This window comes from Embiotoca jacksoni, unplaced genomic scaffold (assembly GCF_022577435.1).
Source record: "Embiotoca jacksoni isolate LCO1_2020_lvr unplaced genomic scaffold, fEmbJac1.0.p SCAF_26, whole genome shotgun sequence".
Classification (NCBI taxonomy): Eukaryota; Metazoa; Chordata; class Actinopteri; family Embiotocidae; genus Embiotoca; species Embiotoca jacksoni.
Genome location: NW_027185377.1, coordinates 2901983 through 2973448, shown reverse-complemented (window position 1 = coordinate 2973448; position 71466 = coordinate 2901983). Strand labels below are relative to the sequence as shown.

General features: G+C 44.0%; 2 protein-coding genes across 3 annotated transcripts; one reads left to right on the top strand and one right to left on the bottom strand.

The window, feature by feature from the left end:
* Window positions 1-13358: 13358 nt before the first annotated feature.
* Window positions 13359-43846, top strand: etv4 (ETS variant transcription factor 4). Of its 2 annotated transcripts, none has more exons than XM_069160128.1 (12): window positions 13359-13488; window positions 14181-14271; window positions 14466-14513; window positions 20215-20268; window positions 33579-33708; window positions 34720-34902; window positions 35027-35463; window positions 39006-39074; window positions 39776-39823; window positions 40776-40960; window positions 42734-42835; window positions 43278-43846. In XM_069160128.1, the coding sequence occupies exons 1-12, from the start codon at window positions 13432-13434 to the stop codon at window positions 43503-43505; spliced, it is 1632 nt and encodes a 543-aa protein (XP_069016229.1). In that variant the 5' UTR covers window positions 13359-13431; the 3' UTR covers window positions 43506-43846. The 2 variants fall into 2 exon arrangements, with proteins under 2 accessions (XP_069016229.1, XP_069016228.1); XM_069160127.1 differs by lacking the exon at window positions 13359-13488 and adding an exon at window positions 13679-13967.
* Window positions 43847-48101: 4255 nt separating this feature from the next.
* Window positions 48102-55955, bottom strand: dhx8 (DEAH (Asp-Glu-Ala-His) box polypeptide 8). Its single transcript, XM_069160126.1, has 23 exons — window positions 55798-55955; window positions 55524-55609; window positions 55340-55412; window positions 55156-55247; window positions 54784-54890; window positions 54231-54629; window positions 53978-54122; window positions 53535-53741; window positions 53345-53432; window positions 53073-53170; window positions 52640-52787; window positions 51955-52136; window positions 51352-51546; window positions 51013-51198; window positions 50681-50891; window positions 50406-50587; window positions 50029-50169; window positions 49776-49931; window positions 49557-49694; window positions 49280-49408; window positions 48780-48976; window positions 48497-48676; window positions 48102-48412 (listed from the first exon to the last, which is right to left on the bottom strand). Exons 1-23 carry the CDS (start codon window positions 55904-55906, stop codon window positions 48193-48195), a joined length of 3669 nt encoding a protein of 1222 aa, XP_069016227.1. The 5' UTR covers window positions 55907-55955; the 3' UTR covers window positions 48102-48192.
* Window positions 55956-71466: the final 15511 nt, after the last annotated feature.

The window sequence follows — 71466 nt, the reverse complement described above, 5'->3', positions numbered from 1 at the left end:
TAAAAAAAAAAACTATTTCATGCCTAGCTTTTGGTAGCTTCTTGCTGAAACGATAACAAATGTTAGCCTTGCGGTGGCACTACAGGAGAGATGATTGCAAAGGCATAATGATATATCATCAGGGAACCATGAATATCAATATAAAGTTTGGAGTTCAATCATAGATGAAAGTTGGAGCTGTTGGGGGCGCTAGAGGAGAAATCAGGGGATCGCCGGAGTGAGTAGGGTTCATCCTCAGTGAACCTTGAATATCAGTACAAAATTTCATTGTAATCCATCCAATACTTATAGACAAAATGGGGGGACAGAAAACAAACCAATCTTGCCACTCCTGGTGTCAAGCAATCGTTAAAGGAAGGTGTCAAAGTAATTTACTGTCAACTTTATCTCTTATCCACCTTAAATCTAAACCGGAAGTAATCAGATTCACCACAGTCGTCTGGTGTTTATGTGTGTTTGTTTGCTTTTTAGATTTCCTTAATACTTGTTTTTCTTTTTATCTACCCATCATTTGGCCTCAGAATCACTCACGCATGGCATGAGCGGTGGAGGAGAGAGGAGGAGGAGGAGGGGGAAGAAGGAGGGAGGGATCCGTTGCTCCCTGTGTAACGAGATTCCCAGCTAATCAGTGACTTTCCTACCTTATCTCTGCTATCAGGACACTCGGGAGGCCGAGTAACCCAGGATGAGCTGATGTCATGCTGAGATGGGTAAACGGGGGGGAGGAGGAGAGAAGTGTGTGTGTGTGTGTGTGTGTGTGTGTGTGTGTGTGTGTGTGTGTGTGTGTGTGTGTGTGTGTGTGTGTGTGTGTGTGTGTGTGTGTGTGCGCACGTGCGTGTGTGTGATTGTGATTAGAGTGTGTTTTTTGTCTCTGTGTACGCATTATAATGTCCTTAGAGATGCAGAGATGAGGTTAAGTCATATGAGGATGACTAACTGTGCCCATGGACCATATGATGTAACACAGACATGCCTGGTGAAATGTCTGTTTGTGTGTGTCTGTTTGTGTGTGTGTGTGTGTGTGTGTGTGTGTGTGTGTGTGTGTGTGTGTGTGTGTGTGTGTGTGTGTGTGTTTGTGTGTGTGTGTGTGTGTGTGTGTGTGTGTGTATGTGTGTGTTTCAAACCACTATGGGGACATTGCTGCATTGTCAGGACACTTCGGTCGATCTGCACGACTTCAAAGGGTCTTTTAAGGTGAAGACCTGGTCTCAGGGTCCAGGTTAGAAGCAGGTGAGAGACAATGGGCTGCATTATGTCCGTAAGTGTCCTCAGAAATATAGAGAAACCAGTGTGCGTGTGCGTGTGCGTGTGTGTGTGTGTGTGTGTGTGTGTGTGTGTGTGTGTGTGTGTGTGTGTGTGTAGTCCTGTGTGTTTGTGGGCATCAGTGTAAGTGTTTTGTTTCATGTTGTTTGTTACAGTGTACTCTCAGAGGTGCAAATGTGCCAACGAATAGGACCTGTGTGCTCCCATTAGCGTATGTCAGTAACAATATACAGTATGCGTGTGCATCACTACGAATGTGTGCGTGAGAAACAGAGAAACAAGAAAGACAATGAATGCACTCATCTGTGCGTAAAGAAGAGGAAGAGGAGGCAACCTCTGCAGTAGATGTCAGCACGACTGTAATATATCGCGATGTACACTTAAATCCACGGATTTCTTTAGTTGGAGGTTAAATGATAAAATATTCTTTTCTAACAGTTTGGAGATTTAAAGGGGCAAACACAAAGTTCCCAGAATGATCAACATCCGTAACTGAGTTGCACATGTTTCTGTGACTACTAGTATGTGCACACTTACAATTTCACCATGGACTTGAGCAAAGAAACATCAAATTTGAATCAAACTTGAAAATCATCAAATGGAGACCCTTGAAATGTTTCAGAAAGTCTACGGCGATGAAGCGACGAGCCGGGCGAGGTGCTCTGAGTGACGTTCAAGTTTCAAGAGTCAAGAAGTGAGTAGCTTAACTGAGCTTTACGCCTAGAACCAGCAGGAAAAAGCTTTCCTGGCATTTTTTGCTCGAGTTAAGAAATCGTAGGTAAGTTTTAGCATTTAACATGTTGTATCTGGTTTGTTTAACCTGTCGTCAGACAGAAATATTGTAAATATTTTTTTAAATATTCACAAACTAGTTTTAGAAGCAGAAATAAACAAGTTATCTGAATGTTGATACCTGATTCTTTATTTATTTTTTGGAGGCCAAATGCTACGTCTGTGTGTGTATCAGTTATTTTTCTTTGTGGATTTGTCTATGTTACACATCCAGTGCATACTTGGATGTAAGTCTTACATTCATACCAATACAATGTCTTACATTGTAAGACATTGTATTGGTATGAATTAGGTCTACACTGTATATGTTGAATGATACACCCATGAAGCCCAAACTGGAAAAAAAAAGAAAAGAAAAGAAAAGTAAACCAGGACCAGCCTCAGTTCTCTATCTTTGGATGGCATGTAAGGAAGCTTCTATCAGACAGACAGCCAAGCACACAGAGAGACAGGCAGGTGAGCATAAGAGCAGGTAGACGGGCAGGTCGATAGAGAGACAAACAGGCGGAGCAGCATCATCTCCCTGATTGCCACGAGGTGTCCTTTACACTGCCCCACTCTGCAGCCCATGGAAAAATGATCTCACTCCTTCAAACACCACTGACTTCATACCCTGATGTTGCGCCGAGAGGAGGGCTGACATCAGTGCAGCTTCACCTGAGCAGAGTAAACACAGCATGACATGAGAAGGGAGTGGTCACTTTAATACGGGGCCCCGAGTTCTCTCCGTGGAGTTTTGTTTTTATTATGTCATGCTGCATGGCGCGATACCCTCCTTACATGGACGGAGAGAGAAGGAGAAAACAAGGCGGCATATTACATGAAAGTCCTCACGCCCTGTTTCTACTTTAACAGACAGGCAGAGCAAGGGTGTTATTTGGGTCTCATTTGCTTAGTTTTGGAGATAATTTATTATGTTTACATTGTAGTCACGAAGGAATTGCTGAAATTTTGGCAGGCAACAACATCGTGAGACAAGAAACATAAGTGTTCAGGTTATCAGAGAGGTTGTAAAGAAGCCAACAGCTGAACCATATTGAACCACTTTGTTTGGAGATAGAATTTTAAGTAAGTGCACCTGCAAAGCCAGTAAAATTAGTATTGTGTAAGAAACACAGTTTCAGGAAGTACAGCAGGTCAAAGCTGAACTAAGGATTTGGTCTGCATACTTTGATTTTAGATTTTAATTGACTTTTGATCAATAGTTTTAATATTTACTTGGCATTTGACTATGCAGCTATTATTTGGCAATGGTTATTATTTATTAGGCTATTTTCAGGGTAATTTCAACACTTTCACTTTTAAGCTCATATAACTTCATTTTAGGGGCGAGTTGTTCATGCTATATCTTGTTTTTTGCAGAACAGTCTAGGCTATCTAAATATCCCACAATTTGTTTTCATAACACTTACAGATTCTTTTTTTTTTTTTTTTTTTTATCAGTCTCTTTATCAAGGAAAAAAAAATCATTTTAAGAAATTTTTATGTACTACATATATCTAATCTCACCATGAAAGGCAAGCAGTAAAGATATATCTGATCAATACAACCTGCGCAAGTCAACCAAGAAGAAGAAAGAAAAAGTGAGAATTTGGAGGCAATTTGCGTCTGTTCTGTTTCTAAGGGTTAACCGGTCTGACTACCTGTCTACTTGTACAATTCACAAGAGATACAAGTACAATGTTAGACATAGGAATTAAAAAGAGGGTTTGATCACATCAGTTCATACTGTATATGCTGATAGATGGCAAACCCTGAGCAAATGAGCACATGTGCGTAATGTCTCATCCAGCCAATCTTTGTAAATCTCTTTACAAGTAGGATGCATTTTTCCAGGCACAAACTGTTTAATTACTCTGAGGTTGTTGTATCGGGAAACCCAGTAAGTACACAGCACATGTTTATTGGTTAGATTAAGTGAGCACAGTATAATCTCAGTATTAGGTCAGAGTCCACCTGTCAATTTGTCAAAGGTTACCGTTCATTGGGGCAACAGCACAGAGTCCCACTGGCATTTCCCAAGGTCACAGCTTTGGGTACTGGCCCTTAAATAATGTCCTCACCGCTCCCATATTAAATTCATGCACCTCCATCAAGGGCAGTCATTCACATTCCTTCCCCGGTGAAGGCCCAGATGGTACAGGATGGCGCGAGTGCTGGTTCCACATACTCGGTTCGCTCACTTCAAAGGCAGCGTGGAGCCCCAGGCATTTTGAACATGTTGGGCATTAGCTGGTTCTTACAGGTGCAAAAGGTCACCTTGTATGCTTTGATTTAATGTGACAGTTATGAGTAGGGTGTTTGTGGTTGAATAGGAGCTTCTGTATTGTGGTGATAACATGATATGTAAGTATGTCAGTCTTGAATGATTTATGTTTTGCACAAGAATAACATCTGACATCTTTAAAACCATTTGATGCTTAATGGTAATGTGATCAAAGCAGGACTTCCCCTCTCATATGGGTGTTTCTAGGGATACCAACATCAGTTCATCAGGTGGGTCTACCAGCTTTATCCAGAGTGAAATATCTGAACTATGGCCAGGAAACTTTGTGCAGATATTCATGGTCCCCAGACAATAAATTGGGTCAGATTGGGTGAACACACTGATATTGAAATTTCTTTGCAACTACTTGATGGATTGGCATGAAATTTGGTAAAGCCATTCATGATGACCAAAGGATGAATCCCCTGACTCACTTTTTATTGGATAAGTTTTAAAAATCTGTCCATACTTACTCGTATGATTGGCAGAAAGTTTGGCTTAACACTCGTGGTTTTAAGAGGATAAATTGTAATCAACAAAGTCATCCACAACATTTTACACCTTGTTCAGTTTCTTAGTTTATAACTTACCTGCAAAACCAACATCCCCAATGTTACTGACATTGTGCTTTGTAGTTAGTGCTTAACTGTTTGTCACCACAGTGAACTTTGTACATGCTAGCATACAGAATATTGCTACCATTATTCCATTTTCTTTTAGTTTTATTTACAATAAACATGACAGCATCACAGAGTTGCTTCACAGGCTTTGGACTCCTTTTTTCTCTTGCTATTGGAGGATCACAAATATATCGAAAAAAAAATTGCTTCTCAACAGCACTAGATAAAAAGCAAACACTACAATAAAGCAGCACATACAGTAAAAGATTATAGAGAAATCTCCAGAAAATTCTTAAGGTTAGGTTTTCTATACCCCTTCACATCCTATTAGATTGGCCATCACCCATGGTTGGACATCTGCGGTCAAGCTGAGTGACCTTGTGTTATCAGGTCTCCCAGTACCGGATAAACCCAAACTAAACACAACCGCCCACTTGTTTCAGGCCTCCAAACATGCTCGTGTGTTGTTTTGGTGGAAAGATCTGGAGGCATTGTTTACACCACAGAGTTTACAAGGATTGAGAGTCATTACAAGCAGGAATCCAACAAAATTAGAGAGGCTCCCTTGTGAAAACAGTACAATACAGGCTCGCAAAAACCATGAAACCCCAACAGAATATGTGGGGCAGAGCTCCGAAAAGCTAAAATAACTTGCTATTAATATGTTTTTTTCCAACTCAATGCTGAGCATGCCTTTATGTTAAACTCATGAAAGACATCTTTAACGTCAGTATGCCAAACACTCCAGCTCCATGTCCTGCCTTTGATTCAACAGAGGCAGTTTTGATGAAGAGGAGGCCATGCCCCAAGGCCAGCCCCATTGGTTTTCCCCTTGTGTGGATAGATAAACCAGCTGCATCACTATAAATGACATAACATGAGTTTTTTTTTTTTTTTTTTTGTCCCTCCCAAATTAGCATGGAAATGAAGTGGAAAATAGGATATAAATGGAAATGTGGGTGAAGAGGGGCCTGGTGGCAACAATAGGAGGGTTTACTCCAAACCAGCGCTATGTGAGCAGCGAGACAGTGAGGGAGACATTAACAAGGCTCCTCTGTGACTTCTTAAAGCCATCCTGCTTTTAGAAACAAAGCTGAGTCTCCCCCAACAGCCTTTGGTCTCCACAGTGTGCCCCTAGCCAGTAACAGAGGGCCGGTTTTATAGTGTGTGAATATGTGAACACAAATACATGCAAATTTAACTCACTTTAACAATGTTAACCACTTTAGAATATATAATTGGATGGAAGACCAAGAGTTCGAAATTCCTTCCAAAAAATAAGTAAAATTTGATTTTTATTTTTTTTTAAAGGACAATGAGTAGCGATATTGTATGTTTGTTATTTTCTCGATATAGAATAATGATAATGTTGAAAAGACCAAAATCAATAAGCAATTGATCTCATTAAAAAATGTTCTGCTGTTGCGTTGTTGCATACACTTTAGTTCATTTTGACTTGATCCCACAGACACAATGCTACTTCTTAAAATACTTGCTTGAGCACCAAATGTGTATTAATATCCAGGTAAAAATAGTCCCCCAAATGCAATTATGAGAGGCGAATGGATGTATTGTTTGGTTTTGGTCATATCATGGTAATACTGATAAAAGTTAAAGGATATAACCCTTTAAAACGGTTTGTAGAGCTCTGTTATTTAGTTATCACAATTTTAGGTGTATCCTGATGGAGTTCCTGTTAGTAGAAAGATCAACAGCAAATCAACTTACTGCATGTCAAAAATATGATAGTTTGATAAAGGGTTCAAATTGTGATAAAAGTCAAGGCAGTACATGTTAAAATTGCTGAAAAACATAAAAAACATAAACACAAGCAGTGCAAACCTCAACCAGAATGGATATGAATGGATTTTTATGATGGATTTTCTCCCATTTCAAACTCTTAAAATGGATATTTTGCTGTGTGTGTGTGTGTGTGTGTGTGTGTGTGTGTGTGTGTGTGTGTGTGTGTGTGTGTGTGTGTGTGTGTTTTCTGTGGGGGCGACTTTAGAGTCAGCTTTGTGTTTGTGTTTCTGGCAGCTCAGCTGGGCCGGTGCAGCTGCATGGCAGCCACTCCTCTACAGGGCTACCAGTCAAAAACACCCCTATAAATGCTATTGTGCTCACCTGATTGATCTTTCACAGGCCCAGGGCCGGCCAGACTGGCTGACTTTGGAGGGGAACGGCGAGGAATGGTCGGCGAACAAACAAGCGAGCCAGTGTCTGCAGCGGAGGAGGCCGGGCCGCAGGTGGCGAGGAGGCACGCTTGGGTTGGCGCACTAGCCCCCGTCAGATGCCAACAGTGACATTTCCTGAATATGGCTATACACAAGCAGGCATCCCAGCAACGGTGCCGCGTCGTGGGGGAATGAAGAAAAGGACCTTGGGTGGATTTTACAACACATGGTCGGAGGAAGGGGCTGGGAGACATTGGGTAGTACACATATATGAAACAGACACTTTCTCATAAACGCGCCAATAAAGATCTCTTTCTGCTTCGTCCCTTTTCTTTTCACGGGCAGACACACACCTCCGCTGAAGCTCATCTGTTCAGCTGAAGCTCGACTGAGGCGAGTGGAGCCCGTCTGGGGTTGGTGACTGAACGTCACTGCCAGGAATTCCACAGGGTGGTGCGCGGGTGGGAAATCACTCGACATGTGTCTGTGGTTGGAGGCAGTGATGGTCCCTCCTGCAGCAGCCTTAGCACATCGCCAGGAGGTGTATATAAAAAAATTTAAAAACCTGCAACCATCTCCAGGCTAACAAACCAATCAGAGGCGACTCGCAACTTTATAGCTTTCTTGTGTAGGCCCAGGTTGAAATACAGTATGTTCACTGTTTAGGTACTCTTTCATAATCACAGCAGTAACATGAGATGGAGCACTTTAACGCCCCTAAACAATGGGATCTTTTCAGGAAGGTTGCAAGTTCAAATAATCCAGCTTGACCTTCACAGGAAGGGCCCTTTGCGTTTATTAAGAATCAAGCTCCAAACATAGCTGGCTCTGTTTTGTCTTGAGTTATTTTCAGGTACGTATTGTTTGTTAAGGAAACGCTCTCCTGGATGTAAATCAGGCACCTTTTGGTTTCACACGGGCAGGACACGGGGCAGGCCCGCGGGGCTTCACATTTGGCAGCATGGCACAGTGAGGATGTGAGAGAGTTGGGAACTTGCGTGGAGTTCATATTATTTTTGGTCACCTTGGAAGAGACGCTGGAAAAGGGTTATTTTCTGGTGCTCGGACACACTCGCGAGTTACGAGCGGCATGTGAAACACACACACACACACAGACTGCCCTGTGTTTCACACAATACGTGTTTGCATTAGCAATCATTTTCCAGTTGGCGTGGCACGTGAGAGAGGCTGCTCTTCCCCGCGAGCCTCATTCCCCACTCCAAACAAACCAGGCTCCCTGACGGCCTCTGGCCTGAGAGTAAGTCCTGTTTGTTTTGATGGTGCTGCGATGTCTAATGTCCACGATGAGAAAGCTGATGTGCACAGAATGTCATATGATAAAGGCAGTTTGATATGTGAAGAAAGTTTGAACTGTTCAGAATATCAGACTATCTAAGTCAACAGATAACGTATGAGCTGCCGTGCAAAGAAACAGTCAAAGTAAAACTGAAAGCATTGATTGGATTTTTAAATTATCGGCTTGATTTATATTGACAGTTGTAAAAATCTAGAAATACAATGTTTGAATTTCCAAGTCCGCTCTTGACATTGGAAAGAAAAGCCATGGAGGAGTTTTTCTGTCGGTTACTGTACTGATTGTTGGCTTTACTCAACTTTTACGCATAAAAAAAAAAAGTAAATGAAAACTTGTGCATCAGCGTTTAATTAGTAAAGATTATGTGATACGATTGAAAAGTCCAGAACAACAACTGAGCTTGTTTTGTACATTTTTCGATCATTGTCAGTTTCCTCATTATTTCCTGTGTTTGAAACAGGGCGTGTGAAGTTTACATAAAAAGTATATACATTTGTTAGTACTTTTATACAGGTAATAAACCCCTGAAAAAAAAAAACCCTCTTTAGTTTGGGTGTGTAATAGTTTTGATCACGGATCGTGTTTCCAGTAAATCCCTGTGATGTCCTTCTTTTATCGAAGATCTTCATTTGTTTATCAGTCACCATCAAGGCTTATCAGGAGCGAGGGAGGAGGAGGGAGGACGAGAGAGAGGAAGACTAAAAGCTCCAGAGAGGAAAGACAGAGAGGTGTTGTCGACGAGCCATCCACACAACACCCTCCCCCACAGATGCCTCGACCTCTTCTGTCTTTCTTCTGTCCACATCCTCTTTTTTTCTCTCTCTCTCTTTCACTCCTTACCTACATGCTGCTGGTTCCCCTCGTTGCATTCGTTCTTAAATTTTTCAATTTAATCTGTCATTTTCATCCTTTCTGGAATATTCTTCTCCATTTTTTTTTAATTTTTTTTCCCCCTCCATTTCAACACACGTTGCAGTCACGTCTCTCCATATAACTACAACAGCTGAAGCTATAATAACATTTCATCCATCCATCCATCAAGCACAAGCCAGCTTTGATCAATAAGCACTTTGAGTCCACTCCACAGCACCACACTGGACTTAAAATGTCTCCCCTCTGTCTCTCTTAGTACTTATCTCCCTGCTGACAAAGCTATATTAGACTCAGGGGTGGATGACTATTACAATAGATTTCACAATGCTTTTCAGCACCGCGTTGTGTGCGTGCGCTCTGTAAATGAAATACACGGGAAGTGATCTACAGCTGCTGCCAGTGTTCTTCATTTTTTTCGATTCATCTTAAAGGATCTAAAGAAGTTGTAAATCTTGCCCTAAGCTGTAACAACATGACTGTATTAGTGCTGTGGTAGGCTAAATGTAGGTGTATCCCTGTGTAGGTATTAAACACTGCATCTTTCTGGTTTTTTTTTTTTTCAATTTAGAGAATTCAACCACGTGAATTAAAAACACATGTTCTCGTCGAACACGTGCCACATTTCAAAGGTCAACGGTTTTTTTTTTTTCTCACCCCGTATCCGGTCTGAAGTCACACACATCTCACTTCAGATGTAAAAAAAAAAAAAGAATGACAGTGAGCCAACGAGACGGACGTTTATTTGATTCGCTTGAAAGCCTAACAGTATTTTTCACATCTGATAAGTCCATCTCACACAGAGAGGGACGTTCTCAGATGCAAAGTTATTTTTTAAATGGAAAAATAGGGGATTTTATGTCCTAAAAGCTCACATGCCTTGATGTCACATGTAAACTCCCCCCCCCCTTGGACAGGAATTTGCCAGTTCTAGTGGTCACAACTCAATAATGTTGAGTCATGCTTTAATTTGTGGCGTAACATTAGGCTGTGAAATTAAATATAAGGCAATTTCACGATCAGCACAAACTAAACTTTTCCTCCAATTTGTGAAAGAGGGAGGCCTTTGTGTTGCAAACCCCAAACCTTGTTAGCCTGTGACCCATCTTAACATGTTATGTCTTTAATATAAAAAAAAAGTAAGCAGTAAGATAGTTATTCCGTTTTAAACAAAAAATACAAGCTGAAAAGACAAGCTAAAAAAATGACACATTAATTCTAACAATGTAGACACACAAAAAGTTGTGTCTATAAAACACTTGTCAAAATGTTGTAGGACAAATACCATATAGGCTAACTAACATTTTTCTTCTTCAAATATTAAAATATTTTAAACATATTAAATATTAAAAACATGAAAGACCAAATACCAAAAAAAAAACATTAAACCGATTTTTTTTTTTTATTTTTTTTTTTTATATTTTAATTATGAGAACACCAGATTTTTCAGTGAGGCAGGAGTACCAGACTTGGCGGTTTTTTTTTTTTTATTAATTTTTTTACGAAAACTATTTTAGCATTTAAAGGTACGAGATCTCACCGAAGCTCGCGAGATCATTCGTGATTTCAGAGCAAAACAAATATGGAGGCGGGACCGTGGTCGCTGGTTGTTAGTTGTTAGCACTCGTGTGTGTTTGTGTGTGTGTGTGCAATGTTTGTTACAAGACAGGAGATAAAAAAACAACAACAACAACAACCTGTGGGACGAAGTAATGGCTTAGAGGACAGAATCAGCACGGCTAAGCGAGCATGAGGTGAGTTGGTTTGTTAGTCTCTAACGATGCTAATGCTACGAGCTAACCACAGGTGAAGAGAGTGAGTTTGATTACGTAATCCAGAGATGCCGTTTCATTATCCTTTTCTAATCAACCTATTAATCAATAAATAGATGAATAAACTAAAAATAATAATAATAAAAAAAATTGTTTATTCATCTATTTATTGATTAATAGGTTGATTTTTTTTTTTTTAGTAATCATTATGTTGTTTGCCCTTTTTTTTTTTTGAACCCACTATTTCCACTGACTTTAGCCTTTTTGTTGGTTGATGATTAAAGTGTCTGTCCAGCTGTCTAATATTAATACCACTGTACTCTGGACTGGTGGAGGTTGGGGGTCGCTGAGATGTGGTTTCTGCTTCACTTTCACAAGACGAGATTTCAAGTCTGTAACTTTTAACAACGTGTCTCTGAAGACCCGAAGAGATCACACAGAGGTTGTAAAAATATACACACAAAAAAAGAAGAAGAAGAAGAAACATCCTTGTGACCCCTCTTAGATTCATCTCCAGGCCCTTTGAGGATACCAAAACCCAAGCTTGAGCCCCAGCGTCTCAGCCTATGTGGTAAAATAGATGTTTATAGAGTGACCTCAATTTGTACAATTCGATAAAACAACTAGTAAACAACCATGATGTTTACTTTAATTTCCTTGAGCCTGTCCTGCTCCCGCTGTGAAACCGGCTGCAGAGCTGATGTAATATTTATGGCCCGTTGTGTACATCTAAATGTGCATCTAGATATCATTAAGCAGGAAGTAACATGTGCAGTGTCCTCTGTTATGGAGACTGAGTATCAACAGAATGAGAAAGGAGGAGGAGGAGGAAGAGGAGGAGGAGGAGGAGGGTGCACATGCAAGCTTGTAAAATGCTTATTGTTATATCTCTAAATCTCACTCACCACCGAGAAGAAACACACAAATCCCGTCTGAACTTTTGTTTCCTGCCAACTCTTCTTTAGTTTTGGCAAAAATGGGTTTCATCATTCTGTTGGTGTCGTGGACTAAAGCGTCTTGAAGAGCTTTAAGTCCTGTGGTTTTTCACGTGGCGTAGAGCCTGAAACCACAAGAATGCAAGTGTGCATATTCCTGGACAGATTTACGTCAGTTTTAATGCTCGTTTTGACGTACACGACTCCTGCAGGGCTCACTGCCACTTTTTTTTTTTTTTTCTTTTAATTTATTTATTTTTTTCTTCCTCCCTGGCTGCGAAGCGCTGTGGGTCCTAAGTAGAAAGGAGGGTAGAAGACGTGAAGTGAAGTAAACAAAACTGTGAGGTTCTTTTGAGTTTCTTTGGAAGAAGAGAAAAACATGTCAGGACTTTTCGTGCCAGGGCAGGTTTTTATGAATGGACGTTTTTTCCCTCTCGCTCTGTTTTTTTGTGAATGAAAAACAACTGGAAAATCCAGTATAAAAAGCCCGCAGTCTGCCGGGAGCGGATTGGCTGCTTGTGGCGCAAGCCCCGCCTACGGTTGCTAGGAGCCCGAGTACCGGGTCTCCGATTGGCTCGCGGAGGGAACCGAGACTTCATTCATAAGTCAGTGTATTCATGCGGACAAAGGCAAGAAATTCGAGCCCTTGAAAGAGGAAATGCGCCAATCACGAGCCTCTTCTGGTTCGAGCTAGAAAAGCAAGTCTCCATATTATTCCCCAAATCATGTCTGTAGCAGAAATGACAGCACAGCTGGCGTTCAAAAGTCACCACACTTTAATACGATCAAACTTAGCCCCAACTACACGTGTCAATCATTTTAGGGAGTTTGGTTTTGTTGCTGTGACTCGACAAAAAAAAAAAAAAAAAAAAAAAAAAAAAAATCGGAACATCTGTTTCCCCCACTCACAGCTTTCATGAAGAAAGTGGTGAACTAAGCAGACGTGGCAAACAGCCCGAAGAAAGAGAAATACAACACGCAACTCACAGGCTCTTTATGAACCGTCTGTCGTGTTTAGTTTTTTTTTTTTTTTTTTTTTTAAATCACAAAACGCGATTTGTGACGCAAAAAAAAAAAAAAAAAAAAGAGCAGCAAAACCGCATCATTCTCCAAAATAAAAGCGGAGAAGTGGGTTGTTTGCGCAGGAAAACTACTTTTACCTGAAACTTTGGAGGTAAAGTGACGAGCTGTCTGTCACACACGCACACACGCATTTAAAAAAAAAGAGAGAGAGATTTGTAAAGCGGGCCGCAGCCCGCTGGGTAATCACTCGCCATCACTTCCCCTCGGCATTTTTTGTGAATGGAGCTCATTATGCATGCAGCCTCCACGCAGCTCCATTCACAAGCAGCGCTCCCTCCTCTCCCTGTAAGGCTGCGTGGATCGCACTCCACTCAGCCTAAATGACCACAAACGGTTAACGGATGGATTATAAGATGGATGGATATTTGGACCAGCAAGTGCCTTACACTTTAGCAAATGTACGTATGGATGAACTTTGCAGTTACTACTTTTTTTTTTTTTGTTCTCAATGCCTTAAACAGTGACTCGAGCTACCGGGCTTTTTATTTCTCTCTCTCTCTCTCTCACACACACACTCTCTCTCTCTCTCTCTCTCTCTCTCTCCGCGTCGCGTCTGCACGAGTTTTGCCTGAAAGCAGCTGTGTGTGTGTGTGTGTGTGCGCGGTAGAAAAAAAAAAAAAAATGTTTGTCACCCCGCTTAAAACTACCAGAAGAAAAAAAAACGTCCGCAAAGTAAAGCGTAGCATGTAACGCATTTTGATAGATGTTTTGGCGGCGGGTTTCTTCTGAGCTACTTCGGTGGAGGAGCGTGTCAATGTGTGCCAAATGGGCACTTTGCTCGGAAGCAAACAGCGCGTTTGTTTTTTCCTCAAGATTGCCTCCACAACTGAGAAATGTGATGTTTTTTTTCTTTGGGGCTTGCACTTCACCCAATGCAGTAGGCTTAAAATCATACTCCATTAAATATTATTGTTGTTTTTGTTACTACTGCTTGTTTTTGTTGGTGAAATGTGCATCACTTCATGTTTTTTGTTTTTGTTTCCTGCTCTTAGTAAAAGACTCCTCAACTATTCTGACACTGATGTGCTGGAAATGCCCTGTTGGACTCTGTCTAACACTTCTCCTCTGTTAACATCTATGGGTTTTGCAGAAGTCGCAAGGAAATGGGCCCCTTAATAGACTGTTGATGGCAGCGAAAAGGAAATACATGGACACAGAATTACCCCCTCAGGAATCCGAAGGTAAAGTAGTTCGCAGTTTTGGCCTATCGTGTCTTTACATGACGTATGTTTACATCATGGTCTATCAATACCCGGGGCAATGCCTGTCAGTGTCTTAGCCGTTGCATTTTGGGATATTATTGGGATTAGACTAATATCAGTGAGAAGTGGTCGAACTGGTGCTGACTTTTTCTCGTTCTATGTTTTCTGCTCAGACCTCTTCCAGGATTTAATCCAGCTCCAAGAGACGTGGCTCACAGAAGGTGAGACTTGCCTGAAGGCTGCTTTTCCTCTCTGTGCTTTTCTGTGCTGATTACAACAAGTTGATGCTGTGTCTGTCTAGACAAGAGTAGTGAACACAGGAAAAAAAATACCTGAATTAATCTGTCTTCCAAAAGTCAGAATAGTGTCACAAATGCTGATAATGTCTCATTAATTCACTTTTTTATTGGAGCACTTTCATAAAACTTTTGTAAAAAAAAGATTGAAAAAGATGAGCTCTTTAGTTTTGCTGCCTTGTTGTGGAGCCCACATTTTGTTCATGCAACACACATGCTCAAAACTATAAAACACCCCATCTTAAAAAAAAAAGAAAAAAAAAAGTGGCCAGAGTGAACACAGACGGGACGTTATTAGCTTTGAGCATATCCTATTTTGGCCATGTTGGCATGTAGCGTGCGTGCCAGCCAGCCAGCGAGCAGCCAGTGCAAACAAACAGGCTATTTGGCTTGTGTCACTCAAAAACCACATAGCGATGAAATGAGGCCCAGTCAGAGGCAATTGTCAGCTAGTAGACTTAATAAGTGCACTGATGACGTGAGCCCTAATAGAGTAATTATACTGTATGTCAAGAAGTGTGTGTGTGGGGCGGGGGGGGGGGGGGGGCACAAGCCGTGAGTCATTGAGTGTTTTTTGATGGTAACCTGGAGCCCAGTGGTGGCAGGACAGTGGCTCTGTGTGCTCTGAAGCTGCCAGTAAAAATGGGAACTGCACCACGAGGTGTGAATTTTGTTATGTCAGTTGCTTTGATGTGCTTTGATGTGAAAGTTTAAAGGGAATTAGCACTTATTTTTTTTACATTTACATTCTTATGTGACACATCAACACGATAGGTCCCGTTTAAAGTCCTTCTCTGACCCTCGTTTTCTTATTGTTGCTTGAATGGTTGAGTTTAAATGTGCAGAGTTTGACACTGGAAGGATTTTTTTTTTTTTAACTGTTTCTTGGTGCTCACCTTAAATCTGAGTTTAAAGTACATGAACAGGAATTTTTTTTTTTTTTTTTTTTAACCATTTTAAGGCTTCGGCGCAGCACCCACCACCCATTTTGGGCGCCAACTAAGCCAATTGAATGTAAAACCATTGTGAAGAGCATCAGAACTAACCAAATGACTTCGTAGCACGTTTTGTCTGTTTTTGTGTTGTCGGCTCTGGCTTTTCAACATTTTTGGAAGATTTCACCCACATCTGGTGAGAAGATCGGTTTAAAAACTAGAAGAAATAGCATATTTTTAATTGGAAAAACCTAAAGTTTTGGGGAGATGACAACCCCCAAACCACGTATACAAAATATGTGGGCCTAAGTCTTCCACAAACTTTGTGATAACACAATTAGTTTGGAAAGCGACAGTGTGCAACTTACACAAGTAAAAAAAGTTGGAGCCTGTTGTGCATATATACTGTAAAAGTTGAAGACATGTTGTGTCCTATTGTTAAACTTTTGAAATGGCAAATAATTACACGTTCATAGTTTTTAAATGGTTAAAAAACAGTTTTTAACCAGGTCATTGAGCATTGAACTTTTTTTTTTTCCTTTTTTTTTTTTTTTTTATCAGACACAGCTTCTTGAGTGCTGATTTTATGTCTTTAAACATGTCTGGAGGGAATCTGAAATTTATGGCAGGAGTGTGTTTTCTTCATAAATGCTGTTCTCCTTCAGCTCGGTGTATCGTTGCTGTTTAGTGAAAGGCAAAGTGGAATTTAATGCTTCCAAGTATGAGAAGTTGCTTATGTCACCTCAAAACGGTGAATCAGGGAAGTGAAACAATTGCAGCCGGAGACACTTTGTAGACAGTTGCATGAAGAGAAGACAGACATTTAAGCCCGCTCTCTGCCCAGCTACTCTTTATGGCAAACAATGCCGCTTCCATGTTAGCTTTCGCACCTTCTCTCATGCAGCGTCAAAAACCGGCAAGTTCACTTCACACCTGCGTCTCCCGCGGACAAAGACGAAAGCCAGAACCAATAAAAACCCAAAAACAATGGGTGTCGCTTCAAAGTTGGAGTCTTATTTGTTTTCACAGATTTAGCCAGTAAAGACCACACTTAAAGGTTTAGTTCACTGAAAATGAGCTTTTCATCTCACCACTAGTTGTAGAGTTTTTTTTTTTTTTCCCCAGTTTGTTGTCACCCATGTTAAGATATCCTTGCCACCATCTCACTACAACGGCGGTGAGTTAAGATTAGTTTGTGTTGCTTAGAGCTTTGGGAAAAAAAAACATATTTTAAAATAATCTAAAACGTGTTGTTCCTGGTTAGTTTGAATAGAAGTATTATTGGAAATACTTTCTACCAAACGAATAGATCCCTGATGTCAGCAGGCAAAACGTACTCATTAAGCTCACCAAAAATCTACATGGCGCACGAGACGAGATCAGTGATATTAAGATGAAATACTAATCTCTCGTTGAATATTATTTAATTAATTTAAATGCTTTTTGTACTTCAAAATGAAGATATTCATCTTTCAATGCAAAAACATGAATCTGGTTCTGTTGAATGAGGTCATTTAAACAGCCCTGTTTCAAATCAGCTCATAACAACACACTTTAGTAAAAATGATGGTTTATTAAAAAAATAAAATAATAATAATAATAATAATAATAATAATACTTAGAAATGATTGAAAAAAGTTTGATCTAAAAGCAAAAAGTCAATAAAAAAAATACCAAACAATTATAATCAGATCAACTCAATGTCATTCAGACTTATTGTGTCATGTAGCCTTTGGACTAGAAAGAGATTATGTTCTTAAATAATATAATTTATATTTTTCAAACTTTAAATTAACGTAAACTACATTCCATTCACCTCTCTTACCAGGAGGTAAATGAAGATGTAGTTATTTTCTATAGTTAGATAAACCAGCCTTTTAAAGGAGACTTTATATGATGTCCTTTTATAAACCGTGTGGTCGCTCATTGTTGAGTCACACAGACGGAACAAGGTAAAAATAAAGAAAAAAATAAGCAGGACAGAAAGATGGAAGTGTAACTTTATCAAAGCGTTATTTAACCTTAAGTACTGGCTTGTTTTCAGCTTCCCCGGCTAAGACCTCTCCTTTCCTGTTGCATTAATTAAAGACCTGATCATGACTGATTGCAGTTGTGAGGGATTCACCGAGGTTGTAAAAGCCGGTTAGCTGGAGGGAGTTTTTTTTTTTCTTCTTCTTCTTCTTCTTCTTGCAAAAGGAGAGCGGAAACAAGAGCGAGACAGAAAGGGTGAAGCAGTGAATGGCAAGAGTTCAGGAGCTTGTCACATCTTGTCTCATTTTGGCCTTTAGGTTTATATGACTGCGGCTGCTTAGCTCCGCCCAGGATCTCCCACTGGGAGAAAAAAAAAAGTCATTCAAGGTGCCTGGAAGCATCGGGGAGAACATACGTCTCCGCTCGTATAAACACACTTTCCTTCTTGTGCTGACTTGCATCGCAAAGCCCCTGACGAAGGTGTTCCTGGAAACAAATCAGATGCACAGGAAAGCACGCGTACACGCACACGCCAGGGTCGCGATAATGTCTGATGCTCATCGTTGGTGTTTCTTCTCTCCTTGTGTCTTTATGAGGTCGAGCATGTTCTGTTTTGGACAACCAGTGGACATGATTGATCGTTGGATCTACAGAACTAAATAGTCGCCCCTGCTCTGTCTCATGCAGCCAGCTTTACTCCCCCTCATCCCTCCCTCCCACCCCCTCCCCGAGGGCAAAAGACAGAAAAGTTAAAAGGGGGTAATATTATTATGGTATAGTAAACCACAGGATGCGGCGTTATATAAGAAATCGATGTCATTTATCAGAACATGCTCCGAAACGGAGTCATCCGGTTTCCTCTGCACAGGAAGGAGGAGTGTGACGACAAGAAAGTGGATTTGAATTTCTTATTTCCTCTTTTTGTCCTCTGTCTCTGCTGCTCTGTCTCTCTCTCGCTCTCTCTGTGTGTCTGGAAACAGTCGATGAGGTGAGAGAGATGAGGCCGCGGAGGTCAGATTTTGGTTTCTTGGGTGAGGTTACAATCAAAGGTGGTGTTGCCGAGTCATGGTGCGCTCTGCAAATGGTTTGTTTTTTTTAATACAGGGATTCATTTACAAGGCAGCTCTTTATCCCTCCTGTAAGCGTGCTGCTCAAGTACCTGCGGTGTGTTTTTGGGTTCATGATATTTAATGATAGCCATCAAGTTTTCCTCACCGGTCCGGTTTAACAGTGACGCAAGTGTGAGTGAAAACACTTTTAAAGAAAAAAAAAAAATACAAAAAACGTAGAAAGTCGTGCAGCTGGAGCGTTGCCAGAATAAAAAGGTTGCTAGCTCTCGGATCGGGGGTTAGGTCATTAATTCACGAGTGGGCAAACACAGTGCCAGTGGCTGAATTTGACCTCCTCACCCTCTGGCAGGGTGTTGGCAGTTAAATGATTTTGGCTTTTGCTCTAATGTGTTTGTGCGACTCTAAAGTCCAAAGCTTCAAAAGGACAATTGTGAATGGGTTTGGATTCCTAAAAAAAAAAAGAAAAAGAAGAGAGACAGAGTGGTACAATGGCGTCTGTCTAGCCCGGCTGCACCTGGGCTCAGCCTCACCGGCTTCTGCTTATTCAGTTAAATGAGTTTCATCATGAGGGGCCGATGTAACTGTACACCGCTGCAAGTAATTACAGATCAGATGGAGATATCACACATACTAGACCCTCGCATTGACTTAGACACTTACATCTACGTGTCGCTGAGACGTAACTGAATATGACGTCGGTTGGAAGACGGTGATATCGAGTCTTAATGTTGCTTTAAAAACAAACAAACATTCATTCACAGCACAACAAATACATCTGCCTTCTCTCTTGCTTTTAGTCCCGTTTCCTTGTTTTCCATCCGCTGTGGCTCTAAGCGATTCCTCGTCCACTCGCAGCAGATGAAGTCCAGACTGCTGCTTTTAAGAGAGTCTCCAGACACTTTGGGGACGAAGACAAAAGTGGAATCCAGACAGATGGTTTGTCACCAGCGGCTGACAGATTCTCGTTCAGCAAGAACAGCCCGTTTCGTCTCTTCTCCGGGAAATACGCAGAAAAGCTGCAGGTCACACGACTGATGAGTTATTGTAGAAAATAAGAAGTTTAGTCATCCTGTCATACAGATTAAAGCAACAGTCGGCCACATGAGAGGATCTGCCCTGTTTGATTTGACTGACGGACAAGAAGTGGCATTTTGAAGTGGAAAAAAACATTTTAAAGTGAACAAACTAGTGGAATTAAATTAAAATGACCTTCAATAAACTTTTAAAGGCTGAAAAAACTTCTCCTTTATGTGGTTGTTTTCTGCTACGTGGTGAATTTTAAAATACAAATATTTTCCCTTCCACAAAGGTTTTGCTGTTATCTTTGTGTTTATGCTCAACGTACGTGCTGAGAAATGTTAAATTCATGAAAGCAGGTCGGCAGGTTACCGTCTATTCGGCGGCTCCGTGTTCTCGTGAATTGATCTCTGGGTGAGGAAAGTGCTGGCACGCTGCAAAAAATAAATAAATCACAAAGTGAAGGTCAACTGAACGAACCCTGCCTGGCTCTGACTCCGATTTCAAGGAAGACCGAATGAAGGGTGAAAGAAGAGACGGAGAAAGGTCTAAGTTTTGTTATAATAATAATAATACAAATCTGATTGCGTCTCTTTTTTTTTTTTTTTTTTTTTTTTTGTCTTCTAATTTCAGCTCAGGTTCCTGACAGTGATGAGCAGTTTGTTCCTGATTTCCACTCCGAGAACTGTGAGTACTTTCATTTTCGGTCTTCCTGAATGTACGCGTGTAGATGTGCCCGGTGTGTGTTTGAGTCCCAAAAACATCCGATTTTTCTGACCAGATTGGATCTTTCCACTGTTTATTTAATCAGTTATTGATCCGTGCACGGACAGACTCGGTCCAGATGTCCCGTTCGCGTGATTCCAGTTAAAGCGTGAGTGTCATGAGGACGAGCGAGGACGAGAGCAGCGGTCAGGTTTTTGGCCGTGAAGCCGCCGGAGGCTCAGACGGGGATACTGTAACTCGCTGATGTTACAGTAATCTCTTTGGCAGGCAAAGCTATGCAGAAACCGAAGGCCTAATGACCCCGGTCATCACGACGTGAATTTGGATGCCAGCATTGTGCGCCGCCGTTGCATTTGCATGCCTTTGAAAAGCTGAATAGGTGCAACGCAGGAAACCAGTAGAAAATGATTCAAGGGCTGCAGGTACAAAGATTTTTTTTTCTTCCTTTGTGCACGTCGGAAGGTGGAAAATAGAAAAGCAAATTCCTGGGCTGCACAACTGAGCGGCTATTTGAATAAGTTTCCCTTTTCTTGTTGTGTTGTCTTAACAATGGCGATTCAGGATCTAGGTGGGAGGACGTGTCACTCGACAAACACTTTTTTTTTTTTTCTGTCCCATTCAAAACACTGCAGGCTTCTCCTTCTGTTGCAGTGACACTGAAATGGTTACCAAGCTAAAGACTTCAAGAATAGTCCCCCATCCCCAAAGTATAACTGGCAGCTTTCAGTCGCAGCTCAAAGGCACTTCCTCCGATTGAAAACCGTTGCTTCTTTTTGTCGGGCAGACATCGTGTGAGTTAACCAGTCACGACTGCTCAGCGCCCCCCGGTGACCCCCACCCCACCACCCCCCCGGTGACACATCGGCCCCTGCGCGACATTGTCGCTGTCCGTCGGCCAACAATGCGGCGGAGGAAGTGCAGATGAACCCCGGGGCACGCAGAGGTCATGTCTACTTAACCCCCTTTGGCCTGTCAGCCAATCAGCTGTCAGGCCTCCGCTAACGGTTGACCTGGGTATGATTTGCAGGGTCAGGGGGGCTCGGGTTTGACGGGCAGCTCACTTATACGCGGCAGAGACTGTCCCGCGTTGACAGACGGTGTCCCCGCTGATCGCAGTCAATGGCCGCAGAGTGCAGTCGGAGCAGCTCTATTCAGCTTTGACTGATGGAAAATTGAGGCTGACAAGCGACTATAAATATATTCATCTTTTGTGTTTGTTCTCTGTCTTGTATGTGTCTATTAAAAGCCGCAACAACAACAACAAAGAAGGCGTATATCTTTTCCCATACTGAATGGCATTCTCAGTGTCTGGCATTAAAAAAACAAAACAGGTGAGTCACCTGTTTTGGAAACTCCAAAACATACAAAAAAAGAAAAGAGCAAATAGCAAAGCCTTAATCCCAGGTGACCGGACTATAATTGAGGCTTTCATTGAAAGCGGCGCCCTGTTAAAATTAAACAATGTTGTTTACCGAGTCAAGTTGTTACCTGCTCGGGTGTGGTGTTGCCAGGGAGAGAGAGAGAGAGAGAGGGGGATAGAGGGGGAGAGGAGGGAGCCAGCGAAAGAAAAGGGGCGAGAAAACAGTGCGAGATGTTGGGAATGCTTAGATTAGAGGGGGCGGAGGCTTGGAGGGGGGGGGGGGATTGTGCAATACCTGCACATCTGGTAAATCTATCTCATCTGGCCCGTTCTCCCTCAGCTCGCAACTAACAAGCGTGCTCTGTCTGCAGGCTGCCACCGAGGGAAGGTTACGCAAACATGTAGCTTTTATGTACTTGCTGACCCGCGTGTGTGTGTGTGTGTGTGTGTGTGTGTGTGTGTGTGTGTGTGTGTGTGTGTGTGTGTGTGTGTGTGTGTGTGTGTTTAAATGGTATAATTGAGTTATCGGTGATAATCATATTTTTCCCATTGACCTAATGTGATTGGCTCTTAGGGAGATTTATGTGATTTTAAAATTTTTTTTTTTTTTATCTCATCAAGAGAAGAGAAGGATTCATGTTTGTTTTGCTTTAGAGGAGGAGGGGGGGGGGGGTTACCCTCGCCTGACGCTCCGCTTCCTTTTGTCTGTTTACCGCCTGTGGGGAAGAAACACATGGAGGTGTCAGTCAAATTTATAGCGCACGTACTTAATTAAAAAAAAAAAATTGTTTGGACACGTCGATACTTTTCGTTTTTTGAGAGCCCACTTTTTTTTTCTTTTTTTTTTTTTTAAATGGAGCGCCGAGAGCTTGTTCTTCTTTGTCCAAGTATGTTGTTTACACTCAGAGCAGCTCGAGAGATGTGACCCATTCATAAATTTTCTTCCCCGTGTGCGTAAAAGGAAGTGTGCCTCCCCCCCCCCCCCCCCCCCCCTCTCGCTTTCTCTCTCCTTCTCCCTCTCAGTCCTCTGCTGCTCTCTCCTTCAGTCTTCATTCATAAAAAAGCCCTACAGTACTAACCCCAGCCCCCCCCCCCCCCCCCCCAACCCCATCGCCCTCCCTCCCTGCTCTCCAAGTGGACACTCCAAACCCCTCCCTCCCTTCCTGTGTCTGTACAAACTAAGTCAAATTTAAAAATCTGGACCCCTCTGCCTCCCTCTTTGCCTCCCCTTTCCCTTTTCTCTCTGTCTCTCCTCTGAGCACACACACACACACACACACACACACACACACACACACACACACACACACACACACACACACACACATTGAGCGTTCCAAGATGTGAACTAATCCAGTGATTTTAGACTTGTGTGGGACGATTGTTTAGTTTTGTGCCTTGCAGTAATTATATAGGAAGTTGTGGCCGTTACAGTTGCTTCTCAGAGAGCGAGTTTACGGCGAGTGGAGAAAAGTCAAGTGAGAGCAGAGGAAGAAGAAGAAGAAAGATATGAAACTGAATTGAACTCCTTCAAATCAATGTTGCATGCAACGACTATTAAAACAATTAACAATTTAAACGACATCTCGTATTTTATGGCTTTTGTTTGTTTTGTTCTTTTATGTTTTTCAAGAATTTTTGCAAAATCTTCTTTTGTTTTAATATATCTGGCTGCGTGATTAACTTCTTGATTGTCTGGTTTACAAAATGTCCAAAAAGTGTACAAAGTCCAACATGGCATTATCAGATTGCCTGAAAAACAGTCCAGAAAACCCAGTTATACAAGTTATAATTTCCTATCTGACAAAAAAAAACAACCTGCAAATTCTCACAAATTAAAAACTGGATTTTGATTTATTTGACATATTTCCCTGAAAACTGACTGGCTCAAAACAGAAAGAAGAAGAAGAAAAATAAAAAAGTGGTTCTAGTAACCCAGCTCCAACCAAATCCTCCCAGCAGTGTGTCTCTCTGGCTCTGTGTGTTCTGCTTTGTCATGAATTCACAGCCTTCCTCTTGTTTGCGCTGTTTTTCTGGATCAGAACTGGCCCAATCAGGCCCTGTTTTGGAGCGTGGGGTGATGGGGGGGCCTGGGGGAGAGCGACCCTCCCCACCACCTCCCCACCAACTCCCTCTCTTCCCCAAAAGAGAAACATGCAGCTCTGTGTTCTCCGCTTTCCAAAATACAGCTGCTATGCAACAAAGTGTGCAAAAAAAAAAAAAAAAAAGAAATAGCAGCCAGGTGCCTGCCAGACGTCTGCAGATCCTCTCGCTCCTCCGAGGAGGCGAGGCTTCTTCAACGGCCGCGTTTGTTGCGGCATTTCTGTTTTTGTTTATGAGTGAAATGGCTGATTTCTCTTACGTGAACAGATGATTTCCTTTGACAGCCCTCTCATCCACTTATACATACATATACACACACACGCACATAAACACACACATAAACACACTCGACCTGTTGCGCACACGCTCTTTTTTTTTTTTTGTACACACAAACTTCAGCCCCACAGTTTTATGAATGGGCTGGTTGTGAGAGACTGGCTGAGGCAGCACTTTGAGTTAAGGGGAGTAAACCTTCATTCATGACATTGACATGAGTTATTCCACCACTGGCAACACCTCGGAGACGCGCAGGCCTATTTTACTGTCAGTCTTTCATTAAAATGTGCAGGATTTTTTTTTTCACGATTTTGTTAATCCCACGCAACTCCTCTTGTATAGTGAAGAAAGGTGTTTTTGACTTCGTGTAGTTGTAAACACATCTTTGGTTGCCCCAAATATGAACTTTTAAAATAGATGCAGCAACTTTCTCTTTTACGACGTTATCTATCTAGTCGACCTTTAAGTCAATCAAATTCTCTGAAAATGCGTTGGTGGTGGTCAGGCGTGCAGCGTAACAGGCGTTTAACGGCTTCCAGAGGGGAAGTAAAAGCTGAACTTCTCCGTGTTGATTCAGAGCAGCTCTGTCAAAGCCGGGGTGGGATGGGGATGGGGATGGGGGGTGAGCCAGGCAGCGCAGCCCGAGTGTCGGCAGCGGCGCTTTGTGAATGGACGGCAGTGTGTGTTTTATTACAGGAGAGGTGTGTGTGTGTGTGTGTGTGTGTGTGTGCACGTGCATCGCTGTGATGCTCACGTCGCTGCGTTTTTCTCGGACGGCAATGCTTTCTGCAGCTGGAATGTTTTCTCTTTTAAAATTCGAGCGCAGCCATAAGACGGGAACAGATGCTGCACAAAGAGAAAAAAGGGCGAGGCCGTAAAAATAACAGTAGCTGAACTTGGAGTGATCTCCAATAGATACATGGGAGTGTGTCAGCAGGACACACGCAGCAAGTCTTTTGGTCCAGTTTTGACCTTTTTAGGATAATCGCAGTTTATTCCAGCTTTTGGTCTTGGTCAAGTCCTCTTTTTTTGGGGTGGGGGGGCATTTTGCATCAATGTAAGAACAAAATCACATCCAGAAAGTTAATTTGCGAGATCCGAGAAGGCAGCGAGGGGTCATAAGAAACACATTTTCAAATCTCCAGAAGATCCAAACTTCTTTGGAAAATTATTTCCCAAACTGTAAACACCTACTATTCCAATTTTGACTTTCGTTGGATGTCGAGCTGATATATTATAATTATATCTTCGTCACTTAGATAATAGCCTGCGTCTGAGGAAAATGTTGATCTTCATAACGGCCTCATCTTTTCCCTCCGTGCCTTTTATTACATTACCCCCGTGTTAGCTTGCTAAATTGTTAGCCTATTTGGCTCCTAGACGCTGTCCATGTTGCCGTTACCTAGCAACAGTTTTTTTTTTTGTTTTTTTTGTTTTTTTTACAATTTAACCGCTTGAACAACAAGTTTGCTGCCAGAAACCAGTTTGATTCAAGAATTGAATTGTGTTGCTTTTCCTCTCAAAGAAGAAGAAATGAAGGTATTGTTTCTTGGCCACCAGGACAGTTGAACACACACACACACACACACACACACACACACACACACACACACACACACACACACACACACACACACACACACACACATTAAACACACTCTGCACGTGAGTGTAAGAGGTGGCTGCAGGGGTGAGCGTGCAGCAACCTGCTGACACAGACCAGGAGGTGTGCAGAGCGAGCTGAGAGCCAGCGCGTACGGCGATATCGATCCTCGCTCATGCAGGAGAGCAGCAGGAGGAGATGGAGAGGCTCGATAGATGACTTGATAAAGATAAAGCGCAGATAAATCAGCTCGGAGGCAGGGAGAGGGGTAAGAGCGGGTCAAACGCGCCGAGTAGCCCTTACGGTCGAGATCCCAATCGAGGAACTGGAGGAGGGAGGGGTGGGGGGGGAGAAGGGGAGGGAGGAGGGGGTGCGAGAAGCCCAGGGAGAACTGTGGATGTGGCTCGTTCGCTGATAATTTCAGGTGTCCCGGACGTTTTTCTGTGCGTTATCTCTTCCCGATAAGAAAGATTTCACCTCGAAAACGCCGGCTCAAAAAAACCCACGTAGAGACACCGATGAAGAAGTCCACGTTACACACACACACACACACACACACCCATCCATCTCCCCTCACGTCCACGGTACCCCCCGATGGGCGGCTCATTATATCATTTCAGTAACCGTGTGGAGGGGGATCGATCGCTACGTTAAGAGGGGACAGCTATATTGGGGGCCGAGGAATAGAGAGTGAGGAGTCAATATTGTGCCAGATTAATTACATCCACCCCTCGCCTGTGACGGGACGTCCCCCTCGCTGCACATGTCCCGAGACAGGGATGTATTGTATCGGATCCACTAAAGACGCTACTGGGCGGCCAGATTTATGACTGGTCAATGGCCATTTATAAAAGGCCAACGCTGCACAATTGAAAGTGAAGTGGACAGTAGGGAAAACATGTTGGGACGTTTCCAATTAGATTGAGATCCCTTGATGCTTCAGAGAAAGTATAAAATATGAAGTTTATCATTGTATGAATTTCTATTTTCCATCCATGTTCTCCACTTTGGGTATTTTTTTTTTTTTTTATGCAAGTCATTCATCGAGATTGATTTTTGGAAATTTATTTGGACAAATACCGTGATCTATTTCCAGTTTATTAAAAGGGAAGTGAAACTAGGATGTCTGCAAAATTCACTGCCTTTCCCATGATTGGAGTCGTTGAGATGCACTTCCTCTTTGGCAACACGACACGACGCACCGAAGTCGTTTTAACGGCCGACAAAAAAAAGAAAAAAAAAAAGAAAAGAGATTTGTGAGAAAGGGGCTGTGGAGCTGTCCGGGCCAATCATCTGTCTCGCTGATACCATTGTACTTTCCATCAATCTCGTTAGGCTTGTTTGGCAGGTATCTGACAACCGTTCTTTAAATATTCAAGGAGCCCTGAACCATTATCAGATGAGAGAGGACGACCTGTAAATCAGATAGAGCCGACACTAATGGATCCAACACTCCTGGGCTCCCCGAGCAGACAGATACTGAAGCCACTCTCGGGCCCGCTGGCGAGAGAGAGAGAGGACGAGTTTGAGCTGCTTCTCTCTCTCTCTGCATCTCTGTCTCTTCCTGATTGTGCAGTGACCTGAGAAGCATGCACACATGTCCAGCACATGTTTCCATGCACCAGTGGAATGACTGGATAGCCTCTCTGCAGTCGCAGCGGTCTGGATCGTATTGTATCGCCTCGCTTCCCTTCCCTCCCTCGCTCTCCGGTTCGCTCTGTGGCTCTGAATTTTTTTCCACTGAGCAACGAGGCCAAAAAAAACGCTCTAAATACACGTTTGGTTTAAAACGGAGACATCACCAGATTGTCGCAGATTCTTTTGGCATTTGTTTTACCTTATGAACTGTCCGTTGAAGCTGTGGACATTTATAAGCTGCACTGGGTGAAGACGAGGAGCTGTAGATTGTCTCCGGTGATTGAAGTGCCCACATTTTAATTGCATTTGTTAGATCTGTCTTTGTCCTCTTGACACTACATTTCCCTAATAAGGCCAAGCTTCAGCTCCCAGGAGCTACAGGTGCATGAATCCCACCGTACTCGCCTCATGCTGTGAAAGAATTCAGACCATAGACGATGTAATCTAAGAGATCTGCTCGGGTTTAATGCAATTTTAGTTGAGATTCAGCTTCTGAGTGATTGAATTTAACTTGCATGATGTGGCAACCTACATCTGAGTCTTTGTAGATTTACTTATTATATCAATCTCATAGCTACTCCAGTATTAAAACGGACGCAAACTCAGAAACTAACACAAAAAGTTGGTCTGAGAAAGTAAGACGTACGACCGTGTGCAGAACTTTTAAAAGTCACGTTGAACCCAGAATGCATGTATTGACAGTCAAGTTATTTTCAATTACACCGTTGCTCTTCCCTATTCTGCCTCCACCACAATGGAGCGATGTATCAGCTGAGCAAATGCGGCCATTTAAATCAAATTGAGTGAGTTAAGAGCTTTTTCTTTTTCAACCTTTTAAAAACTATTGTCGGCCCAACTGGCTTCGTACGTCGGCAGCAGCGGAGGAACCAGGTGTGGCGCCTGCAGGTCCGGGTTTCTGTCGGCGTGCGTCCACGCGCCGATCACTCGCCGCTACATATCATGCGAGATGAGAACCAGATCTCCTGAATGTGCGACTCGAGTCCTATTTGTTAGATCGGACCCATTAAGTGCGTATTTACGTTAACGCTCGCGTGTTCTTCGCTCTGGCGAGATCCAGTCACCCTGTTTGACACTCGGGCCGATGTCCAGTGAGTTATTGTGAGCGAGGCGGTCGTGTGCTGCAGACTTCCAGAGGCTTAAGACTTGGCCAAGCCGCATATAAACATTCAACGTGTAAGACTCTCCAGATGCACTCCTGTCCTCGGATTGGATTTCCCTCCACCAGGGCCTTTAATGGTAGGAAATAATCTGTCCGAAATAAGATGGAGGAGTTCATAGCCGGGTCTCATCGACTGCACGAAGCGACTCGTTCAAAATATTTTTATGGATATAGTTCTTCCTATTTAGGGGCTATTTTGTGTGCAATCTGTTTCTCTATCAGTTCTTCTTGTGTTTTTTTTTTTTTTTTTACCTCCCGTAGGAATCCAATAACGTTTCCCAACACATTCACACCACCTCCGTATAGCTCGGCTGACGGGCCCATTGTGTGGAAAAGTGTGTGTGGGTGGGTGGGGGGGGGGGGGGGTTGCCATCCATGCGATTTGTTTGCGGTGGGTGTCTGTTGAATGGGCTCCTCCTCCCCCAATGTAATGATCCCCCTACTTCCTAAAGCACTCAACCATGACCATCACCTTTCACCCCCCCGCATCCTCCCCCTCTAAAGAGCCAACATTTACATATGTAAAAGTCCACCAGCACCCTGCCTTAAAGGCCGGGGGGGGGGGGGAGTCATCCCTTTACAGAGCACTCCAAAAAAAAAAAAGGGTGCAAAGGGCGAAGAATACCACAAAATTACCGAGGAGGAGATAAGACGAGTTTTGAAGTGAGGAAAGAACCCTTTGACCCGGTCGGTTTTGGGAGGCGGTGGGAACCCGCCACGTTCCTCCGCCCGGTGTTGAAGGACAAAGTGCATACTCATCATCCACAGAAACATAAATACTCCCGTATATACATATACTTTAATGTACACACTCCTGCGTTATCTCAAGGCTTACATTGCGTACTGTATCTGTCCGCTCACTTCCAAACACCTTCCAGGTTCTTCACGCTTTAAGTTCACAAACTGAGATTTAAGTCCCGTACCCCACACCCCCCACCCCCACCCCCTCTTCCCCCTCGCTGTTGAAGAGAAACCCTGAAACACGAGGATCTCTGTGAACGGGTGATGTAACATTTAACAAAGCAGTTAAAGGAGGTCATATTGCCCCAAATAAAAGCAGGAAGAGACGGGAACCTGAAGAACATAACTCTCCCCGGATCCGTTTACAAGACCGCCAGCACCTTATAAATTTTAGCAGAAGAATTTGACATCATTTGGACAGCGAGATTTACTGTAATATGCCGAGAGAGTTTGTGATAGTTGGTGGAGGCCAGAGTTTTTTAAATCGAGGACTATTTTTGGATCCGGATGTTAGATTAATCCCCAAATTATGTTATTTTTTTTTAGACGCGCAAAAGGAAGACGATGTCCTGAGTGAAATATCTCACCACGATCTCCTGAAGATAAATCAGAGCAGCTTTAGTGATCTCTGACTTTTCCCGTGGCGCCACCGTCAGACCAAACTTTAGCTTATCTCGACAACATGCATGTTGAAGTGCAGCTCCACGTCTTGGGGGAGTACGACTGCATACGTGGAAGAGAAGTTGTACGAAGCTTCTTCTGGCCTCAGAGAGAGCCGCGTGAAATCGGATGAATTTTTCTCCAGTGACGGCGATGAAAGATTTATTACCTGCTCCGAGCCAAAGCACACCTGAATCTAACAATTAGTGAAGTGCAAAGCGTCCCGAATCACTAAAAGCAGTTAAAAGATTAATCACCGAATGGTTTAGTTCTTGACCGGAGTTTCCGAGTGCGCGGCGCGATTCACCGAACCGAAAACACCAAACGGTGTACATCCCTCATGTTCTCCAGCTTCCAGACAAACACACCAAACTCTTGGTACTTTAGAAGTTCACTCGTTGAATCTCTGTTTCTTTTTCAATAATATTTTAAGTCTTGGGAAAAAAAGGATTTGTTCTTTAGAACGAATCATTTGCAAACAGCGCAACAATAACCTAAATGTAGACACCGAGCTTTGACCAATAAAAAGGAAGATATCCTCGGATTCTGATCGATTTCTTTTGCCTTCTAGTCCTAATTAGCATCGTTGGCATGTTGACGCGCAAAACAAAGAAGGGTAAACATTATACCGGCTAAACGTCAGCACATTAGTATCGTCGGTGTGGGTACGATAGCATGCTGCTTCTTAATATTTTGTGTAAATTACCACCGTACAAGTGTCAGAAACTGGTTTATCCACATGTTGGAGAGTTTGTTAAACAGAACATCAAACAGCTCCGTTTAATTGGAAAAAGGCTCGCAACAGCAATCTCCCGGTCACAGGCAAATAAACAAACACAAAAAGCTGATCTGATGCTCGTCCACCAGATTAATTAATATTCCAGAAAGGTCACACACCCACAAATAGCTTCAAACGCACACACAGCCAGACCCTCCTCTGAAGCGCAGCTGACGGCGTTCCCGGGCCGGAACATCCTCGTAAACCGAGAGCCACATCAAGAGCGGTGTTCCTGCCGGTCGCATTAGCGGCTCCACTTGGCCACGCCGTCGGGCGGACTTGTGCACACCCTCTGAGGATCGTTTGCAGTTCACGACCATGGCGGAGAAAAGAGGAGGGAGGGGGGGGGGGGGGGGGGGGATGGCAATAGACCAACACGCTTGTATTATTAGAGCGGCATGTCATGTGCCACCGTGCCGTGTACCAGCAGACGAGCTGTCGGAGACTTAGAGGAGGCTGGAATCCCATCGCGTCTGTCTGGGAAATCTGGGTAAATGCTCTCTAATCCCGTTGATCCTCCGCTAAAGCCAACACTTCCTCACCTGCCCGCCTGCCATGGGAGAGTGAGTACAGACTAAAAATAGGAAGGTTATGAGGATGAGGAGCGCCGTTTGATGATTGTCTGACTCAGTTTGTCGGTTTTTATTTTTTATTTTTTTTTTATATATTCATGTTGGCAAGCTCAGTCCGAATGCAAACAGGTTTAAAGTGAGATGAACTTCTGAACGCCGGTCTTGAAGGAATTCCAACTTTTTTCAAAGCAAACCAAAAAAAAACACCCTCTCAAAATGACTCATTGCACTATTAGAACTTGATCCATTCAGCCTGGTAATGTTTGGAAAGTCTTGAACTGCGGCACGGTGGTGCAGTGGTTAGCATTGTCGCCTCACAGCAAAAAGGTTCCGGGTTTGAATCCGGTCCTGGGCCTTTCTGTGCGGAGTTTGCATGTTCTCCCTGTGCTTGCGTGGGATCTCTCCGGGTTCTCCGGCTTCCTCCCATCATCCAAAAACATGCACCTCAGGTTAGTTGGCGCCGCGGTCGTGGCAGCCTGTTGCAGCAGCTCCCCCTCGGGATGCTGCTGTAGCGAAAGAATTTCCCCTCGGGGATTAATAGAGTACAATAAAATAAAAAAATTAAAAATTAAAACTGTTTCAAGTTAGCGTGGAGCTAAATTGGAGGTCAGCCGGTGGAAGTCTCCGGTGCTCGGCCATCGGCTACTCCATCGCTGCTGGAAAACGGTGGATAAATGAAATAAAAAAGCATCAGAACTCCTGCGAAATGACTCATTTTTTACCATCAGAATTTGATCCAAATGGTCTCATATCTTTTGGAAAGAGTCTAAAAGACAAAGGCATTGTTGAACAGTTTTCGGTTAGCCGACCTCCGCCTTTGAATGTCCCACACTTTAGCTTTAATGTACAATGATGGCCTTTAAGTCCGAAAAAACAACAAATCCTCGTATTTGAAAAGCAAGAATCAGGTGAATGTTTGGTATTTGTAGCTATATGTAAAGATGTTTAGTGATGCTTTTTTTTTGTTGTTGTTAATGATTGACTCATTGACTCATTGAGACATCATCTTTAATCTTGACTCTGTACTTACAGGCAATTTTGAGAGTTCAGGAAAAAGTGCCGGCCTAACAGCAGATCCTTGAGGCTCTTTGTGGTTTTATGTCACTATAATCTTTTCTCACTTTTCATTCACACCATTGTTTTTTTTTCACTTTCTATCTCTTGCCTCGGTGGAAGAGTCATTTTGGGCTTTACTCAGTCTGCCAGACATTTTTTTTTTCTCCTCTTTTTGTGAATGGACGACACTATGTAATTACCTGGGCTGAGCTTTCAGTGTGGCCTGCTCCGTCAGCTACACACACACACACACACGCACGCACACGCACACGTTTATGCACACACATTCACGAGCGCACTTGGATAGACTAGCCTAGAGTACTAATACACAACACGCTCCTGCACACGTGCACACACATAAATACATGCCTTCCCAGCTGGAAGTGCACAGCTGCTGCTGTTTACCCTGCCGGGACCAGAAAAACATCCTGTACAGTTCTCCGGGTGAAAACCTCCCCTCACATAATAAACACGAGCCCTCAGCACAGTTTGAAGCTCCACTTTGGGTGGTTTCTGTGGCCATTAAGGCAAAGGTCCCCTCCAGCAGTCCAGCTTGATCGACAGTTAGAGATTGAGAGGATGCCGTTGGGGGAAACATCAAATGGAAGAACAAAAAAAAAAATTCACATTTCTTTCGAAACATGTAGCATTATCAGGTTATCTCTTTTTCTTTTTTTTTCTTTTTTTTAAATCTTGGACTCTACGTCAAGGAAAAAAATAACAGCGCACAAGCGATGGCAAACATCTGGATGCAGATAGGAAAGAATGCTGCGACAGAATCTGTGTATATGCTGTCTTAGCAGAGGTGTGACGTTCACTTTCATCAGTCCACAGACATCTCTCTGGCCCGTACGGTTGTTTAGCTTTAAGCCCGACTTTGACATGAGGAAGTTTTGGCTGCTGTTGTGTCTGGAACCGTGAAGAAAAAAAAGAAAAGTGGGCGAGGACACTTCAGGCTTCCAAATAACTGCTGGAATGTGTGTGTGTGTGTGTGTGTGTGTGTGTGTGTGTGTGTGTGTGTGTGTGTGTGTGTTTATACACGTCTGTCTGCTGCCCTTTGTTTTGCAGTTGACAGTCGCTTAAGCATTTTGGCTGGCATGTAAAACAAAAAGCGATTCCTGTGCAGATAGAAGAATTTGCTTTTGGCCTTTGAGCTCAAAGACTGTAGTATCGGGGCAGGGCCAATTCACAAAGGAGCACACAAAGCCCTGCGGTGTGTGTCTGTGTGTCTCTGTGTGTGTGTGTGTGTGTCTGTCTCTGTGCGTGTCAATCCTCACCTGTTTTCTGTTTACTGTCTCTCGTAGCGGTGGCATTTCACAGCCCTCCCGTCACTATCAAGAAGGAACCACAGAGCCCGGGCTCCGACCCCAGCCAGTCCTGTAGCCACAAGCAGAGCTTCAGCTACCCCGGCGGAGAGCAGTGCCTTTATGCCAGGTACTTGATGAAACTGCAGTAGTCGGCTGTATGTCACCATGTAGTAGTGTTGCATTCAAGGATCCCTTTCAACCAGAAACAAACAGATATTCTTGTTGTTGTTTTTTTTTTAAATCATCTCTGGGAGTAACTTCCTAGTTTCTCTGAATAATCAAGAAGAGACACATGCTTTGTTCCAGGTGGCGTACTTACATACAAACACTCAACATTTTGAGTGCACACATGCTGACAAGTCTGCAAACATGCAGCACACTGAGTACCCGGAACGGCGTCTTAAGAAAGGTGCAGCTGTTGCACAACACAACACTAAAGTGTTTTTTGTTTTTGTTAGTGCCACTAAACGACTGTTGGACAGAAGCCATCGGTGTATTTATTGTGTTAAACAGAGCGCAAAAACAATAATTAAATCCAGCGGTAATGTTGGCAGGTGAGGCATTCAAATGTTACGGTTATTTCCAAATAGCGATACTAAAATGAAAGAGAACTATAGGTGAGTGTATGAAGGGAAGTACGACATCAGGAACTACTTCTTCATTGGAAATCAACCATGTAGAAGTTATGAAGCCATCAATAATTACCCAGGATATTACGTCTGGAAAGAGATGATGCTGTTTTTATGCTTTGATCACTGATAATTGCAATTCCATTTACCTCCACTGCTTTTAAATGGGAGGCAGGAATCTCAAGGGACAGAAAAGGGATGATACACTCTTATTCACAGACGTCTTTTCTTACCTAAAATGAAACAATCCCTTTCAACAACAACAGTTATCTGCGCACAGCGACCCGGCACCGGTCAGCTGTCATGCAAAAGTCAACGCAGCTAAAACTCTGACCGCACAGTTATCGACTGAACCCCGATGAAAGAACTCCCATTAGCTCTGTTTGTTGTATTGACTGGAAGAAGAAAAAAATAACACCTCTCTGCAGTTCGACCCTGTTCTGATGTGTGTATTCATGCATGATTGGATCCTGGTGTGTTCATGTATTGTTTTTGTTTTTTTGTTACAGTGCCTATGAGCAGAAAAGGGCTACAGGAGGAGCTAAGAGCTCCTGCCCAGGGACCCCCATGTCTCCCATGCAGCAGCACTACTCCCCAAAACCTGCCACGGCCGGACGGCCCGATGCGGGCTACATGAACCCAGCCGCCGCCTCTCAGCCGCTCCCCAGCAACAGTTACCCCATCAACACCAGGTGACACAGCATGGACGTCTCTCCAGCAGGGACTTTTGAGTTGCATTTTTTTTATTTTTTTTTTATTGATGATTATATGAATGAGATCCTGAACTGAACTGAGCTTCTGCATCTCATGTCTCAGTTCCAGGTTTCAGGGCCCTTCAGGAGACCCCATGTGCCCCCAGTTCCCCCCACCAGGGCAGGCCTTCCAGCGCATGCCATCTGCCCCGGCTGGACATGGCAGCGGTATAGCTGGTGTAGGAGGAGGAGGAGGAGGGGGCGGTGGAGGAGGACCAGGGGGTGGTGGTGGAGGTGGAGGTGGGGGTTATCACCGGCAGCACTCTGACCCCTGCATGCCATACCTGCAGCAAAGCTTTAAGCAAGAGTACCTGGACCCGCTGTACGAGCGGGCAGCTCACATGGCCGGCCCGGGGCACGGCAACGGGCAGGGACACGGGCACGGGCCTCACCCCCACCCGCACCCCCACCCGCACCCACACCCACATCCACACTCACACCGGTTCCCACCAGCCCACATGATGGTCAAACAGGAGCCCACAGACTACACCTACGAACCTGGTGAGTGATACAGACCGTTGTCACCGGATTTAAAAGAGGATGTCGTCAGTGTCGGCTTTTCTATGTCTGTAGTTTTAATTCAAGCAAACTGAATATGATTATGATTAATCAATTCCTCTTTGAGTCTCTGAAATATAAAAAATATCACATCAAAATCTCCCTGGCTGAAGGTGAATTGCTTATTTTGTCCAAACAATGGAGTGCTTATAGGATAATCAGTGATCTGAATCATTTTTCAGGGTCAAACTCGTAAACGTCTGGCATTGTTCCTTGTTAGCAACGTTTTCTGTTGACTAAAAAGACAATTTAGTGACTTAATACTTTTAAGTGATAAATATCTCTCAAGGTTCCTGAAGGTCTTAAAAAAAAAAGTCAACCTCATGGCAATTTTTATGTTTTGGGTTGTAATGGAAAAGCATATAAATGTAGATATATGGACAAAATATGGATTTGAACATCAGTTAAATCTGGTGAGCACACCTGTGAAGTGACTCCAAAACATCACTTGGCCTCGTCTTTAAAAAAAAAAAAAAAGAAAAAAAAAAAGTCCCTTTGTTGAAAAGAAACTTCCCCAGTGTGCACAGTTTACTCTAGAACAAAATGTCCAAAAGGCAAACAAACTTCTCCGCTGTATCTCGACTCCCTCTCCGCCTCCAAAACTCCTCCTTTCAACTCTCTGACACTTTGCAATGAAAAGAGGAAAAAAAAAAAAAAAACAGTATTTTTTTTTTCTGCTGCTGCAACACTCCTCCCTCCTTCCTTATCCCACTCCCTCCCTCCCTCCCTCCCTCCTTCCTTCCCTCCTTCCCTCCTTCCCTCCCTCCACCGCTCTCAGAGAGGAGAGAGGCAGAGGAATTTCATTGAGAAAATGGAGGGCACTGGAAAGACTAGAGTCCCTGGTGGAGTGCTCCAGGGTTTCAGGTTGCACCAGCAGCTTCCTTTTTCTGCAGGCAGATGAACTCATAATGGAAAAATGAGCGTGGCCGCAGTAACTCGAACCTCTCACTGGCTGGGCTCTGGGAGAAAGGGTGAGGGGAGGGAGTCGAAAGGAGTGGAGGGTAATGGTGTGGGGAGGGTGCAGTGTGTGTGTGTGTGTGTGTGTGTGTGGGGGGGGGGGGGGCTGAGTGTGGGGCGGGGTAGCCAGCTCGGGCGCTTTAACAACAAGCTTTACCAGCGGTGAGCGTAGAGAGCGGCTCCTCTGCTCGCTCCTGTTTGAGGGAGAAATGTAACACTTCCAGCTTCACCTGCTTTTTGTTGAGATTCCCACAGGTCACACGCACACCAGCATTAGCGGACGGCTACTAAAGCACCGCCTCGCGGTGCAGAAACCAGCAGACCTAATGCAAATAATAAAAAAAACAAGGAAACATGACCGAATTCTTTTCACTCATACTGTTTTTACAGCAACACTGTAAAAGGAACCTTTGAGAAAGAAGAACAAAAACAAGGGGCAGGGAAAGTACAAAAGGATGTTTTTTCTGTGGATAAGTGCTCGGAGAAGGAGAAATGTTGAACTTGGTGCGGTTTCCTCCGACGTGTCTCTGATACGAGTTCGACCGCCTGCGGAGGCCGACGTCGAGACAGAAGATCAGAGTTTATCATTCGGTTTGTTGGCAGTTAAAGCAACGATCTTCAGGGGACGAATACGTTGTGGCAGGAGCCTTCGATTTGGAGATCCTGTTGCCAAATTCAATCAATCAAATCAAATTTCATGATTACTGGTAGATCTCCTTTAGCGCAGGTTCTCGATGTACAGTGTGGAAAGCCTAAAGTAAGAAGAACGCCTCAATGAAAACTCAAATTTGAAGAATTATTCATTGAATTCAAGGTCTAAAATTTCTGCAAGCCGTTATTCTGTTGTTGGCTAAAGTCGCTCCTTATTAGTTTTCTGGCGGTCCATCTGAAAATATTCCCGTCATTAATTAGATATTAGGCCTCAAAAAGTGGTATGATTGTCCTCGGGTTTCCCAATCAAATCGAGTGACTGATGTAAAATGACTTCTTTTCGCCGAAAAATCTTTTCCTGAACTTGAACCACCTGGTTTTTGTCAACCTAATTACGTGTTTTTGTTTGTGCCTGAACTTTTTTACGCCTGGCCAAGACAAGACGAGACAACACCAGACTCTGACACGGTATCCTGTTGTGAACCGATGTCTTACAGGCTTTGGTGAAATGCCCGTGCATCATTACACTATGATGCAACCTGTAAATAAATCATCCACATTAATATGGTTTCAAAAGACAGCTCGACTTCAGTAATTGTTGTTTATTGGCTGCTAATTTACAGCGTCATCCATTTCTACGGTCATTGAACTGAAATAAATCACATCCCAACATCATAGGTGTGTCATGAGAAAAATGATAATGGGGCAGATAAAAAAAAACCACCTATTGAAGTAAATAGCATGTAAAGACAAAACGCTACCAGTGTTTTCCTTTTAATGCGAACAATGACGACCAAATGCCACAAAGTCTCCAGCTTTTAAAAGCCGGGTAGAGAAACGAGACTACCGAGTTTCACATACAAATTAGCGTTCCGTCGCTTAATCGCCGCTATTGTGTCGCATGAAAAGACCCAAAATGGTAACGCCACTCGGTATACAATTAACCCGGGTGCTCTCACACCCAATCTGCCCATCGCTCCCCGGTGGCAGCCTCGCCATCGCTGGCAGACATATTATTTACAGTATGATCGAGTGCTGCTGCCCCGTAATGGAGGGTTTGATTTTCCCCAGTGGCGTCTTATCGCAGTCGCAGCGCTGCAGCTGCATTCCCCGGGAGTGAGTCACGGTCGGAGCCAGAGGCAACGAGCTGCACCTTTCAGGGCTTTTTAACATTTTTATGCTGGCCTCATTGATACAGTTGACAGACGGATTAAAAACAGACAAACATAAAATAGTCGGTGACTCACTTTTTTTTTATTATTATTATTATTACAAACGACCAAAAGAAAAGAGAGCACATACTCTCACCGACACACAAAGGTGAGCAGGGCAGTCGCAGGAAACCGAGCACAATAGTGTTGCCGAACGGCTGGCAACACGTTCAATGAGCGTTTCAAGTGTTCCAACTTGCAGAGAATTTAAGCCCGGAGGCTCGCTCGGACCGATATGAAATCTATATGAGCGAAAGCGGCTATTTGAGCCAGCCGGTGATGTGCCCAGACGAAGTGCAGACGCCGTGTACCGTACCACTTTTCAGGTCTGGTGAAGGTGCTTGCTCACGGCCTAAAAATACCAGCAGAGAGAGAGAGTGAGACAAGGGAAGCGATATGATGAATGCGGAGTTTGTCCTTGCGGGCGATCACGCCAAATATCCGTATTGTGGGAAAGCATAAACTTTCACAAACTTGAGACCTGCGTGGCGCCCGGTCGACCCTTTGTGATCGGTGTCCATGACCTTTTAAGTGATGATAAATCATTTATAAAAGAATATTTTGGCCTGTGCAAACTAGGGTTTTCTCTCTGAAACGGTGTTTAAATTTGTTTTGTTTTTTTAATCAATAAATACATATTTTAATGTGAAGCCGTTTGTGTTACAGATGTGCCTGGATGTCCCTCCATGTACCACCACAACGAGAGCTACCCGAACCCTCAGCACAGCAATGAAGGTAATACCAGTTTTTTGCTGTTGTATTTCACCCGTTTTTTTTTTTTTTTTTTTTTTTTTTTTAAAGACATCTGCCAATTTATTGTTCTGGAGTGGAAGGTGTCGTAGTGATGTCGGTGTACTGCACCCGATGTACTCCACTCTCCTCCGTCTCCATGGTTTTATCTACGATGAGCCCTCTCTGGTGAGAGCTCTGCGGTCATTGGCTAACCGGCATAGTGTCCGTGTTTCCATTGGCAGAGGCCCTCTCGCCTCACCCCTGCCTCAAGAATCCCTGAATAAACACAACTCCTGGAGAAAGAAAAAAATAAATAAAGTGCCGTGTTTCCCCTGCAAAAAGGGGAAAAACAATCCCTGCCTTCACTCCTATTGTTTTTCAGACCATTTTCGGGTAATTCGGATTCTGATTTAATGATAATAAAGAGGCGGTCAAACGACTCGGAGGACGTGAAGGAAGACGCTCCGCAAGTCCTGGGAGCAGATATTCACATGTCTCCACGATGAAACCCGTCTCCGTGTTGGCGGAGCGGAGCGTACGCCCGCCGGCCCGATGTTATTCATGTGTGAATGGATCCTTCTATGTTTGGTGGAACGGTATTCAAAGCTCTGGCGCCGTTCCCGAAGGAACAAACCTCGTTGTGCTCCAGATCAAGGCCACTTGAAACTCTTAACACAATCCCCCTCCTTGTCTCTCTCTCTCAGGCTATCTGTTTGAAAACGACTCCCGTGTGGTTCCAGAGAAGTTCGAAGGTGAACCTGCCGGCCGACTCTGCGTTTTCACACACACACACACACACACACACACACACACACACACACACACACACACATACACACACACACACACACACACACACACACACACACACCCTGTCCAATCTGTACATCCCGGACTATCACCTTCTGCAGACATCAGAGATCTTCGTGCGAGACGCTCCTCCAGAAGCTCTTGTCGTCGGAGGCTTCGGTTTCTTCGCGCCTCCTCTGTCACTCGGCGACGCGCCGCCGGTCGGTTTGTTGACGCTAAGTGAGACGGAAGGCGAAAGAGCCCGACGGGGGTGTCGGCGCGGGTTGAACCCGGTGGAGCGCGCGACTTCTTCTACCGAGATGCGACGGCGGTAACTTAGCCGCGCTTCTCGTGTTCCAGCACTTGTGTACGACGTATCCGGTGACCGGTAAACAACGAAGGAGCGAACACGAATCAGTGTCCGTTTACCCGCCGATTGCTGCACCCTGCGTCGTTTTCATTTCTAGCCTGATTAGTATGAAGCTCCCTGTTGATTTTTATCTACATGCAACTGCACTACCTTCGATAATTAATCGCCTTTATTTATTTATTTATTTGAAGCAGTGAACCGTCAATAATAAAGATTCGATTGAGCGCTCGTCGGCGTGCAAACATGGAGAGTAGACGAGCTGCGGATGTTCTGGTCCCACGAGAATTCGTTTTCAGCTGTCGCGGGTCAAACTTTTTCTTGTTTGTAATGTAAGAAGCACTTTAGAGCGTAATTTACTGATTGAATCTTAATGGTCTGATGCATTAATGTGCAGAAAACAGATCAAATATCAGTAAGTTGGCAGACGGAGGGTGAACCACAGCGAGGCAACCAAGATGTCCGACTCAGGAACTCGGAGGCCGTTTGTGATAACGCGACCGTTCCCCGTTAAAGGTGCTGACCGTCTCTCTGTGCCGCTCATCCAGGTGAGGTGAAGCAGGAAGGCGGCGGCGGCGGCGGCGGTGTTTTTCGTGAGGGGACACCGTACCAGCGCCGCGGCTCTTTGCAGCTCTGGCAGTTCCTGGTGGCCCTGCTGGACGACCCGGGCAACGCCCACTTCATCGCCTGGACCGGCCGCGGCATGGAGTTCAAGCTCATTGAACCCGAAGAGGTACGACTCCACTCTCAACCTCTGAATATTTCATTAAATAGGATGTTTCTTTTTCTTTGGTCTTAAACCGGTTCTTTGCTTCATCGCCGAAGACTTTCTGAAGCATCTCAACCGTCTCTGTTGGGGATTTCCAGCTAAATTTAACGTCTGCTTTCTGCTGATGTTTCAGGTATAAATTGTAAACAACCACAAAATAAACAACCTGTTAACACATAATCAGATGTTGATCAAGCCACTAACACTAACAGTATATTTATATACTCACAAACATGTTCCCAACCGGTCGATGCAGTTGGTTTCTTCCTGTTAAAAGGGAGTTTTTCCTTCCATCTGTTGGAGGTTTTTCTCCCTTAAAGAAGGTTTTTTTCCTCCTAGTTTACGTGGGAACTGCTGAATTGTCGGGTTCCTCTGTATAATGCAGTAAAGTCTTTTATTTGGCGCTATATCAATCACAACTGAATTGAACATGTATGATGACTGTGTTGCTCAGTCCTGGTGAAGATCTCTGGGCCTTTATCTCTGTAGTGACGTCACTTTAAATGTTTGGATGAAGGATCCATAATTTAAAAGGCATTAGCATTGTTTTGAGCCTCCTTACAGTACGGCCTCGTCCTCTGACAGCGTTGATGGAGATTGTTGCATTCATCTAAAACCTGACAAGAGCGGCGCCGGAGTTATTCTTGGACTGAATTTACGTTCGCCGGGTTTTGAAGGCGCTCCGTAGATTACAGCCACTCAAAGTGGGATGTGGCCACTTTGCTCACGCCTCTATTCTCTGATCCATCTACCATTAGTCGTAGACCCCCCCCCCCCCCCCCCACCCTCCCATTCATTATTCAGCACGTGAAACGCTGGATTGATAAATGAAGGACGAGCGCCATCGCAAAACACATCTCTCTTTCTCTCTCTCCTCCTCACGTTTCCTCGGTCGAGACGTTTTCACGATGTTTAAGTCTGCAGAGTTTGATTGGCCGCATCAGACGGCGTCCATTTAGGTGCGTCCTAATACGGGACAGGCCCCACATTGTGTTTTCCATTATCTTTTTTAAATTTTTTATTTTTTTTATTTTTTTTACTATACATTAAAAATGAATGGGGTAAGAGTTTTACAGGAGCAATTAGGGGCTGAGAGCACACTCAGAGATCAAACAGGGCTGCTGCTGCTGCGGGACACGACCCGTCTTCCTGAGTCATGAATCTCAGACCCCCCCCCCCGCCCCACACACACACACACACACACACACACACACACACACACACACACACACACATACACTGACACACCTCCGAGATGTTTGTTAACATAAACTTCATCCACTCTTTTAAAATGATTTTTTTTTTGTGTGTGTGTTGGGGTTTTGTATAATTTTTCTATCCGAGGTGGCGGTTCCTTATGGAGAGTTGAGTTTTGGGCCGCGGCTGTATTTCACGGCCTGACGAGCAGCCGTGACTCCTATTTCACTGCAAACACAGTGGGACTCTGGTTGCATTCAAGTGGTAATGGGTTACATAAAAAGGAAGTGAATCCACATGTGGGGACTCGCCCTGCTCTTGGCTTGTTGACACAGTTGAATTTGAAAGCAGCGGGGGGAGTTTGCTTTGCCGCCGAGGACCCCTAGTGGTCACCGTGTGGCGTTACAGACACCTGTGTCTTGAGTTTGGGGAAAACGTATATTTTAAGGAAGACATTGTTCTAACTAACCCGAAGCTTGATATATATATCTATGTTTATATATATATATACCAGAGGAGTGACTACATCTTCCTCCTCAGGTTGCCAGGCTGTGGGGCATGCAGAAGAACCGTCCAGCCATGAACTACGACAAGCTCAGTCGCTCTCTGCGCTATTACTACGAGAAGGGAATCATGCAGAAGGTGAATAACGCACAACCCACCGACACGGAGAGCTCGGAGAGTTTATTGTTTAAAATGCCTTTTTGTTTTTCTTTTCTTTTTTAAGTCTGCAGATTTTGAAGGGAAAACAACTTTTCAACAATGCTTCACTTCTACCATTTTGAATTATTTTATTATTATTGAGGAAAGCTGCGATGTTGAAGGTAAATTTAGCAAACAGGAGGACAAATTTTAAACAAGACATTCTCTGAGCTTTATAAGTTACTTCTTATTGGAGAGGGCTTCTTATTTGATTTCATATTGTTGGGCCTCAAGTGTCTTCAGTTTGTTCAGCAGATCAAACCTCTTTCCCCGAAAGTCGCCAAGTCTGACAGCGTAATATCTGTCCTGCACACACATGTGTTTTATAGAAAAGAGTCCAATGTGTTTTTTCATCGTCCGTTCTCTCTCTCTCTCTGTTCAGGTGGCGGGGGAGCGCTATGTTTACAAGTTCGTGTGTGAGCCCGAGGCCCTCATCTCCCTGGCCTTCCCCGACAATCAGCGGCCCAGCCTGAAGGCCGAGTTCGAGCGCTACGTCAACGAGGAGGACACGGTGCCGCTGTCGCACCTGGACGAGGGCGTGCCCTACACCCCGGAGCAGGTGCCCCAAAACATGGGCCCTCAGCCCTACTCCAAAGGCTACATGTACTAAAGCCAGCCCACCCCACCCGCTCCGCCCCACCTTCTACCCCCCCCTTACCCCCCTTCCCACCCCACCCCCCCTTCAGAAATGTTCCTGTTGTTACCAACCCATCATCATACACATCCCCGAAACCCCCATGCACCTCTTGCACATGCCCACCCCCATCCACTTGTATATAAGGCTATGGTGTTTTTTTTGTTTTTAAATTAATCTCATTAGGGATTTTTTTGTTTTGTTTTTTTTGTTCCGTTTTGTTTTTAAGAGCTGCATTCCTCTCAAATCTGAGGCCGATTCAATCCATAAACATGACTGTGGTTGAAAAGATTGCTTAATAAATACCCGTAATAATACCCAAACTGTCCAGACTGTTCTTTCATGTTTTTTTTTTGTTATGAATCAAATTGTTCTTTCGCTCAATCTCAGTTTTTACAACAAAGAGGATTGTGATGGAAACGGAGAGCAGCTTGTCTGGCTCGCTGGACTAAACAAGAACAGTGAATCTAAATTAAATGAAGTATTACTGAGCTTTGGTAAGAAGGCTTAAATATGGTGCAGAGCATTTTTAACAAGACAACTAAGGTTGAATTTCCATTTTCCATAATCTGTCTGTATTTCTCAGAATATGGAGATTTACATGTTCTCATGCTGGCCACACGACTTTTTGGACATTTTGGACGACATACTATAGTATGACATTTTTATCATTTATGTCGTCCGAAATATGGAAATAATGTCATACTATAGCACAGGGGTGGGCAAACTACGGCCCGCGGGCCACATCCGGCCCGTTGGTCTTTTTAATCCGGCCCGCCGAAGATTGGTACAGAATTGCCCAAATCAAATCATATCATAATCACGACTGCATTCATTTGACCTTGTCCTGTAATACCTGGCGGTCCACCAGGTGGCGCACTAGGCGCAGTGATACATTGATTTGATTTTGCGGAGGCCGGGCTGCTCTCTGTCGTTACTCTGCTGCTGCTCTGAACACATCTGCAACAATGAACGGGCCAAAGAAAAGAAAAGTCGACAGCGAGCGCCGAGTGTTGAATAAGAAACGGACGACTAAATCCTTTTCCACTGAAGTCCGGTCGAAGGCTGTGTGTCTTATTTACCAAGAAACCGTTGCGGTTTTAAAGCCGTCACTTTTCCACCAAGCATGCTCATTGCGCCAACAAGCAGTCAAGGCGGGAACGGACGGCGACCGCTCGGAGGTCGGCAGATAGTTTGCAGGATCAGCAAAACACCTTCATCTGACAAACTGCCATCCAAGAATCAAGCACGAAGACAAGCCTGTCTCCGAAGGGGAGTTCCTCAAAGAGACAGCAGGTGTCTTGTGTCCTGAGAGAAGAACAAAGGACGGTGACTCGCCGTGTTGAGCTGATTGACGAAGACTAAACAAAGCAGGCTAAACAAAGCAGCGGAGTCATTTACATGATGTTTCTTGGCACTGGACGAAAGTAACGACATAAAGGACACCGCTCAGCTTTTAATGTTTATCAGAGGGATTAACGACAATTTTGAGATAACGGAGGAGTTTTTGGCCGTAAAATCCCTGAAGGGGAAAACGCGGGGAGAGGACTCGTCGTGTCGGGGGTCATCGAGAGGCTCCGGCTGCCTCACCAACGTTACCACGGACGGATCGCCAGATTTAACTGGAAAAAACGTCGGGTTGCTGAAAAGAATCCAGGAGAGGGTGAAAGAGGACAACCCTGAGCAGGAGGACATTTTCTTACGCTGTGTAAATCCGTCCTGCAGCTCGACCACGTAGTGAAGCCAGTTGTAGAAGTGGTGAACTTTATTGGAGCGAGGGGACTTCACCGTCGTCAGGTTATTAAGTTTCTTGAAGAAACTGACTCTGATCACCAGGACTTGCTTTACCACTCCAACGTCCGCTGGTTAAGTTTGAGGAAAGTACGTCAACGAGTGTTGGAGCTCAAACGGGAGATTATCTCATTTTTGGAGCTACTTGAGAAAGCTGACGGTTTTCCTGAGCTGAGTGACACAGATCGTCTTTGTGATTTGTCTTTTGCTGAGGACGTACTGACACACATGAATGAGCTGAACGTGAAGCTACAAGGGAAAGACCAGTTTGTCCATGAAATGTACACAAACGTCAGAGCCTTCAAAACCAAGCTAGCTTTATTCTCAAAGCAAATGTCAAACGAGTCATTCGCTCATTTCCCCACGCTGGTTACGCTGAAAGACGTCCTGGACATGAAGACAGACAGGAAATCACTGGACGACCTGCACGGAGAGTTCTGCCATTGGTTCTCTGATTTTGGAAAAATTGACATGTCCCTTCAGCTGGTGTCCTGTCCCTTCAGCTCCCTCCGTCGCATCTCCCGGGCGCCTCCGTCGCATCTCCCGGGCGTCTCCTTCTTCTGTTCAATTAAGATGAACTGCCGAGATAATTAACGTCCAAACCAGATTTTTTTTGGTATCGAACGATGAGTCAGAGGTGGAAGTAACTGGTAGAAACCTGCAGGCTACAGATGACCGAGTCACCGTCTGTGTGCCAGTTAAAACAGGAAACCCTGATAACCATCTCCATCTGCAACATGCTCACAGTGGAGGAGGCCAGATACAAACATTTTATTAACCATCAGGGTTGCTGTGATTTTGGAGAAGTGAAGCTTTTTTAATGGACTCAATCATGAGCTCAATCATGAGCTCTGGACATCTTGAACAACTCCTGATCTTCTGTCTGTTTAACACTACGAGCTTAAATTAAAATGCTTTAAAAGCTAACATTAATATCCACTTTTATATTATTGGACATATCTGGTGGAATTAAAAACGTTTAACACTGGTTGTTGTTCGCCTGCTTTTACTGTTAAATCTGTAGCAGCTGTTTATTTTCTTTGCTTATTAACAGTGACAACAATATTTTTTTTATATATATAATAAAGTTTCAATCTGCACGTATAAACTTCTGTAGTTAATATATTTTCCCTCTGCAATAGATGACACAAATATTTAGTACAAAGCTTTTTAGAGTCAGTATTCACCTTCATTATTTAAAATGTGTCATTTCTCTGCAAGCAGATGAATCTCTATTGTTTTTTATTATCTGTAGAGGGACTAGAGGGACAATCTTATCCTGCAGTGCAACTTCCATTTTGCTTAATATTGAGAATAAAATGGAAACAATTTTCCTTCATCTACTTTTTTTGATGGATTTCTGCCTCATCAGTTGTGGAAAGTTTTTTTTCTTTAACTGCATTTTTCCAACACAAGATAAAAGTTGAAATGAAAAGGAAGATGACACCTACCTTTCCCAAGACCACTGATCTTGTCCAGCTGTCTCCTGAAAGACATAAATGTGGGTTTAGAGATAAAACCCAAAGACACAACGAATAACCAGATGAGAAATGAAAGGCGTTTTGAGTTATTTACACTTACTGTAAAATCAGCTCCGTTTTCTAACAGAAAACGTATTCTTCAAACGTCGGATGTTTTTCTTGATAAAACCGACAACAACTTCAGTCAGTTGTCGCCATCGCTCCGGTTTCTAATGAAGTAATCTTAAATTGAGAAGCTAAAGCAGTTGAGAAAAAAACGTGTCATTTGATGTTACGTTTAATTTCCTCTAAAGCTGCCCTCTTTTATTTTGACGTGAACGGGAAGTCAAAGTCTGAAATCTGAACGTAAAGCTCATTAAGTTAAGTGATGCGCTTCCTTGAAGTTCTGATGCCACTTTGTACTTCCACTAGATTTCAAATTAACATATTATTATTATTCTTCCTCCACACTAGATTTTAAAGTTTCAGTAAGAGAAATAAAAAATATATCAAACCATATATATATTAATTAGCTCCACAAATTCAGCCGCAACATAAAAAAAAAACATAATCCATAATAAAATCTATAACATAAAATAGGGCAGTTCAAAATCATTTTTTATTGCTATTTACATTTTATTGACTGATACTTCAACTAAGTCGATAGATTTGAATAGAGACAAAGTTAAAGTTTAAATGAGTGGCACACAGTTGAGTTCAGAGTCTCCATTGTTTGTTTGTACCTGAGATTTACTTCAAACAGGCTGGAGATGTGTTTATTATTATTATTATTATTATTATTATTATGAAAAGCATACAAAGTGATGCTTTTTTAATCCGTTGATGAATGACATTATTAAGCTACATTTCCACTGTCAGGATTGTTCATGTTTTTACAAGTGTTTGTATTTTCTTTTCTTTAAAATGTTTTTCCAGCGTTAGTTCCTTATTTTCTTCCTCTGTTGTTTCTCATGTGACTTCCCATCAAAAACCAAATCTAAGACTTAAGAAAACTCAGCATTTAATGAGGACACATTTCAGAGTTTCACTATAAGTCGGAGTTACACTGAAAAAGCCTTTCTGTACAAAATATATCGAAGACGTTGTTTCCATCCAACGAGCTGACAAAGCAAAACATAAAAGCCCCTTTAGGATTCAATCAGGTCCTTATACACGGTGCGATTACAATTTACACATGAAATAAATAGTCCAAGGTGTTTATAGATTTTCCAAAATAACGCCACTAAAAAAAACGCAGACAGATCTACGATGATTGAGGAACTGTTGGAGAAGAGGGGAGAGGGGGGAGAGGGGAGAGGGGAGGAACGGACCCTGCAGCTTGAAACTGAATTATAACGCAAACTTTTAAACCGGCGCTTGTTCTACGTCGGTCCGAACATCCGCGTGGTGCATCAGCGGCGTCTGAAGGCGCGGGAGATTCTCCAGGCGTTGGGCTCCTCGTAGCGGTTGTACAGCGGCTCCAGGCGCTGCTGCTTCTTCTGCTTGCTGAGGCGGGTCGGGTCGGACACCTTGAAGAAGGCCGGGGAGAACTCCACCAGCCAGCGGGGGTCGATGGTGGTCACCTCCCGCATGTACTCCTTGGTGGTCAGCACCAGCTCGTGGTACACGACCCTGCGGGGCCAAGAGAGGGAAGGTTTTAAGAGACGGACCGCTTTAAGATGGACTTCCTCGTTACGGCGGCGGGCGGAGTCTTACCACTCGGGCTGCCGGTTGAACAGAGCGCTGGACGGGTGGATGTACACCACCTGCTGGTCGATGAGGGTTCTGTAGCCCTCCTGAGGATCCTTTTTGGCTGCGTTCCTGAAGAAACCGCTGCAGATGGCTTTCTGGACTCGAACTGTGGCTTTACCACAAGATACCACATCCAGTTTATGTCTGGAAAAACAAAAACAAAGGAAGCACAGAAATACGGGTTCAGAAAAGACTTCCATGTGATTTCCCGTTGTGTTGGTAACATTTCGCCGCGGGTCGGTCGTACCTGTCCATGATACCCAGCATCTGCTTGCGGATGTCCTGGGCTCTGCGCAGGGAGCGAGCCTGGATGAAGTTCTCGTAGCACCAGGGGTTGGAGAACTTGTTGTTCTTCCAGGAGTTGTAGACGGCCAGCAGCGTCAGGTGATCGCCCTCCGGCTGGTGGAACTTGGCCTTCTTCTGGTCAGCGAGGGCCTGCTTGTCCTTTAAAACGGGAAGAAAGAAACATATTAAGAAATGAGAACCAAAAAGTAAAACCAAAGAAGTGTGTGATCGGATCATAAAGTCACAACATAATAAACAGCAAGGCAGAATTTTTAAAAGGAGAAAGAAAGAAATCCAAACTGCTGGGACGTTTTTTTTTTGTTGTTTTTTTTTACTTGGGAAGAAAAATGTAAACCGACAGATGAAATCTTAAAATGCGAGTTCTCATCGGGAGACAAATTGATTCTTCTTTGTCCAAAAATGTTGTCACTTCTATAAGAAGCTGTTGTTTTCCGTGCTCACCTTCGGCCTGTAGAAGACGTTCTGCACAGACAGCATGGACACGATGGTGAGCATCTCTTCGCTGCAGCCCAGATGGACGGACATGATCAACATCTTACACAGCATGGGCTCCAGAGGAAACTCCGCCATCTGCACGACAGCGTCACCCAGAAAAGCCACGTGTTACTGGAAGTTAGAAAACTAACGGCAGCGCATTTAATTTCATCTTCAAAGTGCACTGATGCGTATTTAAATTGATCCTCTTCGGTTTGGTAAAGCTGAAGGGGAAGCTGCTCACCCTTCGACCCAGTCGTGTGAGTAAGCCCTCGTCGTCCAGAGCTCCCAGAGTGTAGAGCTGCTCCATGGCGGTGATCAGAGTCTCCATGGGAGGAGCGTCCATGAAGTCGAACGACAGCAGGTCGTTGATGCCCATCGCCTGGAAGGAGCGAAGACAAACGTCAGAAGAAAGTCAATCCCGATGTGTCGTGTTAGCGATCTGATTTCAGACCCGCCGTACCTTCAGAGAGAGCACGGTGCTCGCCAAGTTGGTTCTCTGGATCTCCGGCACGTTGGTGGTCAGCATCTCGTCTCTGTAGGCTCTCTCGGTGTACAGCCGGTAACACTTCCCGGGGCCCGTTCTGCCGGCGCGCCCCGCCCTCTGCTTGGCCTGAGCCTGACATCACAAGGGAGAAAAGACATGCGGAATAGTTCAAACCAAGTCTGAAACAAAACCGCCGAGTGTGCTTTTGCTGTAATACAGACGAGCGTACCTGTGAGATGGGCGTCACCACCAGCTGATCGATGCCCGTCTTAGAGTTGTACACTTTCTGCTTGACGAAGCCGGGATCGACGACGTAGTAGATCCCATCGATGGTCAGAGAGGTCTCGGCGATGTTCGTAGCGATGACAACCTGAAGGAAAACAACAAAAGAAATGATATATTTAATCTGAAGCGTCACTGGATCAAAGAAAAAAAGTGTCCTGGGTGATGCTGCTGAAATGATGTGATCATAAAAACACACTAAAGTTGTGCAGAAAGTTAACAACAAAGATCCAGAATTGCTGCTTCAAACCTGGATATAAATAATGTAGTGTGATGTTTAATTAAAGAGGGATGTATACGTGTGAATAGGTTTAATGAAGGCACCTTTCTGCTGCCGGGGGGCGCCGGGTCAAAGATCCTGGTCTGCATCTCGCTGGGCAGAGCAGAATAAACCGGCAGAATAATCAGCTCGGGAACGTCAGGTCCGAGTGACTTCATCCTCTCGTACAGGATCTCGCAGGCCGTGTCGATCTCCTCCTGACCCGTTAGAAACACCAGGATGTCACCTGAGCGGAGAGACCAGGCCGGAGGAGTCAGCTGGTGTAAAGAACAACCGTGCGTTGTCTCAACGTTTTAAGAAACCAAATCAAATCAAATACCCGGCGGCTCTGTGAGGTGGATCTGCATGACGGTGATGAGGCTGGCGTCCAGGTAGTCCGTCTCGGGTTCTTTGGTGTACAGAACCTCCACCGGATACGTTCGGCCTGGGATGGTGAAGATGGGCGCTTCGTAGAAGTACTGGGAGAACTTCACGGCGTCCAGCGTGGCCGACGTTACGATCAGCTTCATGTCCGTGCGCTTCTGCACAGTCTAGAGAAAAAAAATATACATATATATATATATACATATATATATATATATATACACTCAGCATCTCTTTAAACTCTTCCTCTCTCGTTAGCGTGACAGGAAGCGATTTCCTCTTTCTTACCTTCTTGAGGAGACCGAACAGGACGTCGGTGTGGATGGTCCTCTCGTGGGCTTCGTCCAGCATGATGATGGCGTACTGGCCCAGTTCAGAGTCGATCAAACACTCTCTCAGCAGCATACCGTCCGTCATGTACTTGATCACCGTCTCGGGGCTGGTGCAGTCCTCGAAACGGATGGTGTAACCCACCTGGAAACGCACGCAAGGCGAGTCCGCTTCAGACGATATACAGCGAGAACGATTCTCACACACACACACGCACGCACGCACACACACACGCACACACACACACACACACACGTCTAAATACTCCTGCTGTTAGTTTCTGTTGGGATCGCTCACCTCTTGTCCCAGACAACAACCGTACTCCTCAGACACTCTCTTGGCCACCGACATGGCGGCGACACGACGGGGCTGCGTGCAGCCGATCTTCCCTCTGGTGGTGTAACCGGCCTCCGCCAGGTACTGAGTGATCTGCGTGGTCTTACCCGACCCGGTCTCTCCGATGACGATCAGAATCTGGTTGTCGTGAACGGCCTGTGACGGGTTACCACGGAGACAACGAATGTTACATTTTATCCTCACTTGGATGAGAAAACAGTTAAAATAAGTTTTAATTTAAAGAAGAAGAAAAAAAAAAAGGGCCGACAGGAGAGAGATACGATAAACAGAACCGCCTGCATCACGGCACACATTTCTGCAGGGATTACTTGATATCACACTTGATTAACACCACAGGGAAGATAAAAAAAAAATTAAAAATAAAACAAACAGGTGAAACCTAGTTGTTTATTTGACAGATGTTCCAAATCTGTAAATTAACTTAAGCAACGACACCTGCGCGTTAAAGAGATATTCACATTTTCAAAATCAGAAACTCCCACGAGAAACATGCAACTACATCCCAGAGAAGTCTCCCTGCCGCGGTGTGAAGCCGTGATCAACCTGAATGAGCTGCTCCTTCAGCTTGTAGATGGGCAGACTCTCCCTCTGCTCCAGGATGGACATCTGCGTCTTCTTTCCGTACGAGGCCTTGTTCCCTCCAAAAGCGTGCTTCTTCCACTCGGGGATGTCGTTGGGCATCATGCCAATGCCTCTCATGTTGGCTGCGATCTGCCTGCCGTCGACTGGAGAAACAAAAAGCAGAGTTGTATTTGATAATGAAGAAGAAAAAAAGACTTCTATCGTCACGGTCAGTTCTGCAGGGGGAGTGATGGCGGTTCATTTCCCACCTCGGGGCCCGACGGAGAGCAACGCAGGCACACAGAAGCATGACAAGAGTCTTCCATCCGGCCAGATGGGGGGAAGCCAGATAAGCATCACCAGCCCTGGCAGGCCGGACGGGTGCTGTCTGCCAGCAGGGAGGAAGTCGGACTCAAAGTGGGCTGTGTATTTTTTTTTCTTCTTTTTTTAAAGGCATGTCCAACACACAGACTACGCCGAGACATTAATTCTAACGTGAGCCAAAGGCAAAACTCAAATCTCTTCTCAGTTTAAGACGATCGATGTGCAAATTTCAAGACGGCAGATGTTTTTAATGGTTAAGTCGCAGATGTTGACTCCTCGTTCTTCGGCGTCAACATCTGCGGCTCGACAACGACTTAATGAGCCGATGTACTAGATTTCTAACCGTCTGGCAGCGGGTCGACCCAGTGTTTGTTCAGCCCCATGGGGATGGAGTCCATCTCCGCCTCGCGCGCCGCCTGCTTCAGCTCTCGTCTCTCCTTGGCCAGAGCGCTCTGCATCATGGCGGCCTGCGACAGAGAGCCATCTGGGTTCTGTGGAAACAGCAGCGGACAGGTTATTAAATCAAATCCTAATAAAACGGCATGCCGCACTTGCTCTGAATACAAAGATCACAACCCATAATGCAACATTCTGAAGGAGATTGTGTTACACTGGTGGTCTCTGCGTTCAAATCAAATATCGGTTGCGAATACTTCTAATGTCTAATCTTGTAATATAATCTCTGGCTTTCTCAAATGTGATTACCAGTTTGGTCGTATACAGTCTGTTCTGTATCTACTTAAATAAAATATAACATACACAGAAATATATTTTACCTTGACAATCTTGACGGGGCTCATGTCCATGCTTTGCTTGGTGTGTCCCCTCAGGAACGGCGGTTCCTCTTCAACCAGCTCGATTTCCAAGTCTTCATCTGTGTGAACACAAACACTTCAAACTCAGTCACGGTTCACACGAACAACGACAAACACGGTGCAGCTTCGATCTTGTTCAGCTACTTGGATAAACACGATATCTGGGAAGGTGTCAAATCAAACCAGCAGCATTGTGTGAAACTTCAGGATGGGAAAGTAAAACAAGTTCTTACCCTCTTCATCGTCGACTTTAGGAAGGATCCCGGTCTCATCATCAAAATCAGGGAATTCTTCTTTGGACAGCACGTTGGCAGCGATCATCTGCAGGCAGACAAACGGGGAATACGAGTGTCGTGATGTTTTAAAGAGGATTCGGTGTGAAAGACTCAACTGGAGCTGCAGCCACTCTGAACGCGTGCCCACCTGTTTGATTTCCCACTTCTCCGGGTCGGAGATCTTGGTGAGCCTCTTGCGCTCCAGGGTGTCGTCCTGCTCCAGCTCGGGGGCGTGGCCCAGGTTCAGGTTGCTCGGCCGGTCGGGGTTCCTCATGGTGATCTCCTCTCCTCCGTCCGGGCCCACGTTCCTCCTCCTGTTGGGGTTCAGGTCTTCTCCCGTCTCCTGGTCCACATCCTGGCAAAGCAACGGAGGAATAGATCCATTTACATCCTGCTAACTTGGAGCAGAACTTCCTACCCTGAGGTGAGATGCAGTGCTGATGAAATCTAGCCTTCCTGAATCTTTTTAATCAGAAAGTAATAAGTGGCTTAATCCCATTGAGTTAATCCTGATTTATATTAATAAAAGTTCTTCTCCACACAGTCAAACTTCAAATAATTGGGATTATGTATGTCTGCATGTGTTCGTACCTTCATACTGAGGCTGGTCTTGGACCCGGTGAACGACAGCACTTTGATCTTGACTCTTTGGCCTTTGCTGACGACATCAGCCACGTTGGCCACGCGGCCTTCTCTGCGCAGCTCGGAGATGTGGACCAAACCCTCCCATCGTTTCCTAAAAACCGGAGGAGGACATCGTGGTTGAGTTTATGAACTTAAATAACAGCCGGGAGAAAAAGAGCCGATACAGACGAGTCCATTTCATCAGGGACGTCACACTGACCTCAGTCCCTCCAGCTGAACGAAGCAACCGAACTGCATGATGCTGGTAACTTTCCCGTTGTAGATGTCGCCGACAGAAGGCTCCTCTGGTGGCGGGCGATCCACGTGTTTGTCCTTCCAGCGGTCGGACTCTCTGTCTTGGTCTTTTTTGGGGCTCGGCGAGCGATCGGTCCAGCGGGACGACTTTTCTCTCCTCTTGCCACGATCTCCGTCTCGGTCTCTTTCTCTTTCTCGGTCTCTTTCTCGGTGCCGATCTCGGTTTCGGTCTCTGGAGTGAGACCTGGATCTGGAGTGCGATCGAGAGCGACGCCGTCTCTTCCGGTCTCGGTCTCGCTCTCTGTGTCGGTCCCTTTCTCTGCTTCTGCTGCGACTTCGGCTGTGACGTCTATTTTTTTCTGACCTGTAAGAACAAGTGAAAAAAAAACAACAACAACAACAACCATCGTTGACATCATCAAGATAAGTTGCTTTCACAGGAGTTTGCTAAAATGTTAGTTTCCTTTTCAAGAACACAAATAAAATAAAGTTGACTGGATGAAATGTCGTCGTCTTACTTGCTCTTGCTTCCTTTGGTCTCAGACCCGCTGACGCTGGGCATAAACATTTCCAGCTCCTTCATGGCATCAGCTGCCACTTTCACATCATCCTCATCCAGCAGTTTCTACGAAGTTCAGCGAAGAAGAAGAAAAGACACGCAGTCAAGTTTTAACTGGTCAACATATTCATTTGCAGATTCACAAAAGCAGAAAAACTGTCTTTATTATTATTATTATAATTATAGCTGTTTCATAAACAAATATTCTCTATATCAGTGCTAATAAAAAAATTAAAAAAAGTAATTATTCGTCTATCTGTCAGGATTTTGTTCCACAGTGATGAAGACGGTTAAAAACAGATAACAACTACAAACATAAAGCAGGTTGTACCTTCGGCACCGGATCATCTGCTCGACACAGTGCAGGAAACAGCTCCTTCAACTTTTCCTTTTCTGACTTCATCTTGGGAGGAAGCTCAGCGGCTTTAAAGGAAATAAATAAATAAATAAATAAATAAAGGGGGGGGTTTCATTTATTGAGGGTCAAACACCAAATGATCAACACGTAGTTTCACCTTTACTCATCGACTCTTTGGACGGAGGCCGCATCGTCTGGATGAGCCGGAGCAGGTTACCGATGAGAGAGTCCTGGAACAGAAAAGAGAAAGCGGGTTACCGGAGCGAACCGGTCCCTCCCTCCGGTCCCTCCCTCCGGTGTCTCCCTCCGGTGTCTCACTTCACGTCCAGACACGAACTTACTGTGAATTCGGCTCCATTTTGCAGCAGAAGAGCTTTGAACCCGTCGAAGCTCGGTTGTTTCTCAGCGAGGCTGATGACGAACTCGGCTGGAGGAGAGCAAACGGACAAAAACAAAAAAAACAACACACGAACGTCAGCTTCGAGCGACACGGAGACGTTATTTAGAGCTTAAAGTGACATTTTAGGGTTAAAAATGGAGGTAGCTAGCCACCTAGCTCGTGCTAACGAGCTAGGTGGCTAGCCGAAGAGTTCCCGTTGACTTTCCTGTGTGTACCTAAATCTTTGTCGCTGAGTCCCAGATGGTTGTCGAGCTCCGTGCAGACTTTGGACACCAAAGATAAGTACTCGAGCTGCGAGAGCTCGTCGACTCCGCCGTCCGCCATCCTCAACGCACGAGTCTTGTTTTTGTTCGACTTGCGCCCGGAAGTCAAATGGGGTTGTGGGATATACGCATGCGCAACCTCCGCTTCCGGTTCTTTGACGGAAATACGTGGATGGCGCCCGTCTTTTTTTTGTTTTTGGTTACGCCCGCCGCGCGATGGCGCTAAAGCTCCTAACGGTGAATTGGACTGAGTTGCCCGCGTGTTTAGTTTACAGCTACTGTGACAGATCAATTAGTCATTTAGGATTTGGCAGCAGACAAAAGAAAAAAAAAAAAAAAAGTATTTATGTCACAAAAGCGATCTATTAATTTAAAAGGCTTTCAGCCCACATGCTTTTTCTCCTTATTCGGCCTCAGGTTCTTGCTTTATGAAGTGAATATGGCTTGTGTGAATGTTTTAAAGCACATTTAAGCTGATTTTTTTTTTTTTTTTTTTTTTTTTTACCGAAGATATAAATATATGCACAACTGAGCTCATTTAAAAGTTCATGTTTTATTTTCTGTCTAAGGTACAGATTGAGCAATGGCCTTCGGACGCACGGCAAGAACTAGTACATCATGGTACCCTGCGAAGAATGAAGAATTTATCAACACTGACGGGTCTATGGTGCTTTAAATGTACAAAACAACAACAACAACATGCTGTTCCTTCCATTTTGCTCCGTACATCCCCGTACATATGGACAGACAGGCGTACACGCGGTCTCGACTTCTGGGGATTGAAGCTCCTGTAAACAAAGGAGATGTTAACAAAATGTTTAGGACAATTAACATGCTTCCATAAATATGTGGTGACATTTTGGTGACGGCGCTTTTCTGTTTCCAGGGAGGGACGATGTGCAGGAGATCAGAGAGGCAGAGTGAAAATACATAAACAGACTGGAGAGTGTGTGCTAGAGGAGTTTAAGTTGTGCAGGGAGGTATATGTAGGGTCATCCCAGGACGAGAGGGGGGGGGCGGGACGTCTCCTGCGGGCTGCATACCAGCATGTACTCCCAACATAAACACAGCACGCCTCGCCATGACCCTGACAGCGCACATAAAGTCATACAATATGCAGCCTTGATATACTTGGACCGCACTTCTCCCTTGGTAAAACGCTCGGTACGACGCCAAGAGAGATAAACCTGCTGGAGAGTGCAAAACCATGAATCACGGGGCTTTACACTGGGACGCTCAGTGTGTACCGGGCCAAGTTGAAAACAGGGGTAAAGTCGTCATGGGAACCAGAGCTAAGTGTTCACGATTGCACAAAGTGATTCATGACTAAATAGCTTATTTGTTGTGTTTAACTGACTCCTTCTTTACAGTCCGATATACACAACACGGCCTAAAGAATGTAAACATGACATAAGTGGATTTGTTGGTAATCCATTCATTTGCGTCCATAACAGCCTCCACCTTCCTCTCGCTTAAATGCTGAGACTCCCCACGGAGAACCGCTCCCACAAGCTCACAATTCATGCAAATGTGCTGGACGGGGTCGAGGTCGAGGGCTGCTGGCTTGTTAAGCAGCGAAACCCCGAATGGACTCGACTTTTGTGCGTGTTGAAACAGACTGTGGTGAAAAGTACCGTCCTGCTTGAGTATTCCCACTTTATGCAGCTTTATACTTCCACTCCACAACATTTAAGAGGCAAATATTGTACTTTTTACTCCACATTTGTCTGACAGCTTTAGTTACTTTTAACGTTACCGTTTCTTGCACCCATCGTGTCCAGTGAAAAGCACGAATCTCCAAATTTGGTGATTTTGAATTTGAATTTTTCTTGGTAAACTGAAGGAAAAGGAGGTAAAATGATTTAAAACCCACTTGGATTACATTATTTTTATGAGCTAGTTGACTTTTTTTAAAGAGTCTTTTAGAACAGAAACGAGTATGATGATCTTATAGAACATATTCCATTACTTTAGATTAATCTAACCAACAGACAACCTTAAATGACTGCAGCTCTAAAAGGCACATTAATACAGCAGTAATATTATTTTAAAAACATTGTGTTTAACAATAAATTACTGCATATTGTGTACTTTTACTTTTGAAACGTAAAGTGCATTTTTGCTGATAATACTTAAATACTTTTTAGGCTACTTCGATTCAATCCTCATTTACCCATCCCCAACGGTTCCTGATGAGGAGGCTCTTATTTCACATAACATCCACACAAGTGAGGACATTATGTCTGCATGTGTCCGACCTTGTTACACCGGCACTGAACTTCTGCGATGGTCGATAATTGCTCTTGCCTCACTCGGCATTTCAAAAATTTCTACTCTTGTCTTCCTTAAAAGCATGCATTTTTCATTTCCATGTCTCCCTACAGTATGTTGACTTAGGCAGTAATGGATTGTCGCAGAGAGCCTTCCATCCCACGAGGTCGCCATCCTCACAAATCCCACGTGATCTCGTCCGAATCAGCGTGCTTCTTTTCTTTTTTTTCTTCTGTCTTTCCTCCAAGTATTTCTCCCCAACTCGCGCTGTTTGAAAACACAATCTGGAAGTTATTTCGGTGTTTGTCTTTTGGATAATTTCTCTGAGAAAGAAAATACAGTTCTGCTATCTATCTGCTGAAAAAGTTCAACGCACGTACGCTGCACGGCCAAAAGTGTGCGGACACCGGATCATTACATCCACATGGGATTGTTGAACGTCTCCATCAACAAAAACTATGGGAACCAATCGGCTGCTGTCAGAGCCGCTGCGCTCGGGTGTGAAGACGTTCTCCTAGAAAATCTGGCTGCAGGGATCTGCTCTCATTCTGCTACGAGAGCGTTAGCGAGGCTCGATTTGGATGCTGGATGATGAAGCCTGGCTCGTTGTTGGTGCGCTGATTCATCCCAAGGGTGTTGGATGGGTTTGAGATCAGGAAATGTGGGCCAGGCTTCGCGTACTGGGGCTGTCGTGTTGGACATAAACTATCGACATAAAGTTGGAAGCTTGTCGAGTCCTTCTAAGAAAATAGGCTTGTCGAAAGTCCGCTGGTTAAGTATGAAATAGACCAAATGAGACAGTTAGCTTAGCTCATAAAAAACGGACGTCACCCATAGGTTGACTCAAAGCAGCCTCACCCTTAATTATTCTTGACTTTAGGCCCTTACACAATTTAAACGGGTGAGTTATATAAAAATTCATCAACGCTACAGTTGTCATGAACGGGGAAATTAACCAATATGTTTTTTTGTACAAGGCTGTAAACGTGTTTATTTCTGTTGTAAAGTTGGACATTTTAACAACGAGGTCTATGTCCATAGACTGTGTATAAGACCGGACGTAGCTTTCAAGTCCAAAATAAATGAGGCTGATGCAGAAGTGCCTTAAGGTGCAATACCACCGAGTGCCACTAGAGGTCGGCTCCAAAAAGCCTCCGGCTCCATGGACTCCCATTCAACTTCTCTCATGAAATTTAAAGTCAATTAATTTCTTTCACGAGTTATTTCAGTGTTGTTAGCTAAAGTCACTCCTTCTTATTAATTCTCTGGCGCACATCTGAAAACAAAGGCCTTAAAAAGTTGTGTTTTTGGGGGCGTGTCTGTTTGATTGACAAGCCTGTGGTGCAGTGGGCGGAGTTAAGTGTTGACAGACAGGTGCAGTGACTTCCTGAAGTCCTGTTTTCACAGTAATAAAAAAACAGGAATGAATAAATTGTAAGAAGTGTTGTCAGGAGATGGACTCGCTGTTCCCATCCTGTCCTCCTGCCCTTTGTCGAGGTGATCGCCTCCAGGCCTGGTATTTAACAAACACATGAGAGTGATATCAATCTTCTCATCTAAGTTTCAGAAAGACAGCAGCTTTTCCTTAAATGTCAAACGATTTCCCATGATGCCCTTCAGCTCGAGGATACGCTCGGTCAACGTATTATTCTTTAACTCAGATCGGGGCTTTTCAAGATTTATGGAAATGTTGATTTTTGTTTTTCTTACTCTGTCCGTTTACGCACATTACTTAGGAAGCACAGCCAATATTTATATTAACAAAAAAAAACATCTCATGTCTTCTCGAGGTCCCGGGAGATTATGTATATATTTATGTATATGTTTCCATTGACGGGGGCCGTTTGAGTTGACCTGACCTGATTTGAGAGGAAGCAGGGAAAGGTATGGGCGATGTGGGGGATGAAGTGGGAGAAGTGGGTGGGCTCACTCACACTTACATAACATGGCCTCTAATGTATACATGCCGCATGCACAGTGGAGGCAGCTCTTATGAATGTTTTCTAACGGCGAGTGTTGATGACAACAAAGTGAGGAGGGAGAGACTGCGAGGATTAGACAGACTGAGAACCAGAGAGATGTTGGAGAAAAACAACAACAACAATAACAACAACAACAACAACCGGAGAGCTACTGCTAGATCTGATCCATGAAAGAGAGGAGACGAGAGACAGGAAGGGAGACGTAGTAGTAGGTCACCCCGTCTCCTGATATAGCTGCAGCTCTCTGCTCCGCTGTCCCACTAAACAATGAATATATATTCGTGCTTGCAGACATTTTTGCAGTCCTGCATGTTTATGTGTGTGTGTGTGTAGCTACAGCTGTGTGCATGCCTGTGAGAGGAAAGCCAGGAAAAAAAAAAAAAAAAAAAAAAACATGAAAAAAGCAGGTTGGAACAAAAAGAGGGTCTGCAAACAGTCTGTGAGATCTGAGCATGGACTGCAATTGACAGCACAGCTGGCCTCAATGCTCTCCGGCTGCTGAGTGGAAAATTCCTGCTATGACGGAGCACGAAAGTGTGTATGTGAGAGGGAGGTAGAGAGAGAGTGTGTATGTGCAAGTGTATGAGAGAGAGGAGGGCGATCTAAAGGAGGCTGGGCTACCATCCAAACAGCTAGTGAGGGGATTGGTTGGCGGAAAAGCTGCCTTTGTGAGCTCACAGCCCCCACAACAGCTTCCACCCACACTTCATGTGAAAAGAGCCAATTTAATTAGGGAGGGGAAAAAAAAAAATGTAAGAAAGTGAAACCTTCAAGTCATTCACACTTTCCAGCTACACACTGAAAGACCCAATTACACCTTTTTTTTTTTTTTTTTTTTCTAGATAAAGCAGAATGTACTTTTCACTGGCAAACTGTGGGGCCGTTCCTAATGGAAAGTAGAGCAGCATGAAATACAGTCTGTTCCTTCATACACATGCAGTTATACCTCCCAAGTAAGTGTCAGAATCAAACTAATTTGGAGTCTATATACTGACCCCGTTGTTAAATACAGTCTTATCTTACAGGCTGCTATCCCGAAAAGAGAGAAAAGGCTCAGGTTAGCTATTTACTATCTGCTCTAATCAATATTTGTATGGTATTAATAGATCAAATGTCTATATATATATATATACATATATATAACAGAACATAATCAGAAAACTCGGCTACAAATATTAACCATCTGCTCTATAAGGTGTTTGTGTTTGCAGCTATGATTTGTTGCATGTCTATATTTATGAGAAAAGATGATAACTTTGGTTGGTAGATATTTTATGTTATATATTATATTTAATCTTGCATGCTCTAAAATTGGATATTCGTCAAGTTTAAAACAAACCCCCTTTTTTCTAATGTGATATTTACTTTTTCAAAGGTTGAAATGAATGCAATAACATGGTCTTTTTTTTTTTAACCCATTTAATGGCAATTCTTTTCTGCAAGACATGAATTTTTCTCCTCAGATTTTCCAAACACACAAACTTTAAACTCTTTTTGAAGTTGTGTTGGTGAAACATTCAGTGTCATAACAATTGTGAAACACTTTGGCACTTCTTATACGTATACTGGAGTATAATTCTCAACATAAAGCAGTAGTAAAACCTTTAAAGAATTTGTGGACAAAACAGGATCGTTCTATCTGTTAATTAAGGTCATTTACTAACATTATTTAGTAAGTTTGAGAAGGACGTCTTCCTCCAGGGGTTCAAGCAGGTTCCTATGGTCACATGACATTGATGGATTTTAGTCCATTTTTTTTTATTTTAACAGTTGAATTTCTCACAAGAAGCCAACAACAACAACACTTTCAGAGCTTCAAGAAAACAAAGTCACAACTGTGACCGTTGGGATTAAACAGCTTTTTAATTAACCTCTCTAGAACATAAATGAATTGAAATAATCTTTTTATTTAGTCCTATTTCTCTCACCATTTAATATTTGCTTCACCAGCATGTTATGGGTTTAGAAAAACCTGTTTTGCTGAAAAAGCAGGTTGACGTTTAGTTTTTCAGAAGACAGCATCAGCATGCTCTTTATAATTTGACCACCAGATGGTGATATATTGTCAGACTGCACATGTCACCGCTGAGTGACCTCACATGACCTGGCCCCTTCTCCGCAGACCTTTACCCCACATAACGTTTACGTTTCCTTCGACCTGGATCCCTGTCTGTACAAGAAAAGCCACAAATCTTCCACCTTAAATCCCACGTCAGGTGGAAACTTCCTGACTCAAGGGATTTTTTTGGGAAAGTCATATTAGTCCATATTTACTGTGTGAGTTTAAGGTGTTAAGGAGACAGGCATTTTACAATTTGCTGAGCTGTTGGTCTGCCAACTCTAATCCTAATTGCCCCAAATTACAGTAAGGATGGATCATCAAGTCATGTCATCAGGATTAAGGTGGAGTACTGTTAATTTAATTCAGATTTACAGTAAAAAACAGAACAGACTGAAGCTCGCTGAGGGCCGACAACACTTCAGCCGAGATCCACTAAATTAACTTTTTAACAAATTTGCCGAGCGGCTGCGTTCCCATCTGTGACGACAAAGAGACTCCAAATTGGAGAATTAGCAGTCATAACCTTGCGACTTGCTGTCTTCTCAGCGGGGTGCAACCTCGCAGACACATCTGAGCCGATCTGTCAATACGTCAGACAGGATGCGCGGCGACATGATGAACTGAGCAGTGCTGCCAGCGCTCGTCTCTCAGCGCTGACACTGATTTGACCAGACAAATCTCGTTTACTCCTCATTTAGCCATCATTTCAGCCCACTGAGTTGCAGCAAAGAACATTGTTTTTTAAATTATGCAAATATATTTCACCGAAAGGGAGGTGTGCACTCACTGCTGGCAAACACGGCCGTCCTTAATCTAAGTCGGATTAAGTGCTCATCTTGGATTATGGTACATGGGGACATTTACATTTTCATCTATTATTACTGAAACCTGCATCAGAAATGCAGGGAATGCTGGAATGTGGATTCTGGCAGTATTTACATTTTGCTGGACAAATTTATACAGTAAGTTTATTTGTCGGGATTATAGATAAATTCTTCAGTTTTACTAATCTAGAATATAAAAGTGGACGTATCTTCTGGGTCTGAATAATGACGCCAATGTGGAAGCGCCTTAGGCTGCGATACCACCGACCACCACTAGAGGATCAACTTGTTTCCAATTCGATCTAGTGAGATCCATCGCTAGCTCCGCCCCAGCTCGTCCAAATATGGTCACTTCCCGCTCCGAACTAGCGACACGGCGATGGACAAAATCCGTCGAGGCTTCATAACGGCCGTTCGCAAACCGACGGGTGATGTCACTGATTCATTGTGAGTAGATCGGTCAACAAAAACAACAAGAAAGACACAATGAGGTGATAACAAGAACGTTTTTTGTTGTTGTTGTTGTGGGTTTAATTTATTAGTCCATTAATTTAAACCTTCCAGCACATGACTTCACTGGCTGGAGAACTGAGAGCCAATAACAGACCAAAGAGCCAATGAGATGTAAATTTAGTCACATATTTATTACATAAATATATAGTAAAATAGACCAGCGACAATTACCATAAAAATATCTTCCTTTAAAACCCTGACCACAAACAAAGATTTGAAAATCACACATTGACATTTACAAACACGCTGATTGTCCAGACCTGTCAATAAGCAGCCCACCATATAAACCTGACATCACACCACCCACTGGACTGGAGGAGGAGGAGGAGGAGGAGGTAAGAAGAGGGGTGGTGGGTGCCCAGGAACAGCAGGGGATTGGGTAGTTGCGGGGGAGGACAGGTCCAGGTGGTGAGGAGGAGGAGGAGAAGGAAGAGGAGGAGGAGGAGGAGGGGCGTGGTGTGATGAAGGTGTGGGTGGTGTGAGAGGAGATCACAGTAGATATTCGGAGGTTTTTCCTGCGTATGTGTGTGTTTATTAGAAAGACAAGACAGTGTGTACTTATTGAGCCCAGAGCGTCGCCTAAAGCTTGACGGTACGTCGTTGCATGTTCGTTTACAGCTGTGCTTCGTGGGAATGAATCCTGAATATTGTTCCTTTGCTTTTGCATGCCAGTGACTGTGACGTCAACTGAGAGGTAAAAGATAATAACAATTAAATTAAAAAAAAAAATTAAAAAAAAAAGAAATGAAAAGAAGAAAACCTGGATTTAATCATATATATATTTTTTTGTTTGTTTTTTGAAGTTATTATTACGGTGTGGTTCAACCTGCAACAGATACCGGGAGGCCGGGGGGGGAAATGCTAAATGCTACTCTATGTATTACCCTGAAAATATGTACGGCTATGTGGCACCTGCGGATCGAGACTGAAGGATCTCTGCTGTTAGTACAGTGAATGGCCGTGTGTGTGTGTGTGTGTGTGTGTGTGTGTGTGTGTGTGTGTGTGTGTGTGTGTGTGTGTGTGTGTGTGTGTGTGTCCCTCCGTCGCCCCGGTTTGCAGCAGATTGAGGCCTCGGACGCTCCTGCAACTTATATATAACTCTCGTTATGTGCCGCGAGCGCTGCGTTTTCATTCGTTCTGCAGATTTCCATCCATATATGTTTGTTATCCTTTGGCTTCTTAATCTCTCTCTTCCCTTTTCAGCGTGCGGCGGTCGAGTCCTGATCCAGGAACAGCGATGCACACAAATATTTCAGTCAATCAGTGGCTCCAAAAAAAATCCAAACTCTTTCAAAAGGGAGGATACTGAATACTTTGATCTGCTTCTGACTTTGGAGACATTTTCTTGGTCATTATTTAAGTTCCTTAGCATCAATATCGCATCTTATCTGCCAACTTTATCACAAGTAATTTGCTGTTTTCGCTATTTCGTGCCAAAAGAAGCACAATGAATTTTATGAGCCGCTGAGTTGATGAAATCGAACATATTCACGCGTGGAACGACGTTCCTGGATCGAGGCGAGCGACCGCTCTGCTGCGATCTCCCGCTTGAGATAAAAGGACGACAGCAGTTTGACACAACGGCAACGTAACTAACACAAACCCTCCGGACATCCCGTCTTTGGCACCTTCCAACTATCCCTGACCCCCCCCCCCCCCCCGCCCCCACCCCCGCCCCCGCCCCGACAGGTTGACCCCTGAGCGTTGCAGTTCTCCCAGCAGCCTATGCAAAGTCACAGTGAAGCAATGAACTCTTTGAAAGGTACAAAAGTAAGAAAAGTGGTTGGTTTTCCGTGTGTTGGTGGTTGGTGGTGACATTTAGCTCATTTTGCATGGTTCACTTTGTCGTGACGTTTTTGTTAAAATGTCTACTGCTGGTTTGAAGTCTTTTAAGTTAGAGCATGTATTATTATTATTTTTTTTTTTTTTTTCCAGAGTCACAAATACACTGAGCAGGCTGAACAGGGTCCTTGAGGAAAAATCAGAGGAAAACAAAAAAAAAAATCAACAAAAGAAAAGACAATAGAAAAAATAGAAAAGAAATCAAATCTTAACCTGGAGAGAGCTTCGACTCCTCCGACTGTGAGGTGAGTCTCAGGAGGCGTCTATTGGTTGGTGGTTAAATGCACCGTCTAGACATTGAAACTGTTATTTCCATGTTAAATCAAGAAAAAGTAAAAGTATTTTTTTCAAACTCCTCTCATTCAGATCTTCATTTACTTTTTTCTTGATTTAGCACGCGGTCTCTCGTGCACCAGTCGTCGCCGTCTGTCTCGGTGCACAAAGATTCCTCAGCGGGTGGTAAAATAGTGAATACAGACACGCAAAGTTCATAAGACATTTGTACAACATAAAAACCCCATCTAGAAATCTGACAATTAAAAAAAACATCGAACTCACTCAAAGTCACTGAGTCCACCACGAATCTGCTGAGTAGTGAAACAGTGGTCCTGCAGCTGAAGAGAAAACCGCCTCTTCGAAGCATAGCGTTGTTTTTAAGAACATCCTAGAAGCATGCTAAGCTTTTCTGTACATGCAACACCGAGACCTTGATCTGCTTTATAAACCACGTGAGCAAAAAACAACAAACAAAAAAAACAAAAAACAAAAGGGCGGTGGAGTGACGAAGTTCCCAGTGGACACGATGCCTTGAAAAGAAGAGGTTGTTGGTGATTCGCTGGTGCTGTAAAAAAATAAATACATAAAAACAAACTAGAAGTGTCTCTGACCTCCTACGGAGTGGAAAAAAAATAAACAACAGTTCGGATCCCTTTTCGTCAGGTTTTTAAAAAGTTAGCTGAGCGGAGAGTGTTTTTTTTTTTGTTGTACTTTATGTGCCGAAGGGAGTCTATGGTTTAACAGCGAGGACAGAGGACAAGGGAGACATGTTGGACCGAGGTGGAGAGGGGGGGCGGGGGGGGGGAGGGATGGGACGGAAAGCACCCTTTGAGGCCAGTTTTTTTTTTTTTTTATCAAACCTGAGCAGTTCAATTCAAAACCTTTCGTTTTTTTTCAACCTGACAAACATTGCATATTTGATCTCATAAGCTCCTCCCACCACCTCCGACATATAATACACCACATATCACCTGTCTGATCTCCGCCGTACATCTCGGATCGATAGACCATTACAGACGAGTTCATTTGTGTACATTCTTATCTGTCTAGGCATGCGATGTCCCACCCGTTTACAAAAATACCTCCGTGAATCTCCTCGTAGGTTCCGGCCTACGACACCGCCCGCACGCGTCCTTCGTGGAAAGCGCCCACGCTCGCCGGTGACCGTCGAGCGGCCGGACGGATGGCCGGCCGGACGGACGGGGGTTTTCTCACCGTCGACACGACTCTATTTACGCGACGTCTCCTCCTCAGCTGCGCGTTCAACGGTCAGTCACAAGTTGGATCAGTCGTTGCAGCGTTTGTAACAGTGCTGCGCCTCATAAATAACATTTTAGCGCGTTGATTAAATTGTGCAGCACGTGGGGCGCCGATATTCTCCGTTGACTTTCGTTTCTCGCTGCACTAATGTGGCCGCCGAGGGAGCGCCGGGCTTAGATTTAGTCATTTAATATAGTGTGCAGCGATAACCTAAAAAAAAATCCCTCTCGGGAGCGCTGAGTTCCTCCCACCCAGCCGCACTAATTCACTCTTTTCCCCGAGAAGCAGCTCTGCAGCCGGTGGGCTTTTTTTTTTTTTTTTTTTTTTTTTTTCTAAGTGCAAGCCTTACTAATAAATCCTCCACTGTCCTCTGGAAACACGCAGGAGAACAATGCCACGGCGCAGCAGGGATACAAAAGCAATCAATAAGGCCATCATCTGAAAAGACAAACAAAACTGCAAAGTCTTGAAGTGCAGCCGAGGCAGTAATCAGCTCTACTCTGCTGCGACCATCCTTTTTGTTGTTGTTGTTGTTGAGTTGTTGCAGCTCTACTTTTGAAATATTACCCACTCTTGCAATTCAGTTATCACCCCCCCCGCCCTCCGCCTCCTCCCTCGGCCACCCCCACCAACCCCTTGAGTAGAAACGGTTCCCCGAGTCGCGCCGCTGCTTCTTTGCTCTCCGTCGTCCTGCTGATCACAGCGTCAGTTACATTCTTCAAAGGAAATAATGAAAGTCTACGACAGGAGGTTTTGTTTTTTTACAGACTTCTGTCAGCAAACCGCGGCCTGAAAAGGTGCTTTTTAAAAAAAAAAAAAAAATTAAATGCTATTTTGGGAGATGTGGAGGGAAAAGGCGGGGGGGGGGGGGGGGGGAAGAAAGCGAAAGCAGGTCGATCAGAAATGAGCAACACGGACGCCGACGCTCGCATGCACACACCTGCTGCAAGACGCATGCGCAGCCTCGGCTCGAGCCATGCCGGCTTCTCAGTGCATCACAAACTTAAACAGCACAGACACGGAAATAGAACAGGTGTGTGGATGGAGGAACAAAGCCAGTTCCTGTGCCCACCCCCCCTCCCCCCCACGCTGAGAGGGTGGGGGGTGGGGTGGTGGGGTGGTGCCCGGCTTGGATGGGAGCCACGTACACCTTTCGCCAACTGGGTGAGGGAGAGCTGGAGATCGCCGCCGGCGCTTTGACCGTGACTTTGAAAAGGAGAAAGTGCAAAGACTCGACTGTTTCTGCGCCAGCTGGCACGTCTACGACGGGAAAGTCAATTATTTTAGGATCAAAATGGTCAAGATGGAAATAAACCTGAATAAAATCGAAATTTGGTGTTTTTTTTTTTTACCGTGATGTGGCAACCCATTTCTGCCAGGAAAAAGAAAAGAAATAACCGACGCAAAGTTAGGAACAGTAAAAGTAAAACGACTCATCGGGAGTCAAAATTTGGACTTAAGTTACAATTACGACTTTGTAATTTATGATTTTGAAATACATTTTTACAATTTGGAAAATATGACGCAACATTGTAATTTTGACCATTTTTAACACTGTAAATCCAAAATATGACCTTTAAAGTCAATTTGTGATTTTTTTTTTTAAATATCACATCGTATTCTAATGTCAATTTTAACACTGTAAATCTAAAATTTAACCTTTAAAATAAAAAATTACGTCATTCTAATTAATGATTTAGAAAAATGACAAAATGAGGGGATGATAAAAATAAATAAATGTTGTAAAATCTAAATTTGTACAGTCTTTTGAAGTGAATGTGAGGTAACAAATAACATTTTTAATTTCAACTTTCCTATGTATCTCAGAATTTGCTGCTTTTCCTTTTATTTCTGTCATTCCTAACATTTCAGCTATTTTATTTCTTTATTTCCTCGACAGGAAACGTCACGCCGCTCTCCCACCAAACACATGAACACATTTCTTTAGAAAGCAGTGAGGGTCTGATTATTTGTGGCTACGGTCCAAACACAGAACAGAAAAAAAAAATGAACATTTGGTGGTTGTGAATTGTGAAGACAAAAAAAAGATGAGCTAACAATGGTTTTTTTTTCATCTAAGATTCATCATCATTTATTAGAAAATGTTCTTTTACCTGAGAGAATCCTTCAACAGCTTCCTTTACCCAGTCACAAAAAGTGGTCTGTGTGTGTGTGTGTGTGTGTGTGTGTGTGTGTGTGTGTGTGTGTGTGTGTGTGTGTGTGTGTGTGTGTGTGTGTGTGTGTGTGTGTGTCTTGCCGATGCTCTCATGGAAAGGTGCTTCATCCCCACAAATTCTACAACAGGGATCTGATTGGACAACGAATCTCCCCCATTCACTCACTTTCTAAGAAACTAAATAAAAATAAACTTTATCATTAAATGGCTTCGACTAAAGACCTCAGTTTGATTTGGGGTTAAACTCATAAAAAAACTAAAACATGAAATGGTGCAAAAAGCAGTGTTTGGGCCATTCAAAGTGCTTTTTAGTCAAGTGCTTTCGTTAAATTGGTGGTCAGCAGGTTTTGTAAGTTCACCTCAAAGGAGGGGGGGGGGGGGGTGCTATTTAATTTTTAAATTTTTGTGATATGCCTCACGTCAAAAAAAGCTTGAGTTTGGGTTATGCAAACTCTCTCCAACGACCCTTTAACGTTTCTTTCATTGCTTTCTTTACATGAACTTCCTCACAGGATACAAAGATTAAAGCTTCACGCATATTTAGGAGGAACTGAATTTCGGGGGCTTTTTCTATTTCTTGGAATTTGAAGCTCAGCGGCTTTGAGACACCAAACAATGAGAGCATCGCATTATAATTAGTCCCCAAACGACACACATATACACACATATACACACCGACACACACACATATACACACATATACACACCGACACACACACATATACACACATATACACACATATACACACATATACACACCGACACACACACATATACACACCGACACCGACACACACCGACACACACAAACCACTTTCTGAGCAGTTTACAAAACAACAGCACATCTCGTAGAATCTTTGTTCTCCACAACATCCCCGGCACCCCGCCGACTTCTCCGGGACCCGGACCACCGCGAGGACTCGCTTGAGCCTCGGGACGAAGGGTCAGCTCACCCGAACGGTGCCGGCCCGCTCCCACGCGAAGTAGCAAGGGTCATTTGGGGGTCATGCAAAGAACCTCTGGAATTCAAGCCGGGGGCCGAATCGGACTTTACGGAAGTTTTTTTTTTCGTTTTTGGAGGGAAATTGCATAGACGTCTTGCTACTTCTTGCATGTCTCGACAAACTCTACATTTGGCATAAGGAGGAGGGGAAGGAGGGGGGGTGTGATGGGGGGTTGTGGTGGGGGGGGGGAGGACCCAACACAACCATGAAACCATAAAAAAAAAAAAAAAGCAAAAAAAAGACAATGTCCACCCTTGTCCAATGTGTCAACAAGTGAGAATAAAACCAGGGTCAGTGGAGGGAGGGGCTTAAAACCAGCCTGGTGGTGGTGGTGGGGGTGAGGGTGGGGGTGGGGGTAGTGGTGGTGGTGGGGGTGGTCTGGGAAAATGTCATCTGTTGGAGTTGAGCTTTAAGCTTTCACCCGCCAATTACGGTACTCGGCCCGAGCTGTTGTCGTCATCTTTAAAAACCTCATTTACACAAAAAAGCCAGATATCAAAAAGCACTTTAAATACGTCCTTGTCTCCGGGACGCATACGTAACCCCCCCACCCCCCTCTCCCCCCGAGTGGAACCACGTCGGTAAATGACCCGCAGAAGAAGCTGCTTAATAAACATGTGAAGCAACTCGTGTAAATGAGGCCGCGAGTACTCGTCGTAAACACGTTTCCCAGACGACCTCGATGCAAGATTTGGGTTTTAGTCACATCTCCCACTTCCCACTTGACTCGGTAAAACAAGGGGACCCACTCACACACACACACACACACACACACACACACACACACACACACACACGAAACCGGTGATTCATGTGTAGCGTGCCGCGTTGTCGTGACGATACGAGGGGGGGGGGGGATGCATCTATCTCTTTGCAAACAAGAGGAGGCACAGGGTTTATGATTAATGTCATGGGGCACTTTTGAATATGTATCTGCATGCACGTGTGAGGGTGCACACATTAAAAAAAATAAAAAATTGAACAAGCATTACACATTTCTTTGCTTTTTTTTTTTCCACTTGCATGACAGTGGGATGGAGCGGTTCAATTTGCTTTCTTATTTTTTTTATTTTCCTTTTTTTTTTACAATGAATCTTGTTGAGTGTTGTATGTTTTGTTTTTGTATTTACATCCTTGGTTATGGCCAAAAAAAACAACAAAAAAAAGTAAATGAAAATAAAATCAAAACAGAAAAAAAAAACATACAAAAATACACAACATAGTATTGCACCTTGCAGATGGGCAATATATATATATATACATATATATATACATATATATATATATATATATTCTCAGTTTTTGTTGGTTTGTTTTGTAACGTCTATGTGACACCACTATCCGTTCTGCTGGTGTGTGGAAGTTAGGTTGTGGGTGGCGGGCTCAGGTCCAGCCCCCCTCCTGTCAGCTA

Bases quoted from the DNA above. Each gene is read 5' to 3' on its own strand.
- etv4 (XM_069160127.1), top strand. From the start codon at position 13,794: ATGTTTTGGCGGCGGGTTTCTTCTGAGCTACTTCGGTGGAGGAGCGTG. The intron at 39,075-39,775 runs GTAATACCAGTT...TCTCTCTCTCAG, and splicing joins CCCTCAGCACAGCAATGAAG to GCTATCTGTTTGAAAACGAC. The intron at 39,824-40,775 runs GTGAACCTGCCG...CCGCTCATCCAG, and splicing joins GGTTCCAGAGAAGTTCGAAG to GTGAGGTGAAGCAGGAAGGC.
- dhx8 (XM_069160126.1), bottom strand. From the start codon at position 55,906: ATGGCGGACGGCGGAGTCGACGAGCTCTCGCAGCTCGAGTACTTATCT. The intron at 54,630-54,783 runs GTAAGACGACGA...TTGTTCTTACAG, and splicing joins ACCAAAGGAAGCAAGAGCAA to GTCAGAAAAAAATAGACGTC. The intron at 50,892-51,012 runs GTAAGAAAGAGG...TTTTTTCTCTAG, and splicing joins TGTTCGGTCTCCTCAAGAAG to ACTGTGCAGAAGCGCACGGA.